A 72,089-nucleotide genomic window follows, 5' to 3' on the forward strand; every position below is an offset into this window, starting at 1 on the left:
ACTTACCTCAACCTTCAAGCTCCAAAAATACTATAATGCTCCCATTATTAAAATGTCCAAATATCGTCCACAATTCAATATCTACCATTAGATACCCCAACTACATCAAAACAAACACGAAAATATTCATAAGTATCCATGTAGGTTTCACAATTCGGTAACAAGCCTTCAATCATCACAAATTATCCAATGGGCTCACCCATTAGCCTATTCAATTCCATTCTTATCATTTAATACTTATTTGGAGTCATTAATAATACTATGTTAATTAGCCAACATCATCAAGTCATTATTCATTGGCTTCTCCAACAAAACTCTAGTTTCAAGAATATCCATTTCAAGAACTAGTGTTGTATCTTATCCAAATGGTGATTCCCAATTAAATTCGCTCATCAATTAAGTTATAAAGTCTATTGGAATCATTAGAAACTCAAGACATATGTATTTATATCAATTCATCTATATTCATCTTCTTCTTTAAGCAAAAATGGCATTCACAAGACCCACTCTTAGGGTTCATACAATATCCCATTATAACTTCAAACAATACTCATAAACATTCTACCTATACTCCAATATGACACATATATGAAGCTCAAGTGAAGGGATTACCTCTTGGTGAAAGAATCTCATTTTTCCTCTTTTTGGTGTTCTTGAAGATTCAACCCATTTTCTATTGATTTGATCCATAATAATGTTAGTGTTTTAACTAAATGATGTTATATAATCATATTTGTGCCAAAAAACTTACCTTGAAGTGTATCCATGATGGAAGAGCTCCTCCTTCTCTCTAGAAATCAATTCCAAGTTGAAGAACTAATATTTTCTCTCCCTAAACCCCTTGTGTCAGCCCCTTTAAAATGGCCCCTAAAGCTGCATAGCCTACCTACGTAGGCTACGCACAAAGGCTACGCAGGGTGGACTTTTATCCCCCTTCAGTTGGAAGCTGCTGCACTTGCCTACGCAATGGTGCGTAGGCTACGTTACTATGTTGCGTAGGCTACGCAAGACTCGCGTAGATATTCTGCTACCTTTTAGTAAATATGTCATAACTTCTTGTAGGAATCTCCAAATGCCAAACTGTTTGAAGCTTTAAAAACTAGACACATATACCTTTCTTTGGATAGGTTATACACCATATAACCCTTCATATTATCAGAGTTATGATTGTTTGAAATTAGCTCTTGCGCGAACTCACTTGAAACTTTACCCCATCGTATAATTTCGAATATGACTTAGCCCTTGGGGCTCTTCTTAGACCATAAACCATTATTAATGCACCTCATACATATATTATCATGATCAATTGATATAATTTATATTATTAGTCTTGTTCATACCCGAATTAATATAATTAGTACATGTCAAACTTTTTAATGGTCTTAAAACACTTCAAAATATTTCGGGGTGTTACAGTTGATCACTTATATAGCTATTGTTTGAACTCTTTGAATTTCTAGTAACATGAACTATAATGAATGACCATTATATGATGACACAAAAGACACACACATCGGATAACTCGCATGGGAAATGAACTTAGACGCTTATAATCAAGCTTTTAAAAAGCATGTTATTTTCAAAAATTCAATTACGCATGCTAGGTCTTCAAGTCCTGGGATTTCCTAGAATGACAGTCGAACTACTAGGGAACTACTAAAGATGTATATCCACTAGCCCGTTAGAAAATGGCATACCAAAATTGTGTCCTGAAACCCTATTTTGAAATGGAAAAGAGTCATAGGAACCATATGAAGATCATTCCCTAGCACCAATAGGATCCAAAGCACTTTCAAAGGTGAGAAATGGGAATGCATTACTAGTCACCATTTGTTGGTTTTGTGCCTCTCTTTCAACTTTTTTCTTTATGCTTTCCATTGCCTCCTTCAGTTGTTGCAGATGAATAAACCAAGTTCTTTAATTGGTGATTCCCACCAATGACTGTTATCTCTCTTCCTTGCTTGTAGCGTTTCTCCGCGATTTTTTTCCATTTGGAGAATCCCCTCAATGTTCGTGAGCTCCATATTGAGATCACGGACAATAGCATTTCGATGAGCCACAATGAGCTAGTTATGGCCATTATTTAGTTGAAAGTTCCTTGTGAGAAACCTATCCACTACTGAATCCACACAAGGGTGGCCAAATAAGTAAACTTTCTTTCCTGGGGAAGTGTAACGATCCGACTTGTCATTTTAAGAATTTACACCCGTTCAGCGACATAAGGTCCCAAACAACTTCGTAATATTTATTATGACTTGCGTGTGCGGTCGCATTTGGTTTTCGGAAGATTCAGAATTAAATTGAAGGAACAATTCTAATTTTATAAGCTAAAATGAAAAGAGTTGACCGGAGAGTTAACTTTTGAGCAAACGGCTTCGGAATAGAATTTTGATGATGTCAATAGTTTCGTATGGTGATTTCGGACTTAGGCGTTTGTCCGAATTTGGATTGGAAGTCCATAGACAATTTGGCGAAAAGTTGGAAAATAAAGTTCTTGAAATATTCATGAATTCGACCGTGAGTAGATTGATTGATAACGAGGTTGGATTTCGATTCCAGAAATTGGAACAACTCTATTACGTCATTTATGACCTATGTGAAAAATTTGAAGTCATTCCGGATTAATTTGATATATTTCGGCGCAAAATATAGAAGTTGGAAGATTTGAAAACACAACAAAATTCGTATTGTATTTTGGGACATGTTGGTATATTTGGTTAAGGTCCCGAGGGCCTCGAGTGGATTTCGGGTGGTTAATAGATCGATATGGACTTGAAGCTAGCTGCTGAAAATTTCTGAACTGTTGGTGCATCGCTTCTGCGATGTTCTGGTCGTAGAAGCGAGGAAATCGTCACAGAAGCGACCTGGACAGAGCTGGAGGGAGGTCAAAAATGTGGACAGTGTTGCGTACCTGCTCAATCACAGGTGCGATATCTTGAAGACGCAGAAGCGGACTGAAGCAGAAGCTGGGCATGATTCTCGCAGAAGCGACATTGCAGATGCGATGCTTCTGCCCGCAGGTGCTAAAATTATACTACCAGTGAGGATCGCAAATGCAAATTTTGGCCCGCAAAAGTGAGGCCGCAAATGCGTCCTTTCTGTCCGCAAAAGCGAACTGGATAAAAACATTTAAGGACCAAAAATGGTTATTTCGCCATTTTCGATTGGATTTTTGGAGTTCGGTTTTGGGGCAATGTTTGAGGAATTCTTCAGGACTTTAACTTGGGTAAGTGTCTTATATCCAAAAATGATTATATTTCATAAATCCATGATTATATTCATCATTTATTTTGGACTTAAATGGAAGAAATTATGATTTTTGCAAAGCTTTTCAGGAACAAAAAATTAATATTTGGAGGTTGAGATGTTATCGAAATTTGATAAAATTGGTATGGTTGAACTCGTATCGGAATGACTGTTCGGATTTCGTTAAAATGTTGTCGGGTTCCAAGAGGCAAGCCCCGCATTGACTTTGGTTGACTTTTTAGAATAAAATTTTAAATCGACGTTATATTATCCGGAAACTGTTCCGATGAATTTAGTGAAGTTATACAATTAATTTTGTAATGACCTGGCCAGTCATTTTGAGAATTTGCACTTCGCTCGGTAGTTTACGGGCGTGAGTAACTCCGTATGATGTATTATGACTTATGTGAATTGCCGGTTTTGGTTTTCAGGTTATTCGGGACTGATTTGGAAGAATGATTCTCAACTAGGGAGCTTTAAATTTGCAGGAGTTGACCAAGTTTGACTTTTTAGCATTTGACCTCAGATTGGAATTTTGATGGTTCTAGTAGGTCCGTTGGGTGATTTTGGAGTTAGGAGCACGTCCGGATTGTGATTTTGAGGTCCGTAGTGGACCTCCAAATGTTGAGTGAACTTTTTTATATCGGATTCAGATTGTGATTCCAGGAATTGGAATAGCTTCGCTATGTTATTTGGGATGTGTGCACAAAATTTGAAGTCATTCCGGATTGATTTGCTATGTTTCGGCACGTGTTATTGAATTTCAAAGTTCAAAGTCCATAGATTTTGATTGGAGGTGCGATTCATCATTTCGATGTTGTTATGCATGATTTATGGTCTCGAGTAGGTCCGTGTTATATTATTGAACTTGTTGGTATATTCTGACGGGGTCCCTAGTGGCCCGGATGAGTTTTGGATGAGGTTCGGATCATTTTCACTTCATGTGCAAAGCTGAAGGCTGCTGGTTCTGGTATGATCGCACCTGCGGTTGGTTTGTTCAGGTGTGATGGCCGCAGAAGCGACAAAGGCGTCGCAGATGGCAGAATAGTGTTGGGCGAGCGCAGGTGCAGAGTTGGAGGGTGTCAGCAGAGGTCGCATATGCGATGGGATTTCCGCACCTTCGTGTTAGCTCGTCACTACTTTCAACCTAAGGGTAGGTTTGTTACTTATTGAGTACATGGGGTCGGTTGTACTCATACTACACTTCTGCACCTTGCGTGTGTATATCAACTGCGGATGTTACTGTGTTCGATGTGAGATGGATTAAAGATGTACCTGCATCGCGGTTGAAGCTGCCTCTTGTTCGTGGTAGCTTTAGATCTATAAAACTCTATTTATGTACTTGTTCCACTTCAGCTTTGTAAACTCTATTCTTAGAAGCTCGTGATTTGTACTATCAGTTCTTGGGGATTGTATTAGATTTAGATAATTTCTTTACTTATTTGCTTTATTGATTGTTATTGGAATTGGTTAGTGGTTAACCGGCTTACCTAGCGGGTTGGGTTAGGTGCCATCACGACTAGTTGGATTTTTGGTCGTGACAAGGCGGTATTAGAGCTCTAGGTTCATAGGCTCTACAAGTCAAGAGCAAGTGTCTAGTAGAGCCTTGCGGATCGGTATGATGACGTACATACCTATCTTCGAGAGGCTACAGGACATTTAGGATATATTTCCCATCTTTCTTTCCTTATCGTGCGGCATTGATTCAGCTTGAAGCATAACTCTTTGAATTCCATCCATGCATTCGTATGCGCATGTGAGCGCTCGGTATCGGCTGTGAGCCGACGACTTATGATTCCATGGTTGAGGTACGAGATGTGATTTTGGCATGCTGATGATAGGCCAGTTTGGAGGACATGAGGCCGAGTGTTGACGGTGGCTTGAGCACGGAGATTTTGATTGTGTGAGCACGTGCTTTTGGACTTATACGTTTGGTAGTGTTCCTATGAGTGGAATTTGTGGCTCGATGAGCAGTAGAATGATTATATGGTGAGTATGATGTGACTGCAAGATATGTTCAGATTGTTCGAATGTGACGAGAAGAGTTTACGTGAGATGTAGCAAGGACTATGGGGTGTTTGATTTTTGTCTTGATTTGGCGTATGGTCTCGAGTTATGGGTGTGTTGAGGGATCTCTCATGTTGTTTAGTTGTGGAGTGAAGTAGATTCTCATGTCTTGTTGACGAGTTCAGAATCAAGAAGCTTAAGTGATTGCATAGAGGTTGTGACTGTGGAAGTGTATAGATAGATGCCATTTTGAGTAGAGCAGGTGGGTGATAAGTAGGGATTTTGAATGCTTATTTGCACTCTTTTACTTGCGTTTTAACTCAAAATTGCTTAAAGGTATTCCCGAAATCTAACGAAATATGCTTGCCTGCATGAGTGTTAGAATATGAGCTAAAAAATAAAAATCAATTCAAGAAGGAGCAATATTGGAGAAGGACAAAAACAAGGCTAAAAGAGAACTGCGTGGACCGCACAATATTAAGTACGGCCGCAGATAATGAAGAAAACCTGTGACAAGAAATGACATCTAAAGTGCGTACCGCTCAATTCTGGTGCGGTTGCAGAAGACAAAGATCAGAGAAATGGGATTTCAAGTTCAAGAAGAAATGCGGACCGCACCATTTTTATGCGGTTGCATAAGCGCCAGAGCCTAAGATCAAGGAGGGCGGACAGTACGATAATTGTGCTACCGCATAAGCTAGAGTGAGTCCGCACTCACAAATGTGTGGTCCGCAGTAGTTAAAGGAGTGCGGCCGCAATCCAGAATTGTGCGGCCGCAAAATTGGAACCTGTCAAGCCAAGTCTCATTGTGCGGACCGCACACATAATTATGCGGCCGCACAACCTCTGCAGGGGAATTTTTGTCAGATATTTTCAGATTAGTATAAATAGAACTTTTTGTCATTTTTAGGGTAAGTTTTATTTTGGGAGAGCACCTGAGCCGTTTTTCTTTACTGTTTTGAGTAATATTGTACCAGATTAGCTTCTAAACATTAGATTTTCTTTCCCTAATCAATTATTATGCATTCTATCTTAATTTCTTCTTGTATTTCTTAATTTTGCATGAGTAGCTAATTTTCTAGCTAGGGTTGTGGCCCAACCCTAGTGTGGGTACTTAATGGGTATTTGATTTAGGACTTGTATGTGATTGAGTTAGTGATATTTAGCCTAGTTCTTGCTTGAATTCAAGAATTAACGGTTGCAAACATTGATTCATGCCTAATTGACTTAGTCTCTACTTGAGAAAGAGAGACTAAGTCTAGAAAAACTTGGCTAACAAGAAATTGGGGTGAACTAAAAAAATTGATAGCCCCAATTAAAGGGTTGAATCTGGAGATAGTAAGACCCGACTTGAGCATTTATCACTTGTTTTGTGCAATACCCATTTGGACTTGAGAAAGCCAAATTGGGCAAAACCACTCAAACTGCCGAGAGATATAGAGTGGGTAATTGCGTGTGATTGCTATATTACAACCCCAACCAATCAAGATTGTCCTAGAGTTTTCAACCCATTAGGTAACCACCTAGGTGGAAGTCACGACCCTAGATCCTCTATCATTTGAAAAACAACCAAAAACAAAAATATTGTCTCCTAGTTTTATCATTTCAATCAATAGTTCAAAGTAGAAGTAGAAACAACAAACAACAATGTGAAGTGTAATCTAAGGCATATTGTGCAATTACACTAAATATATACCTAATCCCAATTCTAACTCCCTGAGGATTCGACCCCGACTTGAGTTGGGTTTTATTATTGCTTCGACCGCCTCACTACCTATATTTGTTGTGTGAATTTGGGGACATCAATATTTTGCGCCGTTGCCGGGGAGTTACACGGATTTAGCTATATATCTAGGTTTTTGTGTGATTTGTATCCTTTTCCTTTTGAGTCACTTATTTTGTTTTTGAATTGCTTATAGGTACGAGAATGGCTCTCAACAACGAGCCCATTGGTAATTTGCCATTGGGGGAGAAAGTGGACGATGATCAAGTAGATGAAGTTCTTCCCAAACCTCAAGCAAAGAGGCGAGCCCGACCACCTCAAGATAATATTCCTGTCCCTCCCCCACCTCCACCAAGAGCGGCAGTGCACCGGGTGTTTCCGAACGAGGGTTATGCAAGTGCTATAGTCCCGCCCCGCATTATGGGGGGCAACTTCCAAATCACCAACGTGATGCTTACACTACTTGAGCAACGGGGATTCTTCACCGGGGCTCCAAATCAAAATGCTTACAAGCATCTCAAGGGGTTCATCGATGCTTGTTGGGGGAACAAGCAAACCAATATTACTGAGGACGCACTGAGGTTGATGCTATTTCTCTTTTCTTTACGGGGAAAAGCATTGGAGTGGCTAGAGAGATTGCCCAATCATTCCATCCATACATGGGATGAGTTGGCCGAAATATTCATTGCCAAATTCTTCTCTCCGGGGAACATGGCTACATGACAGGATGAAATTCTAGCGTTCAAGCAAGAGCCCAATGAGCCAATGCACGAGATTTGATGAAGATATCGTACCATGGTTAAAGAGTGCCCGAATAATGATTTTACCGAGGCCATGATCCAACAAACCTTTTACAGGGGGATCAACCCAACAAATCAATGTGTGGTAAATCAACTCGTCGGAGGGAACTTCATGAACACACCTTATGCCGAAGCTTGTGAAATTATGGATGAGATGGCGGATACCTCATTGGCATGGCAACGTAGGGCTAATGTTCTGCAAGGTGACCCCAAATGTCATTCACCTACACAAGGACCTACATGATCTTGGGCAAGCTATCACAGTGTTAACAACCAAAATGAACCAATTGGCAAAAGCCCAGCTGCAACAAGTTCAAGGGCCGATATAAGTGAATGTGATGGAAGGCGTAAATATGATGATGAACAAGAGACGGCAAAAAGGTCAACAAGGGCAAAGCCGTCGGGAACAATTCATGCAAGATGATAGTGAGTATTACCAAGGTGATTCATATAATGAGCAAGAAGAATAAGTGCAATACGTCACCAATTATCAAGGTAAAAGAAACAATGTTCTAAATCAACAACAATGGAGATCACAAGGAAATTGGAACAACCAAGGCCACCAAGGCAATTGGAGTGGTGGAAACAACAATCAAGGCAATTGGGAAAATAACAATAATCAAGGCAATTGGGGTGGCAACAATCAAAGTAATTCGGGAGGTAATCAAGGAGGGTGGAATAACAACAACAACCGGGGGTCGGATTTTCAAAGGCCCATGATGTTCCAACAACCGAGAAATCCACCTCCCTATCTTTCTCAAGGGCCAAGCTCTTCTAATAATAAGATGGGACGGATTAAAAATATGTTCAAAGAAATGATGGAGAAAAATGCTGACTCCGATGCTCAATTAGCCTCCCACAACACTTCAATCCGCAATTTGGAGGTCCAACTTGGCCAAATCTCACAAGCATTAAACACTCATCCTAAGGGGGCACTACCAAGTGTTACGGTGGTGAACCCAAAGGGTGGGAATAATACAGGACATGCTATGGCCGTGACTACGAGAAGTGGAAAAGGTGGAGATGAAACCACCTCAAATCAAAGAAGAATTGTGGATGGTGATGTTGTGGTTCAAGAAGATGAAATTCCAAGCAATGTGGTTCAAGCTAATGACGAAGTGAGAATTGATATTGATGAAAATGTGGAGGAGACGCAAGAAGAAGTGAACCCATCTAGGGAGCATGTGACTGACATACCGGAACCGATAGTGCCGAAGGCTAAGGTGCCAATGCGAAGGCCTCCTCCTACATACCCTCAAAGGCTTGCAAAGCAAAATAGTCAGAACCAATTCAAAAAGTATATTGACATGATGAAGAGTTTGTCTATCAATGTACCATTGGTTGAGGCATTGGAACAAATGTCGGCTTATGCAAAGTTCATGAAGGACTTGGTCACCAAGAAGAGGTCAATGAATTGTGAAACAATCAAGATGACACATCAAGTGAGTGCTATTGCATACTCAATGGCTCCGAAATTGGAAGATCCGGGTGCGTTCACAATCCCCTGCACTATTAGGAGCGCCAACTTTGCCAAAGCTTTATGTGATTTGGGGGCAAGTATCAACTTGATGCCCTACTCCGTGTTCAAAACATTGGGAATTGGGCAACAAAGGCCCACATCTATGAGGTTGCAAATGCCGGATCAGACTAAGAAGAGGCCATTAGAAATTATTGATGATGTGTTAGTCCGAGTTGATAAGTTCATCCTTCTAGCAGACTTTGTGTTCCTTGATTCTGAGGTTAACTACAAGGGTCCTATTATCTTGGGTAGACCTTTCCTTGATACGTGGAAGGCTCTTGTTGATATGGAAGCTGGTGAGCTCACTTTTCGGGTGGGTGACGAAAAGGTGGTTTTCCATGAGTGCAAATCGATGAGGAAACCAAATAGCTACGAAGTATGTTCATTCGTGGATTCAGTCACCGAAGTTATTGTTGATGATGCTAGTGATGTGATGAATGTTGAGGATATCTTGGAAGTTGTGTTGCTCAATCATGATGATGATGAGATGGAAGACTTTGTGGTATGTGTCAGTGCTTTGCAAGGAAAGGGGTCATATACTTATGAACCCCGAAAATTGTCCTTAGATCTTGAGAACCGGAAGTCTACTCCAACAATGCCCTCAGTCAAGGAGCGTCCCACTTTGGAGTTAAAGCCTTTGCCTTCACATCTCAGGTATGAGTTTATTGGCCCTTTTTCCACTTAACCTGTTTATTCTTTCCTATCGTTTGACTAATGTACAAGTAGATTCTTCTTTGGCAGTGCTCCAAAAGAGGAAGAAAGCTATAGGTTAGACATTTGCGGATATTCGGGGTATAATCCCCGCCTTTTGCATGCACAAGATTATTTTGGAGGAGGAAGCCAAACCTTCCATGGAGCAGCAAAGAAGATTGAATGAAGCAATGCAAGAGGTAGTGAAGAAGGAGATCATAAAGTGGTTGGACGCCGAGGTTGTTTACCCCATTTACGATAGCTCATGGACTTCTCTGGTGCAATGTGTCCCAAAGAAAGAGGCATTTTATTTATGAGATACCTCTTTTATTACTTGTACTATGCTGTTATGTTGAGTTGTGGAATATTGGTGTTGGACCCGACCTTCATGTTACTTCATCACTATTTTCAACCTAAGGGTAGGTTTGGTACTTATTGAGTACATGGGGTCGCTTGTACTCATACTACACTTCTGCATCTTGCGTGCAGATATTGACTGTTGATGTTACTGTGTTTGATGGGAGCTGGATTGAAGATGTACCTACATCCCGGTTGTAGATGCCTCTTGTTCGTGGTAGCTTTAGATCTATAAAACTCTATTTATGTACTTTTCAAACAGACTATGTATTTGTTCCATTTCAGATTTGTAAACTCTATTCTTAAAAGCTCATGATTTGTACTACCAGTTCTTAGGGATTGTATTAGATTCAGATAATTTCTTTACTTATTTTCTTTATTGATTGTTATTGGAATTGGTTAGTGATTAACTGGCTTACCTAGCGGGTTGGGTTAGGTGCCATCATGACTAGTTGGATTTTGGGTCGTGACAAGGTGGTATCATAGCTCTAGGTTCATAGGTTCTATAAGTCATGAGCAAGTGTCTACTAGAGTCTTGCGGATCGGTATGATGATGTCCATACCTATCTTCGAGAGGCTACATGACATTTAGGACAAACTTCCTATCTTTCTTTCCTTATTGTGCGGCATTGATTCAGCTTCAAGCGTAACTCTTTGAATTCCTTCCACACATTCATACGCGCATGTGAGCGCTCGGTATCTGCTATGTGCCGACGGCTTGTGATTCCATATTGAGGTACGAGATGTGATTTTGGCATGTTGATGATGGGCCAGTCTGGAGGACTTGAGGCCAGGTTTTGACGGTGGCTTGACCTCAGAGATTTTGATTATGTGGGCACGTGCTTTTGGACTTATACGTCCGGTAGTGTTCCTATAAGTGGAATTTGTGGCTTGATGAGCGATAGAATCATTATGTGGTGAGTATGATATGACTGCGAGATGCATTTAGATTGTTCGAATGTGACGAGAAGAGTTTACTTGAGATGTAGCAAGGACTATGGGGTGTTTGATTTCTGTCTTGATTTGGCGTATGGTCTCGAGTTATGGGTGTGTTGAGGGATCTCTCATGTTGTTTAGTTATGGAGTGAAGTAGATTCTCATGTCTTGTTGTCTATTTCAGAATCAAGAAGATTAAGTGATTGTATAGTAGTCGTGATTGTGGAAGGGTATAGATAGAAGTCAGTTTGAGGCAGAGCAGGCGGGTGATAAGTAGGGATTTTGACTCCTTATTTGCACTCTTTTACTTGCATTATATCTCAAAATTTCTTAAAGGTATTCCCGAAACCTAATGAAATATGCTTGCTTGAAGGATTGTTAGAATATGAGTTAAAGAAATGAAAATCAACTCAAGAAGGAGTAATATTGGAGAAGGACAAAAATAAGGCTTAAAGGGCACTTTGCGGACCGCAAAATATTGAGTACGACTGTAGATGATGAAGAAAACCTATGACAAGAAATGACATGTAAAGTACAGAACGCACAATTCTGGTGCGACCGCAGAAGACAGAGATCAGAGAGTGCGGCCATACTCACAAATGTGAGAATTGATATTGATGAAAATATGGAGGAGATGCAAGAAGAAGTGAACCCATCTAGGGAGCACGTGACTGACATACCGGAACTGGTAGTGCCAAAGGCTAAGGCACCAATGCCATGGCCTCCTCCTACATATCCTCAAAGGCTTGCAAAGCAAAATAGTGAGAACCAATTTAAAAAGTATATTGACATGATGAAGATTTTATCTATCAATGTACCATTGGTTGAGGCACTAGAACAAATGTCGGGTTATGCAAAATTCATGAAGGACTTGGTCACCAAGAAGAGGTCGATGAATTGTGAAACTATCAAGATGACACATCAAGTGAGTGCTATTGGGCACTCAATGGCCCATAAATTGGAAGATCTAGGTGCATTCACAATCCCTTGCACTATTAGGAGCGCCGAATTTGCCAAAGCTTTATGTGATTTGGGGGCAAGTATCAACTTGATGCCCTACTTTGTGTTCAAAACTTTCGAAATTGGGTAACCAAGACCCACATCTATGAGGTTGCAAATGGTGGATCAGATTATGAAGAGGCCATTGGGAATTATTGATGATGTGTTAGTCCGAGTTGATAAGTTCATCCTTCCAGCGGACATTGTGATCCTTGATTGTGAGGTTGACTACAAAGTACCTATTATCTTGGGTAGACCTTTCCTTGCTACGGGGAAGGCTCTTGTTGATGTGGAAGCCGGTGAGCTCACTTTCCGGGCGGGTGACGAAATGGTGGTTTTCCATGTGTGCAAATCGATGAGGCAACCAAATGGCAACGAAGTATGTTCGTTCATGGATTTAGTGACCGAAGTAATTGTTGATAATGCTAGTGCTGTGATGAATGTTGAGGATACCTTGGAAGCTGTGTTGCTCAATCATGATGAAGATGAGAAGGAAGGCTTTGTGTAATGTGTCAATGCTTTTCAAGGATTGGGTTCATATATTTATGAACCCCAAAAATTGTCCTTAGATCTTGAGAACCGGAAGACTCCTCCAACAAAGCCCTCAATCGAGGAGCCTCCCACTTTGGAGTTAAATCCTTTGCCTTCACATCTCAGGTATGCGTTTCTTGGCCCTTGTTCCACTTTATCTGTTACTCTTTCCTCTTGCTTGACTAACGTTCATGTAGATTCTACTTTAGCGGTGCTCCAAAAGAGGAAGAAAGCTATAGGTTGGATATTGGCGGATATTCGAGGTATAATCCCCGCCTTTTGCATGCACAAGATTATTTTGGAGGAGGATGCCAAACATTCTGTGGAGCGTCAAAGAAGATTGAATGAAGAAATGCAAGAGGTAGTGAAGAAGGAGATCATAAAGTGGTTGGATGTCGTGGTTGTTTACTCCATTTTTGATAGCTCATGGACTTTTCCGGTGCAATGTGTCCCGAAGAAAGGTGGCATGATTGTGATAACTAATGACAAGAATGAATTGATCCCCACAAGAACTGTCACCAGCTCAACAAATTCACTCAGAAAGATCATCTTTCGCTTCCATCTCTTGATCAAATGTTAGATAGGTTGGCCGGACGTGCTTTTTATTGCTTCCTGGATGGATACGCCGTCTATAATCAGATTTTTATTGCTCTCGAGGACCAAGAGAAGACCACTTTCACTTGTCCATATGGTACCTTTGCATTCTTGAGGATGCCATTTGGGTTATGTAATGCACCGACGACTTTTCAACGATGTATGGTGGCTATTTTCACCGATATGGTGGAAGATAATCTTGAGGTCTTCATGAACGATTTCTCTGTCATTGGGAATTCTTTTTATTAATGCTTGAACAAGTTGGACAACGTATTGGAAAGATGTGAGGACACTAACTTGGTTTTGAATTGGGAGAAATGTCACATCATGGTCGAGAAAAGCATTATCCTCGGTCACAAGATTTCAAAGCATGGTATTGAGGTTGATAAGGACAAAGTTGAAGTGATCTCCAAACTCCCCCTACATTCGTGAAGGGAGTGAGGAGCTTTTTTGGTCATGCGGGGTTCTATCGCCGATTTATCAAGGATTTTTCTAAGGTGGTGAACCCTTTGTGTAAAACTTTTGGAGAAGGGTGTCAAGTTCCATTTCAATGAATATTGCATGAAGGCATTCGAGTTGATTAAGTTCAGGTTGACTACTTCTCCTATTATTACCGCACCGCATTGGAGCTTGCCTTTTGAGCTCATGTGTGACGCAAGTGATGTGGCGGTTGGAGCGGTGTTTGGGAAATGTATCAACACATTTTTCCATCCGGTCTATTATGCAAACAAGACCATGAATGATGCCGAAGTCAACTACACAGTGACTGAAAAAGAGCTACTTGCTATTGTCTTTGCTATGGAGAAGTTTCACCCGTACTTGATGGGTACAAAGGTGATTGTTCACACCGACCATGCGGCGCTTCGGTATTTGATGAGCAAGAAGGATTCTAAGGCAAGGTTGATGCGGTGGGTGCTTCTATTCCAAGAGTTTGATCTACGAATTCAAGACCACAAGGGTAGTGAGAATCAAGTGGTGGACCACTTGTCCCGATTGCAGGAGGAGGGGAGGCCACATGATGGCCTTGAGATAAATGATTAATTTCACGACGAGCAACTCCTAGACATTTCTATGATCGGGTTGCCATGGTTTGCCGACTTTTCCAATTATCTTGTGAGTGGCATTATAACGAATGAGTTCTCTTCAAACCAAATGAAGAAACTCAAACGGGATTGCCTTGACTATTATTGGGTTGAGCTGTATCTTTCCGGATATGTACCGATGGTGTGATCCGACGATGTGTGCCGGAGGAATAACAAATGGGTATTTTTGAGGCTTGCCACTGTTCACCGTATGGTGATCACCATGGTGGAGCAAGAACGAGGGCAAATGTTTTGAATTGTAGATTCTATTGGCCTACTCTGTACAAGGATTCTAGTGAGCTTGTCAAGCGGTGTGATGAATGGCAAAACTCCTCTCACCACCATTTTGGAGATAGATATTTTCGATGTGTGGGGTATTGATTTTATGGGTCCGTTTGTTAGCTCATGTGGGAACACCTACAATCTAGTTGCGATGGATTATGTATCTAAATGGGTTGAGTTCATTGCTTTGCCTAACAATGAAGCAATGAGTGTGGTGGCATTCTTGAAAAAGAACATCTTTACGAGGTTTGGTACCCCGAGATCCATTATTAGTGATGGGGGTTCACATTTTTGCAACAAGGCTTTTGATACCTTACTCACAAAGTATGGTGTCACTCAGAAAGCATCAACCCCCTACCATCCTCAAGCAAGCGGATAAGTTGAAGTCTCCAACTAGTAGATAAAGAGTATTTTGTCAAAGATAGTCAATGCCAACCAGACGGATTGGTCAAGAAAACCTAATGGTCAAGAAAACCTGAACTTTAACTGATTCTTATTGTTATAATTGCAAACAATTGTTAGATCACGTGGTAGAGGAGATTCATCAAAAGGGAGGGCAGAACCCTCCCGAGGCCGAGGACGAAGCAAGAGTAACCTACCACTAGCCATCCAGAGAGTGATAAGCAAGAAAGCTATGGCCAACAGAGTCCCTGAATCATCAGACACCAGTGAGTATCTCCCGTCTAGGGAAGTTTACACTTGGTTGATGAATCATCTTCCGCTGCTAGTTCTTATAAAGGTTCGGAAGAGGGTAGCCATGATTTTTAGCCCTCTTCCTCAAATGCCCTGGCTGCACCAATCAATGTTGATGATGATGATGACATCCCTCAGATGACGGTAGAGGGGAAGACACTCAAGTGGGTGGTTTTGAGAGGACAAAGAAGAAGGAGATATGGGAGGATAGATTTGTGAGCTTGGCAGCCTTCAATATGTTCTGGGAATTGTGGCCCCAGAGATCGCTCACACTTGAGCGACAGTTCTTACTAAAGGATTTAGATATTCATAATCCAAATGTCCTTAGACAGTTCAACGAGCGCAAAGGGTGGAAGTGGCTCAACCAAAGTGTCTTAAATGAAAATGAACACTTGGTCAAAGAATTGTACGCAAACGTGGCTCACATCAAGAAGGGCACCAAGATAACCAAAGTGCGATATCTGAAAATCAAGTTCGATGCCTGCTACTTAAACAAGTATGTGAGGTTTGAAGAAGTGAAAGTTGTTCAGTATCTTGAGAAGCTAGCTATGGGTGATGCAGCTCACTCGTGGCTGGCTGAGATTTTGGCTGCTAGAGGACAACCACCCTCGTGGCTCACAGCAGGGGTTCCCATAGTCCGGGACACCCTAAACTTTGAAGCTAAAGGGTGGTAGACTTTCATGTGTAGCCGTATTGACCCGTGCTTGAATGAGAACAACCTCCCACTTCCCCGATCAGTCCCGATGGCTTCGATTATGCCTGGGTACCCGATCAATGTGGGTGCTATAATGTCAACCAACATCATTTTGGTTGTCCATAAGGATGAGAGATCCTAGCCTTACCCGAACTTCCTCACAGAGTACTTCAATGATCAAAAGGTGGAGCCGAGACAGTATGATACTAAGTTAAAGGCCAAGAAGCCTTTCTCATGGTACTGCCTATAGGGTTCTAACAACCCAAAGTTCAAGGGTAAGGCAACTACCTCCGCTGGCCAGTCTGAGGAGCCAACAGTAGTAGGTAATAATTCAGGTGCTGAGCCTTCCACAGATGCTATGCCTTCCACGGCAGACAGACCTTACACCAGGACAACAGACATGCCACCACCTTCTTCTTCCAGACCATCGGCTCCATTATAAGTGCCAGCTTCATCTACTTATCCACTAACTGCATTGCAAGTGTCCCAGACATTGGCGAGTCTCTACAACTGGATGCAGGCAGCTACTTCAAAGTTGTCTGACATATCCAGTATTGTTACAGCATAGTCTTCTGCCAAGGATGCATCACAGGTACCTCTATTAGTGGAGGAAACATTGAAGAAGATTCTGGACAACCAAAAGACCATTATGGAGACTCGGGTGGCACATGGGGATGTCATTGAGGAGTTGGGCAAGTAGGTCAAGAAAATGCGGAAGTCTCAAGCTTCGAAGAAGTCGGTGGATAAGTTGACAACAACAGTTACCAAGGTTGCATCTACCGGAGATCTAACACCGGATTTACTCCTGGAGACACCACCAGCAGTTCCAAAAGCACATGCAGCACCAGCTGTACCCGAGGCGGCAAAGGCAGCAACCGGCTAGTCTGAGGAGCCGGTTGTGACTACCCCACACCGCTGAGGAGATGATACAGATGCTTAGCAACCCTATTGTCCCTCATCCAGGTGCTGATGAGATAAAGCTAGAGGAGACTGAGGGTGCTGAGGATGCCATGCAGATTGAGACCACATAGGGAGTTCTCTTAACTCTCTACCCCTTCTTGTTCTTATTTTTGATAAGCATTGGGGACAATGCTCCTTTTTATTCGGGGGTTGGTCTATTTTGATTGATTTGACATTGACATTTGGTCTGTAACAACTCCTATACTATTTTTCTTTTATCTTTATTTTCTCTTTGGTTATGTATATACTCTTCCCCTTTCCTTGATGTTTATATTCATTTTCCCCTCGATTTGTATATTCATTTGCCTTACTTTCCGTAGTTTAGCTTCTTTAGTTTGTCTTTCTTAGTAGTATAACTTCTTATTTATTTCAGTAACTTCTTTTTGATTTGTTAGCTTCTTTTTTACGTTTGAGTGAACAATAAACCTTTGATTTTCTTAATGCCATGGTTCTTTCCAAAGGTGGATTTTGTGTGAACCGGGTGGCTCTTCCCAACGATATGTGGCGTGACAACCTTCTTAAGGGATTGAGTCCATTTTCTTTTATGTTTAGGCAAGAAGTAGTAGTAATGAATAAAAGGGTCTCTAACATACTTCACTTGGTACCAACACATTCACCCACGACCTTATGGTTAAAAATAAGTTGTTGGCAGAAATTAGCTCTAGTTGTGACGTTTTGACTCTTGTTTTGACTTAAGCAGTCATCGAGTGATTTAGTCGAGCCATTTGTGATTCGCAATCTCAACTAGGGTTATTGTGGGCCCTCAACTCCATTCTCTTTAGCAATCTAGCAGCGTGAGAGGTGAGGTATTAAATTGCAAGTCCAAGTACCCATGCTAATAGTCTAGAACTTGCCCCGAATGTTTTTCTAGGCGAAATTCTAAGTGTAGCTTGGCTTGAGAAATGATTGTAGGCTCTCCCATGTCCAATTTGAAATTTGAAATCTTCCATAGCCTACCAATGTGATATCCATAGTCAACCCATTTGAGCCTAAGCCATTTTTCTTTCAATAACCACGTTACAAGCTTTTATTCGTTTGGTAATGACCCTCTCTTGGCACCCGATCTTTCCTTAGTATTCTTGAGAAACAATTGGAAAAAACATAAGTTTAGGGGGGGAGACGAGGAGTTTGAAATTGATATAAAGGTACACAAAAGAGAAAGAAATGAAGAAAAGGGAAGACAAAGAAAAGAAAGAAAGAACAAAAAACAAATGCCAAAAAGAAAGTGAATAAAGTAAAAAGTTGAAGGGATTCAAAGAAAAGTAAGGATGAAAGGCATGGAGTAAATAGAAAAGGAGATAAATGAATGTCATGATCAAGAAAGAGTGACGTTACGTCTCTCTAGTTCCCTCGAGGAAAAAGAAATTGACTCATAGAGTCGACAAAGCATGAGCCAAAAAAGAGAAAATGGAGTGCTTAAGGAAAGATGACCCATTCTAGTCCATCAAGTCCTACCATGATCCAAAAAGCCTTCATTTCATCCCAAAAAGCCCACGTTATTTCAAGTTGAGTGAGCTTGCATTAGTGGTGATTTACATGAGGGGAAAGCGTATGGTACTTAAAGCCGTAGTTGTGACATTCTTTTGAGAGAGTTGAACGAACATTTCACTATCCATGAATTGAGTGTTGCATTCTAAATTGAGATTTGCTAATGGAGAGTAAAGGAGGAGTTTGGGATCCACAATGACCTACATGAAAGAACGAGCTTCCTTGATGAATAAAGTCAACGCTTGATGCTCTAGTGTCACATTAGAACTATGGTACTCAAAAAGTCAAATCATTGCATTGTTGATAATTTATTCGCGTTGTGGGTAATTGTTGGTCCCAATTGATGTGTGATTGATTCACCTTAGGCCAGCTGAAATAGCCCTTTTTCTAGTGGCGGTGGGAATTACCTTAATTGCTTGAGGACAAGCAAAAGCTTAAGTTTGGGGGAGTTGATAAGTAGGAATTTTGACTGCTTATTTGCACTCTTTTACTTGCGTTTTAGCTCAAAATTGCTTAAAGGTATTCCCGAAATATAACGAAATATGCTTGCTTGCAGGAGTGTTAGAATATGAGCTAAGGAATTAAAAATCAACTCAAGAAGGAGTAATATTGGAGAAGGACAAAAACAAGGCTAAAAGGGCACTGTGCGAACTGCACAATATTGAGTGCCGCCACAGATAATGAAGAAAACCTCTGACAAGAAGTGACATGTAAAGTGCGGACTGCACAATTCTGGTGCGGCCATAGAAGATAAAGATCATAGAGATGGGATTTCAAATTCAAGAAAATATGCGGACTACACCATTTTTATGCGGCCGCATAATCAAGAGCATGGCCGCACTCATTTTTATGTGATCCGCAGATGTTTCACACAGCCAGAGCCTAAGATCAAGGAGTGTGGACCACACTATAATTGTGCAGCCGCAGAAGCAAGAGTGCGGCCGCACTCACAAATGTGCGGTCTGCAGTAGTTGAAGGAGTGCGGCCGCAATCCCGAATTGTGCGGCCGCAGAACTGAAACCTGTCAAGCCAAGTCTCGCTGTACAGACCGCACACATAATTATGCGGCCGCACAATCTCCACAGGGGCATTTTTGTCATATATTTTCATGTTAGTATAAATAGAGCTTTTTCTCATTTTAGGGTAAGTTTTGTTTTGGGAGAGCACCTGAGCCATTTTTCTTTATTGTTTTGAGTAATATTGTACTAGATTAGCTTCTAAATATTAGATTTTCTTTCCCTAATTAATTATTATGCATTCTATCTTAATTTCTTCTTGTATTTCTTCATTTTCTTCTTGTATTTCTTCATTTTTCGTGAGTAGCTAAATTTCTAGCTAGGGTTGTCGCCCAACCCTAGTGTGGGTACTTAATGGGTATTTGATTTAGGACTTGTTTGTGATTGGGTTAGTGATATGTAGCCTAGTTCTTGCTTGAATTTAAGCATTAATGGTTGCAAACATTGATTCATTCCTAATTGACTTAGTCTCTACTTGAGAAAGAGAAACTGAGTCTAGGAAAACTTGGCTAACAAGAAATTGGGTGAACCCAAGAAATTGATAGACCTAATTAAAGGGTTGAATCTAGAGATAGTAAGACCCGACTTGAGTATTTATCACTTGTTTTGTGCAATACCCATTTGGACTTGAGAAAGCGAAATTGGGCAAAACCACTCAAACTACCGAGAGGTATAGAGTGGGTAATTGCGTGTGATTACTATATTACAACCCCGATCAATCAGGCTTGTCTTAGAGTTTTCAACCCATTAGGTAACCACCTAGGTGGAAGGCACGATCCTAGATCTTTTATCATTTGAAAAACAACAGAAACCAAAAATATTGTCTCCTAGTTTTATAATTGCAATCAATAGTTTAAAGTAGAAGTAGAAATAACAAACAAGAATGTGGAAGTGTAATCTAAGGCATATTGTACAATTACACTAAATATATACTTAGTCCCAATCCTAACTCTCTGAGGATTCGACCCCGACTTGCGTTGGGTTTTATTATTACTTCGACCGCCTCACTACCGATATTTGTGGTGTGAGTTTGGGCGACATCGGCGGGTTATCTCCTGCGAGGTGTCCTGAGGTTGTATGGTCCTTATGATGTTTTGTAGAGAGTTCTTTTTACCAGTGAATGCTATATGTTGAAATTTGAGTTTTGATCGCTTGTGGGAGTTAGCTTGACTATTACAATGGTGAATGCGAGTTTTGCAGACGATTTGAGGTATTATATAGTTTGTGTTACATGGGCTTGTGAAGGATTTAGTTGCATTTCAGTGTGGGATTCTGGCAGTAATAGAGTATGGGTATCATGATTTTATTAACTGTTTTGTTCTATGGCTTTGAGCCAAGTGGGGGAGTCTGCTATCGACGAGTTATTTGCATAGTTATATGTCATATTGGTTTCTGTTCGGGGTATACCGGTGAATCAGTTATGACTTGCAGAGGTCGAGATCGAGGATGACTCGAGTAAAGGAATTTTTGGATACAGGTTGTATTATGCTCTATGGGTATATGGGATTCATAAAATAATTAAGTGGTTATTCGCGAAGGATGTAGGGTACATAGAGTAGGAATTTGCTCGATTGCTTAGGAGTGTGGACTACTCCCTTGGGTGTTGGTATACTAATGGGGCATAGGTCGTTCGGTCCGTTTGGTCGGTTCAATTTAGATTTTAGTAGAGTGGATGACTCTCGAGAATGGTTCTAATGGATTCAAGAATTATATGTAGAAATTGAGAATTTCAGATTGGTATATGGCTAGGATCTGATATTGCATGGGATGGTGTCGAGACTTGTGGCTTTTTTATATCATTGTGGATTATGCATTTTAGTATCAAGAAGGTGAAGAAAACAGTTTTAGGTTCACATAAGGTCTCTTTAGAGTGGGTATCTCGGTTGTGGTGCTTTGGGGTGCTTAAGAGGGAAGTCCGCGGCTTATGGGCCTTAAGGCGTGGTGGTTTTATACTAGGGCCTATTGTGTGGTAAATTTTGGTTAAGGATCGTGGTGCTCCAGCAAGGAGAAGTATCAATTTGAAGGCAATTTGGAAGGGACTTGGAGAAATAGGACAGCGTGGTACTAGTTGGGTATGATCGGTTCTTTGGGTACTTATGACGTGGCTAGTCTCTACAGGTGTTTCGTGGCAATGCTCTTGGGTCTTGGTAAACTGCGTGGCTGGGTTGAGTTAGAGAGATTCGGTTCAGATAGCTTGGTTATGTGCAAATTGGTTTCGAAGAGTTCTCAATTGTTTTTACCAAGGTTCGAGGGGTATATTTCCTGCTGGCGTGAGGAGCATGTGGTGTATAGTGAATTTCTCCTGGATGAAATCAAATGAAAGGTCCTTGGCTAATTGAGTATGTAGTTGCTTGTGACTCGGAGCGGACTATGAAGTTCTCGTAATTTTCATATGATGGCATGGTATATGTGGTGTGTTGTGTGGGATTGAGATTTACTTGACCGGGATCATAGTTCTGTTTGGAAGCATGGACGGTTTCAGATGACTATATGGCACGGAATAATTTTAGAAGTATTCCTCGTGGGATGATCGTGTATGAGAGATGTGTTAGACATTCAGGCGGTGGAGATGGAATACGATATGGTGATTCATGTGTTTTATGGATTTGGAGGCTGGGAGTTCTCAGGAGAAGATTGTTTCATGGTTGTGGACTGTGAAGTTGTGGCCGAAGCTAGCCAGATGATAGTATGTGTTATGATTCAGTCATTGTGGACTTTCGGAGGGTTATTTATCTATCTGTGGGTGACTAGAGCTGATTTGGGAGTCCATTTGTAGGTCAAATAAGGATGTGTATTCTACACCGAGCCGGATTGGTTGGCTCCATACTGCTACTGTTGAGGGATGTGCCATTCGATTGTTGTTAAGATTATCCGTGTTCTGAAATGATCTGTGAGTTACTCTTCTATGCTATGAGGAGTTGTGATTCGTTGGTTGTATGCACACACGGTGCAGTTCTATTGGGGCCTTATGGCGGAATTTGCGCGAGATGGGTATTTGGGTGATGCATGATTGATTGCGCATTGGTTATGTTCTTTCGGGTTTGTGTGGCATTGTTTCATTTGTTTCTCCATGGTTATGGTAGTGCACTTTGAGTACTTGATGTCGGATTGCGCGTGGTTATTGATTTTGAGCGCGGTGACTGAGGTATTTCATATGGATCAGTGTTTGGATAGGGTAATGCATTGCAGCAGAGTTATGTTGAGATATGATCCCTTGTGTTACATTTGTGTGTTATGGTTCTACGGTGTGTGATAGGCTCTTAGCATTGCGTTGGGGTGGTAACCGTTGAGCTTGCGGGACGGTTCTCTTGTCTGGGTCATTTTTCTATGATTGAGTACATTTGGAATGTTGCTTATTAGTGCACGGCTTGCACGAGTTGTGGCTTTAGATAGTATTGGTGTGGCATGTCAGTAAAGTACCTAGTATTTGATAAGATGAAGTTGCCAGACCTAGAATGGATACTATAGGAATTGATTACAGCACGGTTGGAAAGATAATATCGAAAGTCGGCTTAGAAATTTGGTATAGTTCTTGTCAGAGGAGACAGAGTACCATGACTTGTTGATATGATGAATGGATATGAGTTCTGCATGTTTCTTCCATCATTGGCAGTGTAAGAGGGTTTTTTTTGAATAGAGTCTTGTTTGATATGGGGTTTATTACCGGCATTCGGTTGTTTTAAGCAGCTATTGTGATTAGAAATCATTGCCTCGAGCATTTGAGTTATGTGGTATTTGAGTTTTGAGTATATGAGTTACGGTTAAGGCTTTTGGTACAGCTTGTTAAGACTTATACAATATGTAGGTTGCAAGATTCATATCTTATAAGAAATTGTAGATGTTGGAAATTGGATTCGAAGGCTTGTGGGCTAGGTTAAATTGAGAAATTTATATTATGTTGTGTTGTCGGGCATGTATATTATAGGGTGACCCGGGTATGTGCATGGTAAGGTTACACGACAGTTTGATGGCTTTGAGAACAACTCTGGACACGTTCAAGGACGGACGTATGTTTCATTGGGGAAGGATGTAACGACCTGACCGGTCATTTTGAGCATTTGCACTTCGCTCGGTAGTTTACAGGCATGAGTAGCTCCGTATCATATATTATGACTTACGTGAATCGTCGGTTTTAATTTTTAGGTTATTCGGTAGTGATTTGAAAGAATGATTCTCAACTAGGGAGCTTTAAATTTGAAAGAGTTGACCAAGTTTGACTTTTAGCATTTGACCTCGGATTGGAATTTTAATGGTTCTGGTAGGTTCGTTGGGTGATTTTGGACTTAGGAGCGCGTCCAAATTGTGATTTGGAGGTCCGTAGTGGAATTTGGCTTAAAATGGCGAAAGTTGAAATTTTGGAAAGTTTGACCGGGAGTGGACTTTTTGATATCATATTCGGATTGTGATTCCGGGAATTGGAATATCTTCGTTATGTTGTTTGGGACTTGTGCGCAAAATTTGAAGTCATTCCGGATTGATTTGCTATGTTTCGGCACGAGTTATTGAATTTGAAAGTTCAAAGTCCATAGATTTTGATTAGATGTGCGATTCGTCATTTCGATGTTGATATGCGTGATTTGAGGCCTCGAGTAGGTCCGTGTTATGTTATTGGACTTGTTGGTATATTCGGATGGGGTCCCGAGTGGCCCGGATGAGTTTTGGACAAGGTTCAGATCATTTTCACTTCATGTGCAAAGCTGAAGGCTGCTGGTTCTGGTATAATCGCACTTGCGGTTTGTTTACACAGGTGCGATGGCCGCAGAAGCGACAAAGTCATCGCAGATGCGAGAATAGTGATGGGCGAGGAAGACCGCAAAAGTGGAGATTTGGGCGCATATGCGATGCTGCAGGTACGGCAGCTCGAGCGCATGTGCGGAGTTGGAGAGTGTCAGCAGAGGTCGCAGGTGCGATGGGATTTCCGCACCTACGATGGTACAGATGCGGGCAGGGAGTCACAGAAGAAGAAATGGTGAGGAAGCTGGGCAGCGCAACTACGAAGTGTTTATGCAAAAGCGGTGGTCGCAGGTGCGACGAAATCTCTGCAAATGCGGATGTGCTGGGCAGAATGTTATATACAAGGGTTCGCAATTTTGTCTTCATTTTTACATTTTCAAGCTCGGATTGAGTCACATTTTGGAGTAATATTTACCATATGAATTGGGGTAAGTGTTCTCTACTCGGTTTTGGTTATATTCCATGAATCTATCTTCGATTTTAGCTTCTGGTTGATGAATTTTAAAGAGGAAATTGGGGGTTTTGGCCTAAAGTTTCATAATATGAATTTTTGAGTTTTGAACATCGATTTGGAGTCGGAATTCAGTGAAACTAGTATGGTTGGACTCATAATTGAATGGGTTGTCGGATTTTGTGAGTTTTATAGGGTTTTGAGGCGCGGGCCCGGGTGTGAGTTTTGGCCGGTTTTGGGTTTTGATTGAGGAATCAATCTTTATCATTTGGAATTGTTTCCTTGGGCTGTATTTGATGTATTTGAGTTGCTTTTGGCTAGTGTTGAGCCGTTCGGAGTTCGCTACACGCGTGATGGCATCCTTGGAGCATCGCTTGGCTTACTCGGTATTTGGTATTTGCTTGTTCGAGGTAAGTAACTCTTCTAATCTTAGTGTTGAGGGTATGAAACCCCGTAATACGTGTTATGTGATTGGTATTGAGGTGACGCACATGCTAGGTGACAGGCGTGTGGGCGTGCAGCATGTGAATTGGGACTCTATTGTTTCTATGGCACTGTATAGTTGTCCTATTTTGTTGATATCCGTGTTTTCACCACGTGATAAAGTAATTGAGTTGTCAATCAAGCTAGATATCATGTTTAGGCATTATGCCGATACTGTTTGGACCCAAAGTGGTCGTTTCTTATTGTCATCTCACTGATTTCATTGATATTTCGTACTCAATCATATTCATGTATTCATATCATATCTCAGTCTCAGTTGTTATTTATTGATACATCATATCATTGTTGTCGGGCTAGTTTCATGACATTGTGAGCCTGTGAGTGAGACTGGAGAGATTGATGACTGAGTGAGGCCGAGAGCCTGATTATGAGTGACAGTTAAATTGATATCATGAGATATCCGTGCAGTATGTGAGTTGTCCGTGCGGATACAGATATTTAAACTATAGCATGTGAGTTGTCCGTGCGGATCCAGATATTGATATTATGGCACGTGAGTTGTCCGTACAGCACATGAGTTATCCATGCGGATTATAGCGCCTCGGTTGTAGGAGCCCCTCCGGAGTCTGCACACCCCCAGTGAGCGCAGTCGACTATATATACGTGGATCGGGCTGCACGCCATAACGGGTATTGTACAACATTGAGTGATTGAGTGTGCGAAGTATTGAGCATACTGAGAGAGGATGCGAGACAGTGAGATTGAGTACTCTGAGAGTGTGAGTACATGATTCATCTCTGAGATACATGGCATTGCCATGCACACATGACATACATGCATATAGATGCATTTTCTTTTCTCATGCTGTACAGTATCACATCATTCATGACTTTTTACACACATTGATATATGGGCATAGAGAGGTATTTCATACTTGCTATCTGGAAAGAAAATGAAATATTTTATTTATTGTGGTAAGGATATTTGGAAAAATTACAGTTTTCAAACTTACTCGTATTTTTGGCATTTCCGGTAAAAGATTTGGGTTTCACTAAGATACTTGAAAAGCGTGACTATTTTTTGAAACTGTGAACAAACTGAGAATTTTATTTCTGAGATACCTCTTTTATTACCTGTACTATGCTGTTATGTTGAGTTGTGGTTTATTAGTATTGGACCCGACCTTCGTGTTAGCTCGTCACTACTTTCAACCTAAGTGTGGGTTTATTACTTATTGAGTACATGGGGTCGGTTGTACTCATACTACACTTCTGCACCTTGCGTGCAGATATGGACTGCGGATGTTGCTGTGTTCGATGGGAGCTGGATTGAAGATGTACCTGCGTCCCGGTTGTAGCTTCCTCTTGTTCCTGGTAGCTTTAGATCTATAAAACTCTGTTTATGTACTTTTCAAACAGACTATGTATTTGTTCCATTTCAGCTGTGTAAACTCTATTCTTAGAAGCTCATGATTTGTACTACCAGTTCTTGGAATTGTATTAGATTCATATCATTTCTTTACTTATTTGCTTTATTGATTGTTATTGGAATTGGTTAGTGGTTAACTGGCTTACCTAGCGAGTTGGGTTATGTGCCATCACGACTAGTTGGATTTTGGGTCATGACAAATATGAATAGATTTGAGTTGTTCGGAGGATTAATTCAAGAAAGACGACTATTTTGGAATATCGGCATAACTTCAAAAAGGTAAGTATCTTGCCTAACCTTGAGTGGGTGGAAATTACCCCTTAGGTATTGAGTCTTTTGTGTAAATAGTGTGATATAAAGCCGTGTACTCAAGGTGACGAGTACGTACTTGATTTATATGTGAAAATTATATCGGTTGAAATTCGCAAACGCCCTTATGTATTAAATTGGATAATTGTTGGAACTTAGTAAATTCTTGAATTGTCATGCCCCATTTCTTGTTTGTCGAATTTGTATTTTATATGATAATTTGGTGTTATTGTCACTTGGGCTTTTATGTGAATTCCATGTGTTGTGAATTTGATAATTTTCTTGGAATTAAATTCAATATGGAATCCTTATCTGCAAATGATTATTAAATAAGTTTAAAACAAGGCATTAATTTATATTTATTAAAAATTTAGATTAATAAAGGTGTTGTCCTAAGCTGAGTTACTTTTCCATCTCTGTTGTTGTTTTGAGGTTTTATATACGTTGTATGGAGCCTTGGGCTATTTTTTGAGAAATTTATTGATTTTCTATATCATTGGACTTGGTTGTGGGCATTGGGCAAATTGTAATATGAATTGATTGTGTTGTGTTGTCATGATAATAGTTCGTGTAAATTGTTGTGTGATTTGGGTTATTATTATGAGGATATAAGGGTGGCATTCAACTGTTGATATTATGTGGGTATAAGGGTGGCATTTCACTGTGGTTATGTATGTTGGGATATTGTCTGAGTGGAGTGATAAGGGTGGTTATTATACGGAGTGATAAGCGTGGCTATTGATATTTTCAGGGCGAAGGGATAAGGGCGGCTATTATAGGAGTGATACGGGTGGCTATTGTCGAGGGTGATATGTGATGGTGTGGGATTATTGTGTTGATAATTTTTATGTGATGATGTGGGGTTATTGTGTTGGTAATTTTTATGTGATGTTGTGATTTTCCTTGTGTTTATTCTTATATCTTGTGCAACTTGTCTTGTTATTTCGGTAAACTTGAGAATAGATTAATCTATGTCGAAATCGTGAGCCTGTGGCTATTGCCGGGTAGATTATGTTATATGGGTCGGGTTGCACGCTGCAACAGATATAAAATGTGAGCACGAGGTGCCGGGGAAGATATGAAGATTTTTATTATTGGCACGTGAGTTGTCCATACGGTTTTAATAGAAATATGAGCACGAGGTGCCGTGAAAATATGAAAATGGGCTGGGACCCGTGTTACGGAAATATGAAAATGGGCTGGGATCCGTGTTATGAAAATATAAAAGTGGGATGAGACCCGTGTTTATGATTATGAAATGCGGTGTCACAGAGTGACTTTTATTTAAAAGAAATATCTTCGGAAGATGTTTATTCGAAAGAATTATATGTGAAAGATTTATATTTGAAGGACTTGTTTAATTGGTTGTACTTGTGTTCCTTATTCGTTTGAGTAATAATTATGGTGTTCTTGTTGCCTTACTGTTTATATCACTGGTTGATTTTTGTTGCTATCACTGCTAGTTGTTTTTCAGTATTATTTTATACTGCTATATTGCACAGGTTATTTGACTAGTGAGTGTCTTGACTGTACCTCATCACTACTCCACCGAGGTTAGTCTTGATACTTACTGGGTACCGACTGTGGTGTACTCATACTACACTTCTGCATATTTTTGTGCAGAGCAAGGTATTCGAGATATCGGATTCGGACAAAGATTAGAGTGTGATCGCAAGGATTCAAGGTAGTATTGTTTTGTCGTCGCAGTCCCTTGGAGTCTTTGCATTTTTATTGTAGTGTCCACTCTTATTCGAACAATATTGTATATTTGATCCTGGGGATCACTGCACGTACTCAGTTAGAGTTTGTGACTCACTATTACCAGTCTTCGGAGGTTATTTATATTTGTTTTCGCTTTTGGTTTCGACACTTGTATTAATTTGTATGTTCTAAAAAATGGCTTAAATTGTTATTATAATCACCTTACCTAGTTTTAGAGATTAAGTGCCATCACAATGCCTGTGGTTTGGGTCGTGACAGAAAAATACCACAAGGGCGACTTCAGCACCACATAGTGTACAAAGTTTACTAGCCTTCTTGAAGAGACCAGCACGACGCTTAGAGAAAGTCACTTGCAAATTACTCTCGTTCTGCATCTTCACCATATCAACCTTTTGGCGACCCTTACTCCTTTTTGCCATGGCTAATTAAACAATCGAGATTTGAGAAACAAAGAAATTGGTGATTTTGTGTCTCAACACCAAGAGCTTTATGTAAGAAACTGTTATTTTTCATTCTCATTGTAATTGTTTTAGGTAAATGAATTCAAATAACTTGGGAGTCTAGAAACATATGTTGTTTCTTTTTTTGAAGGATTTGAACCAAACCCATTTTGCCTCCATTCTTTGTTTCTTTGTCTCGCTAGCGCCAGTTTTTAATGATCATAATTAGACAATAAATATTTTCTTACTTTGAGTATTGTAGTTGGCCACCATTTTATTTGAGAACAAGTTGAAAAATAATATTAAAAAGAAAATACTAAATAATCTGTATAACCTTTTGTTTTGATACGATGTTGTTTAACTAGGCTATTCTATTGTTTTAGGAAAATGAAATCAAATAACTTGGGCGTGCAAAAATTTATCTTTTTTCTTTTTAAAAGGACTTGAACCAAACCCATTTGGCCTTCATTCATTGTTTCTGTCTCGACAGCACTAGTCCTTAATGATCATAATTAGACAATACATATTTTTTCTTAATTAGAATTATGTTATTGGATTGCACTTGACCACCATTTTATTTGAGTAACAAGTTAAAAAATAGTTTCAGAAAAGAAAATATTAAATAATCAATATAACCTTTTATTTTGCTAATATGTTACTGTTTACCCTAAAATTTCGAGTAACAATTAAACTTATTTAGTGGTTTCAAGGATACATGATTTAATCCAATACTAATTGATAAACAAAGAATTAGATAGATAATCTGAATAGTAAAATTAATCGAACCAATGTTCTGGCAGTGCTTTCGACTTCGATTCAAGATGGTCTTGAGGTTAGGTAACAAGAATGATAAAGAACAGAAAATAAACAGTGATGAGCAGTAATAGATAGTAAGTGAAACAAAAACAGCAGTGTATGTGTATATGTTTATCAGTGAATCAATCCCCCTTACAAATGAATGGGGTCCCTCTTTTTATAGTAGAGGAATTCTAAATAAGGTACAATTCTAATAACGGAAACAAATTCTATGATTGGCATCAATAACCGCTTGATTCGATCTTTTCCGGGATTTCCGCCGAGATCTTCAGTCGGTTGCTAATATCTCACCATTCCGTTATTATGCCTTACTCGAAGTCGGTCATACTCGGTCTCGATCTTCAGCGAGCACTTCGATCTTCATGTTTCATACTCTACCATTAAGCTCGAGCCTGATCTATTACGAGTTTACTCTCGAGGCAGCTCCTTGTGCCTATGAAATTGGACATGCCCAATTTCGACCGTACATAGATAGTCCCGGAGTTTCTTGCAATAAAATGATAAGAAATGGTTTGAACCTTGATTTTCCGAAACCTCGATCATGACATCGTCCTAATGATGTAAGTGACGGATGTGATCGAAACGTCTCGTCGGTTCAGTTCCCCAAATCATTAATGCCTGTCAGTTAGCGGTCGGCCACTTGTGCCACCGAACCGTCGTCGTGAGCCTATAAATACCCTCTCCTTCATTGAATCAAACTTTACTTTTTCTCACTCTTTTCGTGTCCTCCTTTTCGCCATCTTTAGAGCCACCTTCGTTAGCACCGAAACCACTAGTTTTTCATCTTCCTTCGCTCTTCTTTACTTATACAAATGGCAAAAACCTCAAAGACCGTACCGCAGAAGGAGAAAACTTCTTGCTCCTATTCCCGGCCGTCCGGCAGCAAGGCGCCGGTGGAACAACTTCCCTACGAGTATGTTCCCGGCCCGTGTACTCTAAAATCCGATTTCAAAGTCGAAAACCCTTCATCGATCCCGAGCCGATGTGAGCATGTGTCGATGTACATGTGCTCGATAACAAAGAGCCATCTCAAGGCCGTGAAGAGGGACTGGAACTGGGGTCCCGAGGTCGTGGTGCAAATTCCTGCTACCGAAGAGAGCATTAATACTTATGTGGAGGGGTTCCTAAGTGTTTACACTTACCCTTTCACATTGGGTCCCCTCGACCCAGTGATTATTGATCTCTGTAAGAGATATCAGGTCAACCTCGGCCAAATCCACCCCTCTCTATGGCGCATAGTAATCATGTTGCGCTTCTTCTCTAGCAAGGCCGAGGGGCTAGAGTTTACTCTAAATCACCTCATGCGGTTGTACCTGCCTCGAATCTATTGAGGAATAATCAGGCTCCAACGCCGGGCAATGAAGGCCTTATTCTCGAGCATCAACGAGGACAAGGATCGAGGTTGGATGAGCCGTTTTATACGGGTGAGGACCCGTGACATTATCCCGGAAGAGAAGATGTCATTCCTTGAGGAGTGAAACTTCGACCGTAAGTGATGTTTTAAACTTTGTTCTTCGTACCTTCTTTGACTTCGCCTGATATCCCCTTTCAACATGTAACTATTCCTTGGATGCCTCAAGCGGTACCTGACCTCGAAGATTGGGTTCAGAAATTAGCCTCAACTTCCATTTATGTCGAACGCGCATGGCGTGATTTGGCAAGGGGCAGATAGGAGGCCATGAACCACGGTAAGGATCTCCTTTTTCACGTTCTAAAACACTTTTTATACTTCATTAGTCACTAATTTTCTTTCATGCAGGCCTGACCAAGGATGCCATTTTGAGGCCTTCAAATGGCAAGGAAGAAACCAATTCCCCGGTTCCTAAGCCGGGGGAAGACTAGAAGAGGAAAATTGCCTCGCAGTCTGAGGACCCCAAGCCCAAACCTCGAAGGGTGATGAGGAAAGTAATCACTGTCATGATGGACTCGATCCAAAAACTGAGAAACGAAGAAGAGGAAGAAGAGGAAAATGCCTCGGCACTGACGGTACGACCTAGGAAAGTCGTCGAGGTCACAAAACCTTTTGAGCCGACTGCGGCTGCTAAAATCAAGCCTCGTGTCGAGGAGGCTTCCAAAAAGAAATCAGGTGAGGATCCTGAATTACCAGAGGTCGAGATTGTTTCTCGGCAATCCGCAACTACATCGGACAGGGCCGGTTCTGAGACTCCGAAGATTGATCAGGGCAAGCAACTTGCTCGGGACCATGAGAGCAGGTCACTTTCCTTCTCTTCCGACTTTTTCTAAGGAGGCACTAAGGGAAGCTCGACAGTTGAAGACCCCTAATATAGGCGGAGGCTCTAGTGTAAGGGATCCCTTTCGGGATTACTTTACTAGAGTCGATGATGCCTCTGCTATCAGTGACGCTTCTATTCTTTTAGAAGAGGCCCAACGCCTCTTATCTCGAGTAAGAATCAATTTAATGCACTTCTTTTCTTTACTCTTTTGTTTTCTCTAAATCTGACTTGTATTTTCCTTTTTTGTATAGGCCTTTGCCAAGTTTCGAGCTGACCTCAGCCAGTGTGAAACCGAGCTCAAAAAGGTCTCGGAGGAGAGGAACGCTCTGAAGCTTCTTTGCGGCCTAAAAGACGAAACTATAAAGGACCTTCAAGCAGATTTGGCCAAGGCTCGTGAGAAAGAGACCGAGCTAGATAAGCAGGTAAGCATCCTTTTGATAAAGTATGGACTCGACCCAACTGTGGAGGCTAATACTTCATTATCTCAGCTGCAGCATAAGGTTGAAAGGATTGAGCTGCTTCGGGGAGAAGTCGATCAGGTCAAGGTCGATTGTGGATGGACGGAGAATATGGACCGCCTGGATGCGGAAAAAGAAACTACCTTGGCCAAAGTGTCATCGGCCAAGGTTCAACTTCGGGGCATCAAAGAGAAAAGTTCGTCCCAAGCCAAGAGAATCGAGGAGCTTGAAGCCGGGCTTGCTGAGGCGAAGGCAGAGATCGAGAAGACAAAGGTCATGGAAGACAAGTCCATTGCCATGTACCAGGCCAATTCCGAGGCTGCTCAAATGCAGCTAAGGGAGTCTTCTGACCAGATCAATGGATCATTGACTCAGCAAAGTGTCAATCTCGGAGCAAAACCCTCGAGGAAATCCATACTCGAGGTTTTGACCTCTCCGAGGAGATAGCCCGAGCAAAGGTGCTTGAAGCTGAAGCCAAGCAGATTGCCTCCTTCGATGATGAAGACAATGATGAAGAAGGCAGTCGAGGCGGATCCGATGGGGGGCCTTAAGGAGAAGTTTCTCCCAGAGAAGAGGTCGAAATCGGCCGTAGTTAGGACATAGTTTCTATTTTTGTAAGATTTTAATCGGTCTCTTATACATAACCAACATATAATAGAAATACTTCTTTTGAATGTCTTCTCAGTTTTATGTTCAAACGTGTTTTGTGCTTTTGCCTTGTGAATATTTTGTTGTTGCAGCCTCTGTAATCGAGTGAACACTAATTCGAACTTAGAACAAACCCTTAGGTTTTTTTAGACATGCAAGGGAGAGTCCCCGAGCTTAATATTATGTTCGAGATTTCAGATGGCTTGATCGATGCCATGACTACACTGTTTTTATAACTAAATTCGAGTATGTTTCAAACTTAGAATTGAACAAACCCTTAGGTTTTTTTATCAAATAATGGCTAATTTCCGAACTTATAGTAACATACCCCTTAAGGTTATATGGTGGATCCTTGAGCTAAATTCAAGTCAACTTTATTTGAACTCGGAATAGTGGACCACTTAGGTCCGCGTTGAGTGAGAACAAAGCCTCGAACTCTAAATGTATTGGCCCTTAGGCCCTTTTAGGTTTGGCCCATATGGCCTCTAAAAGATGGCAATTATTTCCCCCTTTCGGCTTAAAAGACTTAGTAAACATTTCTTTATGCCTTAGCATATATTTTTTACCCATTGGGTTTTTTGAGGGTCCGATGTCGGTTGAAACCCTTTTGCTTTTTGTGCCTTAGCACGTTTTTGTTAAAGATAATTTGATACCTCTTAAGGTTTTTCGAAGGATGATTTTATCGAAGCCCTTTTGATTATTTGCCGAGGGTAGCCGTTTTTAACCGATTTTTCAAAGAATTTGAAGTCCTATCGTTATTGCGGAATTTGGACATCTCCGAGCCGCGTTATTTAGGCCGTAGCCTTTAATTTGACCGTAGCCTTCGGTTATGTATTTTTTTCGTAGCCTTTAGTTTGGCCATAGCCTTCGGGTATGCCACTTGGGCTTATTTCCCAATAATATTTCGAACTTGTTTACAATGTCAGTCCCGAGAATGGTGGCCTTGGCCTACAGATCGAGGGGTGCCTCTTTGAGGTCTTATGAATTTGAGTTTAGATAACTTGAATATGCCTATCATCGATGGTATTCCCTGAGTGTATATTTGCACTTTGGCTCTTGAGTCGTTTCTCACAATATCATAAGCATGAGTTTTGTATAATACAGGATTTTCTTCGAGACACAAAATGTTTAAATGAAGAGAGAATGCTTCTTTGAATAGTTTACACATGCGCACATGTTTTGCCATCGAGGCTCAACTAATTTATATGGGCACAGTTCACTTGACCGTTTGGCCCATTACAAAGCTTCCCTATCGAGGCCTTTTGACATGAAGTACTATTCTAGAGAATACAACATCCGAGGGTGATGCCCTCCAGTATTCGAGGTTGATTGTAAAGAAGCCTTGGATACTGTTGAATTATCCTCAGGTAGCACATAATTGTTGCCTCGTTAAAAACCTCGCCGGAAAAACCCATTTGGGATAAAACCCGATCTAAGGGAAAAAGAGTGCAACGCGTACTTTAAAACCCGAGGTCTTGATGTCTTTGGTCGAACTCCTGAAATGAGTTAGCGTCGAATATATATAAATGAAAGAAGGGAGAAAGTCATACCTTAACAATAATATCGTTTGAGAAGTGATATGTTCCAGTTGCTTGGCAGTGGTTCGCCGTCCATCGTTCCGAGTTTATAAGACCCTTTACCGACTATATCGAGGACTTTATAGGGTCCTTCCCAATTCGGGCAGAGCTTCGCTTCATTAAGATCTCGAGTGTTGATGGTGACCTTCCTTAGAACTAAGTCCCTGACCCTGAAGTGGCAAAGGTTGGTTTTTCTATTGTAGTACCTTTCGATTCGTTGCTTTTGTGAAGCCATTCGAATGAGTGTCGCTTCTCATTTGTCATCTAATAATTCGAGGCTAGTATTCATAGCCTCGTGGTTTGATTCCTACGTTGCATGTCAAAACCTGGCGCTGGGTTCTCCGACTTCGACTGGAATCAAAGCTTTGGAGCCATATACTAAGGAAAATGGAGTTGCCCCTGTACTGGACTTCAATGTTGTTCGATATGCCCAAAGGACTTCGGGTAGAATTTCTCTCCACTTCCCTTTGGCTTCGTTCAACCTTTTCTTCAGGTTTTGGATGATAGTCTTGTTCGTTGATTCGGCATGTCTATTCCCACTAGGGTGATACGGTGTTGACAATATCCTTTTTATTTTATGGACTTCGAGAAAATCTGTCAATTTACTACTGATAAATTGTTTACCATTGTCGCATACTATTTCTGCGGGTATCCCAAATCGACACACGATGTGATCCTAGATGAAGTCGATAACCTCTTTTTCTCTCACTTTCTCGAACGCCTGAGCTTCAACCCATTTAGAGAAATAGTCAGTCATAAATAAAATGAACTTAGCTTTACCTGGGGCGGATGGAAGAGGGCCGACAATATCCATCCCCCATTTCATGAATGGCCATGAGGATAGGACTGAATGAAGTTGTTCTCCAGGCTCGGTGCAAACTTTGACATTTATCACATTTTCGAACAAACTCCTTAGTTTCTTTTTCCATGCTATCCTAGTAGTATCCTGCTCTAATGATTTTTTGAATCAATGATTCGGCGCCGGAGTGGTTCCCATAAGTGCCTTCATAGACCTCTCGTAAAAAATAATTGGTGCCTCTTGGTCCCAAACACACTGCCAATGGTCCATCGAATGTTCTTCTATATAGTATTCCATCTTCAGCCAATGAGAATCGAGTAGCTTTGGTTCGTAGGGTTCTCGAATCTTTAGGGTCCGACGGGAGATTTCCATTCTTCAAGTATTAAATATATTTATTTCTCCAATCCCATGTTAAGCTTGTAGAGTTTATCTTGGCATGACCTTCCTCGATCACATATCTCGAGAGTTGAACGACAGTCCCCGAGCTGATCTCATCTTCCTCGACCGATGACCCCAAGTTTGCAAGTGCATCGGCCACATGCTGTAAAGTCCATTCCTTGAAGCGATGCAAAGTTAACTGCAGCTTGTCCAAATACCTTTGCATTGTATCCTCTCAAACTTCAAAGGTTTTGTTTACTTGGTTCACCACCAGTAAAGAGTCACACTTGTCTTCACTGACTTCTGCCCCCAAGCTTTTAGCTAGCTCGAGACCTGCAATCATGGCCTTGTACTCGGCCTCATTGTTAGTCAACCTAGAAGTTTTGATAGATTGCCTAATAGTGCTACTCGTGGGCGGCTTCAAAACGATTCCTAGCCCGGACCTCTTCACATTTGAAGCACCGTCTGTGAAAAGGGTCCATACCCCCGATGACATACCCGATTTTAACAAGAGTTCCTTTTCAACTTCGGGTACGAGGGTTTGTGTGAAATCGGCCACAAAATCCATTAAAATTTGAGACTTGATGGCCGTCCGGGGTTGATATCCGATGTCGTACCCACTGAGTTCGATGGACCATTTGGCCAATTGGCCCGATACTTTAGGCTTGTGCAAATATTACAAAGTGGGTAAGTGGTTAATACGCATACTGGGTGACATTGAAAGTATGGTCTTAACTTTCTAGAGGCGTTTATCAGTGCAAGTGCCAATTTTTCTAGGACACCACTTACCGCGATTTCCGATATTGCCAAGTATAAGTAAAGCTTATCATCTGCCTTTGGAGTGTGAAGCAATGGTGGGCTCAATAGGTATCGCTTCAACTCTTCCGATGCCTATTGGCATTCCGGGGTCCAGGAGAAATCATTCTTCTTTTTGAGTAAAGAGAAAAATCTGTGGCTTTGATCTGATGACCTCAAAATGAATCGGCCTAAGGCAGCTATCCGTCCAGTTAGCCTACATACAGCTTTTACACTTTCCACGATGGCGATGTCTTCGATGGCCTTGATTTTATCAAAGTTCATCTCGATCCCCCGATTCGATACCATGAAGCCAAGGAACTTGCCCGAACCAACCCCGAAAGCACATTTCTCGGGGGTGAGCTGCATGTTGTATTTCCTTAAAATCTCGAACGTTTCCTGCAAATGAGCCAAATGGTCCTCTACACACAGGATTTTAACTAGCATGTCATCAATATAAACATCCATTGATTTGCTTATTTGTTCTTCGAACATTTTATTCACTTGGCGTTGGTAAGTAGCTCCTGCATTTTTTAGCCCGAAGGGCATTACATTATAACAATATGTTCCATACTTGGTGATAAATGAAGTCTTTTCTTGGTCTTCCGGGTTCATTTGGATTTGATTGTACCCAGAATAGGCATCGAGAAAAGTAAGGATCTCGTGGCCGGCTGTGGCATCAATCATGCGATCAATGTTAGGCAGTGGAAAAGAATCTTCGGGGCACGCCTTGTTTAAATCCTTATAATCTACGCACATTCTAAGTCTATCCCCCTTTTTAGGGACTACAACTACATTGTCTAACCATTCGGGATATTTCACCTCCCGAATGGATCCTATTTTGAGAAGTTTAGTTACCTCGTCCTTTATGAATGCATGCTTTACTTCGGACTGGGGTATTCTCTTTTGCTTCACCAGTTTGAATCTAGGGTCCAGGCTTAGCCGATGTATCGTTACCTCAAGTGGAATCCCTGACATGTCTAAATGGGACCAAGCGAAACAATCTATGTTATAAACAAGAAATTGAATAAGTTTTTTCCTGAGTTCGGGGGTTAATATCGTTCCCAGGTATACCTTTCGCTCGGGCAGGTATTTGATCAATACAACCCATTCCAGCTCTTCCACTGTTGATTTGGTGGCGTCAGTATCTTCGGGAACAACAAAAGTTTGAGGGGTCAGAAATCCCTCCTCTTTTTTCTTCTATCTCCCGCTTCCCCGATTCGGTCAAGGTTGGTGGCTGTGATTGCTATTTGACTTCCTGTTTATCTTTGATGTTCAACCTTTTCGAGGTTGATAGTGTCGATATTAGTGTTACCATCGATCGCAAACATTTCCTTTGGAGCTTGCTGCTCCCCGTATACTATTTTTACACCGTCTGATGTCGGAAATTTTATCATTTGGTGGAGAGTCGAAGGGACTTCTCTTATATTGTAGATCCAAGGCCTTCCGAGTAGGGCATTGTACCTCATGTCGCCCACGATCACGTGGAACTTAGTGTCTTGAATGGTTCCAGCCACATTCACCGGTAGAATAATCTCCCCTTTAGTTGTTTCACTGGCCATATTGAAGCCGTTTAGGACCCGATCTGCGGGCACGATTTGATTTTGTAGGCCGAGCTTCTGCACGACCCTCGATCGGATGATATTCGCTGAGCTACCTGGATCCACTAAAACACGCTTAACTTGAACTTTATTTAATAAGATAAAAATTACCAGAGCGTCGTTGTGGGGCTGAGAAATGCCTTTTGATTCTTCGTCGTTGAATGATAAAGTACTTTCGGGCACATAATCTCGAGTTCATTTTTCCCTAGTGATTGATACCTTAGTGCATTTGAATATGAGTCCCTGTGGAATGTCGACCCCACCGACGATCATATGAATGGCATGTTGGGGTTCATCCTATTCATTTTTCCTGTTGGCGTCTCTTTCTCTGCAATGATTCTTGGCTCGATCGCTGAGGAACTCTCGAAGGTGGTCCTCAATGAATAGACGGGCTACCTCCTCCCTTAATTGCCTACAATCCTCAGTTTTGTGACCATGCGTGCCATGATACTTGCATATCAAATTTGGGTTTCTTTGAGAAGGATCAGTTTGTATGGGTCTGGGCCACCTAGTATCTTTGATCGTTCTGATTGCCGATACAATGCCTGATGCATCAATGCTAAAGTTATATTTTGATAACCGAGGTGCTTCTGCGGGATTGTCGTACTTGTCAAAACGACTCTTTCTCATAAGTCCCCGATAATTCTGTCCTCGATCACTTCTCCGATCGTTTCGGTCGAAATTGCGTCCTGAACCATTATCCTTATTGTTCCTTCGATATGTGATATATGGTTGATATCGGTCTCTGTTTGACCTTGGCTCCCTATTGACGTCCCTATGGTTTTTAACTGTCGACCTGTTTGGATGTGCTGAACCGGAAGGTGCTCCCAATTGATCATTCTCGACCCTAATCTTCGATTGGTATCGATTGTGCACATCTACCCAAGTTACTACTGGATATTCGATCAAATTTTGTTTCAACAGACGTGATGCTATTGAACTCTGCTTGTTCAACCATTGGGTTAAAGCTTGAAAGGCCCAATCATCTGTGACCGCTGGCAACTCCATGCGTTCCATTTGAAATTGGGGCACGAACTCCCTCAACATTTCATTATCCCTTTATCTTACCTTGAAAAGGTTTGATTTCCTCGTTGCGACCTTTATGGCCCCGATGTGTGCATTTACGAAAGAATATGCTAACATGGAAAATGAGTCAATGGAATTTGGTGGCAGGTTGTCATACCAAATCATTGCTCCCTTCGAAAGGATCTCTCCAAATTTTTTCAATAGCACAGATTCGATTTCATCATCCTCTAAATCGTTACCCTTGATGGTACATATATATGAAGTAACATGCTCGTTGGGATCGATAGTACCATTATATTTGGGTATGTCTGGCATACGAAACCTCTTTGGAATAGGCTTCGGAGCCGCACTTGGAGGAAAGGACTTTTGTACAAACTTCTTTGAATCCATCCCATTCAGAATTGACAGTGCCCCCGGTATCTGATCAACTCGAGAGTTGTCTCCCCTGATTCAATTCTTTTGGTGAGCTCCTCGATCATTTCAATTATCGCAGGATCAGTCCCTAATTTATTACCATTCGGCCTCTCCGGTACTGGCTCGGTACGGCGAGTAATTTCCTGATCGACCCTATTCGAAGCTCTATGTTGATTTTGTAACTGAGCAATCGCGGCTTGCTGAGCCTGAAAAATTTCGAATATTACTTGGTGACTGACTCCCTCGTCTCCTCTGCCCTGTGTTCCTTGGCCCTAGATCGGCCTTCTCTACGTACACTCCCATCGAGATCTGTGCCTAGGTCCGCATTTAGAGCAACGTGCGAACTGATATCGACGGGGTTGGCAACCGGTGCTCCCCCGTGATTAGCCTATGGCACTTCGATTCCTGGAGCAATCACATTTTCGTTTTCACCATGGAATTCGAGGCCATTGTCACCATGTGTGTATGCGTTTTGTGAGTTTGACATGTTTTAAGCTGAAAGCAAAGATACTTGACAAGAACAAGCGTAAAATAGTATGTTTCACTAGAATCAGTACTGAAAAATCACTATTATCCTTAGCCCCACGGTGTTGTTTACCCTAAAATTTCGAGTAACAATTAAACTTATTTAGTGGTTTCAAAGATACGTGATTTAATCCAATACTAATTGATAAAAAAGGAATTAAATAGATAATCTGAATACTAAAATAAATTGAACCAGTGGTCTGGAAGTGCTTTTAACTTCGATTCGAGATGGTCTCGAGATTGGGTAACAAGAATGATAAAGAACAAAAAATAAACAGTGATGAGCAATAATAGATAGTAAGTAAAATAGAGAAAGCAGTGTATGTGTATATGTTTATCAGTAAATCAATCCCCCTTACAAATGAATGGGGTCCCTCTTTTTATAGTAGAGGAATCCTAAATAAGGTACAATTCTAATAGCGAAAATAAATCCCATGATTGGCGCCAATAACCGCTTGATTCGATCTGTTCCGGGATTTCCGCCGAGATCTTCGGTCGGTTGCTAATATCTCGTCATTCCGTTATTATACCTTACTCGAAGTAGGTCATGCTCGGTCTTGATCTTCAGCTAGCACTTCGATCTTCATGTTCCATACTCTGCCATTGAAGTCGAGCCTGGTCTATTACGCGTTTACTCTCGAGGCAGCTCCTCATGCCTATGAAATCGAACATGCCCGATTTTGACCGTATACAGTTATTTGCGTAATTGTTGAGATATTTGATATGTCAGATCAAGTGTAAGAAGGCGTTTATACAAGTTATAATTTATTCCAAGTTAAAGTTTAGGTGTTTTTAGTTACAAAATTCTTTCACTTGTCATGAGTATTAGGATTAGGTTTTATAAGGGGAGTCGTAGAAATATATAACATTTTCCGGAGTATCTAAAGCATCAATAGTGAGGAGTTTATTTTGTAAAAGTTTTCAAATTACTCAACAATTAGTTTAAGATTTTAAATCGAAATGCTCAAATATTTTTATACTGTAATATGAGTAAGAGAATAGATACTTTCACACTATCTAAGGCTTATGATGATGTAAGGTCATTTTCTAAGAAAGACTAACAAGAAAATATCCATAGAACTAGACCAAACTTCGAATGTACAGAAAATTAAAGCATCACAGGAAATATTTTTTCACCTTCATTTTACATATGAACTTATTAAAACTTATACGATAAAAGTGCTATGTATTTTCATCACTTCCGTATATAGAATGATGGTAATATGTATTTTATGGATATTTTCTTGAGTATTCTTGCTTAGCTAAACCTTGCGTCATAAGCCTTAAATAATATGAAAATATTTATTCGCTTACTCATATTGAAGTATGAAAATATTTGAGCATTTCGATTGAAATATTAAGGTAATTAGTGAGTAATTTTGAACTTTTACAGAATAAACTCCTCATGAGATGCTTTACAAAATAAGCTCCTCATGAGATGCTTTAGGCACTCCAGAGAGAAATATTATATATCTCTACCGGCTTTACTCGTAAAACCTAATCCTAATACTCACGACAAGTGAACGAATTCTGTAATCCAAACCATAGGTTATGTAATCCTTGGATTAACTTGTAACCTTTATATACTCGTAAATATTTTGATACTTGTTGTGACACATTGTATATGTCTAAAATGATGGAGCAAATTATGTCAAAAAGCATAAGTATCCAACTCATCAAACCGATCATTTTAGGGAAAGTTACTGACAAATGCAAAACTCGCGTTATTAAAATAAAAGCTTATATTGATCATTTAACATCTTCTTTTTTAATTCTAAGGTTAAATTTCGAGAATTGTACATAACTCAAAATCTCTACAACTTCGGAGCAAACATCTTGGTTTTAGAGCGTCCAGTCCTTAACTAATATGCTCTAGAGCAACTCTTTTAGACGAGGTGGAACGATTTCACAAATGTGAAATCATCAGATTGTAAGTAAATAAACTTATCTTTAGACTTAATTCAGCAACGAAAACCTCATTTTGATTGTGTTCCCTATGAAATTTCCGCAAAAATAGTAATTTTTGTTTTACTCTATTTTGATATACCTCTTTCCAACTTGCATTTCTGGCAGTGATTTTAAAGAGGCTGGTTTGAGATACATAATAACAAGCAGAATAGAAGAAAATAATATAAAATATTTCACCTGAAAGTGACTGCCTTATTAACGGATGACAGCGGAAAGCATACTCATCAGCAAAGAAAAAAATAGAATTGACAAGAGCAGATAGCTGCATAGCCAATAATCAAGTAAAATAAAAAAGATCCAAATTTTACTTTGATACTCGGGCAAGACAACAGTATAAGTACCAAATATTCCAAGGTCGAATAATTATCTACCTTATTGAAAAGGCTCGCTTTCCTTTATTAATATGTCCACAAAGCAGATATTCAGAAAATCAGAGTAACATCTTTACTCTCAGCAACGGAAAACTGTAACCTAGCGATTTTGTTGCTACAATGTAATTGTCTACAGTCGAAATAGATTTCGGCCTTCATACAATCGGTCGAGGTCAAAACGTAATAGATTGGAGTAAGACTTCAAAATGGGTTCCGAAGATAGTACAAACAAACTTCGAACTCGATCGACCGAATAATGTCGAGCTCGATATCATTATCAGGCTCGAATCCAAATCAAGCTATGATGCAAAGTAAAGTAATTGAGCTTATGATTCAGAGATCGACCAACCCTGACCCCGAACCAATGCAAGGATCTGAGTCAAAATTGAGCTCAAGTCAAGATCGAGAGCTCGAGTCGAGACCGAAAACTCGAGTCAATATCGAGCTTACAGACAAGAGCCCTTGCAATCCCACTAGAGGAGAGAATACTGGCAGGAATTATGGAAAACCTGATTTATCATGGGTCTCCCACTATGTATTTTTTATTATATCTAAATTAAGGTCCCTCTACTACAGAGGGGATGGTTATTATTTCTGTCAGGACAGTTTTTTACATTGTAATTCAAGCACCATATTCTCATATAGAGAAGAGTTGAAGCTCGATGTCATTGAAGCTCGAGTCGAAGTACCTGAAGCTCGAGCTGAAGTACCGCTAGATGTCAACTCATATGTGGCCTTTGAGGCAAACCAACATTCCGAGCCTGAAATCAGCATTCATGGCGGTACTCGATCTGCAACTCGAGACTCCCATAACGTGGAGGAGAACGAAGTCAGCTTGCGTATGATCTTTGAAATGTTGCAAGCCCAGTAGGTAGCGATAGCTCAATTGCAGAGCCAAACCCAGCTATCAAGCAGACTGGAACCCGGTCCACCTCGAGAAATTGCCCACCGAACGGAGCAAGCCGTAGTAAGGATGAACGAGCAAGAATCGGGGACTACTCCCAAAATTGCAAAAAGTCTTGAGGAGCTCATAAAGCGAATCGAAGCCAACGATAAGAAAGTAGAAACATATAATTCTAGGATCGATCAAATCCCAAGGGGCTCCGCCCATGATAAAAGGGTTGGATTCCAAGAAATTTGTACAAAAGCCTTTTCCCTCCAGTGTAGCCCCAAAACCAATCCCCAAAAAATTCCGTATGCCCGAAATCCCCTAATATAACGGTACGACCGACCCCAATGAACACGTCATCTCTTATACGTGTGCCATCAAGGGTAACGATTTAGAAGACAATGAAATCGAATCCATGTTGTTGAAAAAATTTAGAGAGACCCTCTCTAAGGGGGCAATGATTTGGTATCATAACCTGCCACCAAATTCTATCGATTCATTTGCCATGTTAGCGGATTCATTCGTAAAGGCACACGCCGGTGCCATAAAGGTTGTAATGAGGAAATCGGACTTTTTCAAAGTGAAACAAATGGATAACGAAATGCTGAGGGAATTCGTGAATCGATTTCAAATGGAACGCATGGAATTGTCACCGGTCAAGGACGATTGGGCCGTCAAAGCTTTTACTCAAGGGTTGAACGAGCGATGCTCGATGGCACCATGTCGGCTGAAATAAAATTTAATCGAGTACCCGGCAATAACTTGGGCAGTTGTGCACAATCGATATCAATCAAAGATCAGGGTTGAAGGTGACCAATTAGGAACTCCTTTCGGATCCGCACATCCAAATAGATCGGCTATTAAAAAACATAGGGACATCGATAGAGAATCGAGGTCGAATAGAGACCGATATCAACCATATGTCATAGATAGAATGAATAACGACTCGACACACAATGCCGCCCGGAACAATCGAAGGAGGGATCGAAGACAGAATTCTCGAGGACTGGTGAGCAAGAATGGCTTTGACAAACATGCCGGTTCAGGTTAAGCGTGTTTTGGTGGATCCAGGTAGCTCTGCGAATATCATCTGATCAAGGGTCGTGGAGCAGCTCGGTCTGTAGAATCAAGTCGTGCCCGCAGCTCGGGTCTTAAACGGCTTCAATATGGCCAGCGAAATGACTAAAGGGGAAATTATTCTACCAGTGAACGTTGCTAGAACCATCCAAAACACAAAGTTCCACATAATCGAAGGTGACATGAGATATAATGCCCTACTCGGAAAGCCTTGGATCCATAACATGAGGGCAGTACATTTGACTCTCCACCAAGTAATGAAATTCCCAACGTCGGACGACGTGAAAACTGAGTACGGGGAGCAGCATACGGTGAAGGAAATATTTGCAGTCGATGAGGTAACACTGATATCAACATTATCATCCCCAGAAAGATTGAGCATTAGAAATGTACGAGAGGCCAAATAGAAATCACAGCCGCCAGGTGTCGGGTTAGGATGTGTCCTGATGCAACATGGGAAGGTAATTGCATATGCTTCAAGGCAGTTGAGGAAGCATGAGAGGAATTATCCGACCCACGACCTCGAGTTAGCTGCGGTTGTCCATGCACTTAAGATATGGCGGCATTATTTATATGGTGTTCATGTTGATATATTTACTGATCATAAAAGCCTACAATATATTTTCAAGCAGAAAGAGTTGAATTTGCGACAGAGGCGATGGCTTGAGTTATTGAAAGATTACGATGTTAACATTCTCTACCATCCAGGGAAAGCTAATGTTGTAGTAGATGCCTTAAGTCGCCGATCTATGGGTAGCTTAGCACATGTAGAGCCCGAGAAAAGACAATTAGCTAGAGATATTCATCAATTGGCTTCGTTGGGGGTTCGGTTAGTAGATTCTGAGGATGGTGGAGTTGTAATCCAAAACGCTGCAAAATCATCCCTCATAGCTGAAGTCAAGGAAAGGCAGTACGAGGACCCAGAGTTGGTCGAGTTGAGAGAGCGAGTTCCGCAGCAGAAGAAGCCATTGTTAGAGCTCAAGGGAGATGGGGTTCTCAGATACAAGGGTCGTTTGTGTGTTCCAGATGTAGCAGGGCTACGAGACAGGATTATGTCAGAGGCAAATTGCTGCTATTTATAAAGATTGGCCATGTGTGGCATGCATAGTATGTTTCTGGCTACGTGCAGGTTGGTTTTAACCTAGTGTACGAAGGATACTCTGGAAAAAGTTTCCAAAGTCTCCAAGAGTAAACATTCGAGGACGAATGTTCCCAAGGGGGAGTGATGTTACACCCTATATTTTCGTATGTAAAAATGCGTCGTAAGTAAACTAATGTAGGACAAAAAAAATGAGATAATATTTAAAAGTATATAAAGTAAGTTAATCATGTTACCTCTGAGGTTACAAATATTGAAGATCTTGAACAACAAGTACAAAGAGGGTTGGACAGTTCAGAAGCTAAAGCAATTAAATAAAATAATGTTTCATCGAAAGTCGACAAGTTGGGAATGTTATAACATGTACCTTTGGGGTGAGACTAGGGTGATTAACATGATAAAGAGATTATGTTATGATTTATATTAGTCATATTACATCCGTGTGTTATGTTTTTAAGTCAAGCGAGTTGTGGAACAAAAGTCGATGAAAGTCATCACAAGTTACATTCATAAGTTTTACTGAAACTTTGGGTCAAATGTAACTGCAATTTTCTCCCAATATACTTAGAGTTATGGTGTGTTCCACACATCAAATTAAAGATCTATGAGTCTATATTCCAACGCATTAAACCATTTGTCAATACGACATCGGAGTAGAGAGATATGTGCATTTTTGCAATACTGCGCAAGCTGCTAGGTGACAAGTAGGTGTGTCACCTACTTGCTTAAATGAAAGCCCAAAAATGGGCCATTTCGGGTCGTCCAAAGAGGCCTTTTAAGGGCCTATTTTCTTCATATATTAGACTTAAAATAGAGCATAATAACCAGACATAAACTCTGCAAAGAATCCTCCCAAAAATTTCCCACAAACCCTAATTGATTTTCTCTCCCTTTCAAGTTCCAATTGGAGGTAAAACTTAGAGTTTGAAGAACCAAGATAGGAGCTGAGTTATCCAACAAATAAGGTGAGTTTACTGCTCTCTTTCATCCATTTTTTCTTCTGTAAATTCATGGTAAGTCGTTCTATACTTGTAAGAACTCACGGGATGGTGATCGGAAGCCGTGAGTTCGAGTTATTCACTTGTAGCGGACTGTTTTGTGGACTGTTTTGTGTTGCTGTTGGGCTGCGTGTTTTATTACTATTTTGTGGAGTTTTGGAGGAGGAAGGGGGTTTATAAACACCATATAAATGTAGGGTGGTTGGCTGGTCGTTCGTCATAATATTTTCGGGTCGTTTGACACTACTACGGTGGTCGTTTTGTGTACGAAGAGATTGGGGTGTGTTGGGCTGTTTTGTAGTATTTGATGGTGTATATAGGGCTGGAAAATGATGTATATATGTTGTTATTGTTCTGTCCTTTTATTGTTGGTGTTATCTTGAAGTTGGAGGAAGGGCATATTATAGGGGAGATGCTGCCCGTTTTAATACAAAATAGGTTTGTCGTTCGTTGTGCGATAGTTGTACCTTTCGTAACTTAACGATAGTATTATTATCATTCTTGTAGATTAAGGTGCGAAGAGGTGAGTTCAACTTGGTGATTGAAAAGATTGTGATAAGGTATGTTAAGGCTAAGCCTTCCTTCATTTTGGCATGATCTCGTAGCTACATGTGTTAGTAATGAGACAAAAAGAGAAGTTCATATTCATGAATTTATTCACACTATTCTAGTCTCATAAGTTACAATATTATTCCTTATCGAGACTCTATATTCAATTTTAGTATTGTCTTCTTCCAGTCAAGAGAGCAGCAAGCCTATATATACAGTATTACAGTATTTTCATTACCATCGAGCTATAATCGATGGGCAGGCCCCTATTGGGCAACCTCTGATCAGATGGAAAGTTATATACCGAGCCTACTGTGGCCGAGCGCCTATGAGCGAGCCCAGCATGGTCGAGATACATAGCCTAGTATGGCCGAGCGCCTATAAGCGAGCCTACTATGGCAGAGCAGTTATATATACCGAGCCTTATAAGGCCGTACAATTATTTTACTTACTATATTGAAGGAGTTGAGTCAGTATCAGCAGGTAAGTATATCTCCAGATCATCTTTGACTCCCAGTTAATTTCAGTTATCATATTATCAGTTCAGTTTCAGATTTCAGTTATTTTATTGCCTTACATACTCGGTACATTATTTCGTACTGACGTCCCTTTTTTGGGGGCGCTGCATTTCATGCGTGCAGGTTCAGACAGACAGACGGGTAGACCTCCTCAGTAGGTGTTTTCCGAGTTCTGCCTGATCGGTAAGCTCCATGTCTTTCGGAGTTGCCAGGACTAGAGTTTTGTGTACATCTTATGTATATCTGTATATATGTTATGGGTAGGTCGGGGCCCTGTTCCGATCACAGTACATCTATCAGTAGAGGCTTGTAGGCATATCCTGTTGGTTAGTGCATTATGTTGGGTTTGTATAAATTGGTGGTTTGTCAGCTGTAGTAGCTATGACGGCCTTGTCGGCCTAGCTTTATATTGATATTTAGTTAGTGCTAGTTTCCATTCAGTTTTATATTTTGCTTCGCAAATTGTCTTGCAAGGTGGCCCCATGGCCAAAGTATGACATTATGTGTTCAGAGTCCCTTAGTCGCAATTTGGTACGCCAGGTTAGGTGAGGCACGGGGTGCTTGTCTCGCCCCTAGGTTCGGGGCGTGACACAAGTCCTTGCGCGCAGAGGACCATTTAACTCATTTGCAGGAGACGTTCAAGATTTTAAGGAAATACAACATGAAGCTCAACACGGAGAAATGTTGTCATGGCCCAATTTCACCTATAGGTCGTGATGGCGCCCAACACTACAGCTAGGCAAGTCCCGTTAATAAAATAATCATTCATTGACAAAATTTATCAAGAAAAATAATAAAGCCCAAATTCTACCAATGTGTGTGCCAAGACCTGGTGTCACAAGTGTATGAGCATCTAGTAGATTATGCAAAACCTCAAATATTGTCTGAAATAAAATAGACAAAATAAAAAGATACAAGGAGAGACACTAGTAGCTGCAGTACGGCTCAGAAAGGCAGCTCACCACTATGCTTCTGGATAGCGTGGGTGTAAGACGATAGGTCCCCCCATGTACTTGCCTCAGATCCTGCACAAAAAGAGCAGCAAGTGTAGTATGAGTACGTAAACAACGTGTACCCATTAAGTATCAAGCATAATCTCGAAGTGGTAGAGATGAGATGGCCGACTTTGAGACTCACTATGGGTCAATAATAATAATTAAAATACAATTAGGATATTTAAATCAGTATGATTTACAGAATTTAAAATAATTTATTAAATCAGCGGAAATAATCAAATTCCTTCAAATGGAACAATTCTCAATATATTAATTAAATTCCTTCAATTCAAATAATTTTTAATTTATCAATTAAATATCATTTACAGGAATAAAAATTAATTTTTTAACAAGCAAGAATAATAATTCATTAAATTCTAAGGATTTTTTAATTTATCAATTAGCTTCGCAAGCTGAAATAAATTATTAAAGTATCGTGTAATTATTATTATTAAGCATGATTTCTGCCGAGGACGTACGGCCTGATCCAGAGTGTCGTGTACACTGCCGAGGGATGTGCGGCGCGATCCATAAATGCATCTATCCTGCCGAGGCGTTCGGCCCGCTCCACAAGAAAGGAGGACATATTCTTATGTACCTCCGGAAGGAGAGTATATTTATTATAAGATAAATTCGGGAGGAAGAATAATTTCTCTTAATAATTAATTAATTTAAACAGAAAATCAAGTATATGAGATTTTCATTCTTTAATATTTTTATCTAACAATTCACAATATATGTATATATAAAATAATATTAATTAAATAAAGAATATAATTTACACAATTAATTCATGCTTTGAGTTCTAAACTACCCGAACTTTAGCATTAATAGTAGCTACGCACGGACTCTCGTCACCTCGTGCGTACGTAGCCCCCACAATTAGCAACAATTATTTATTTTTAATCACCTATGAGGTAATTTCCCCCTCACCAGATTAGACAAGAGACTTACCTCGTCTTGCTCTAACTTAATCCACTATAAGGCCTGTTCTACGATTATCCAACTCTGTCTCGCTCGAATCTAGCCAAAATAATTTGATACAATAACTAAAAATTTATAGGAATCAATTCTATAAGAAAATACTACATTTTAAATAAAAATCCCGAAATTAATAAAAAAATCGTCTGTGGGGCCCACATCTCAGAATCCGGCGAAAGTTATGAAATCCGACAACCCATTCAATTATGAGTCTAACCATACCAGTTTCACTCAAATCCGACTCTGAATCGATACAAAAATCTCAAAAATTCGTTTCTATGAGATTTCTAAAATTTTCCAAATTTCAATCTCAAAACACTAAGTAAATGGTGAAAACAATGATATATTTGTGTATATAGACCAAATCCGAGTTGGAATCACTTATATATTTGTGTATATAGACCAAATCCGAGTTGGAATCACTTACCCCAAATGTCTTTCCTTGAAAATCTGTCAATATTCGCCTCTGCTCAAGCTCAAATTTGTCAAAAATGGCAAATGGGTCGAATGCCTCTGTTTTTATAACTTACAAATCTGTCCAGTCCGATCAGGAAGCTCGATCAGGGAGTTCGATTAGGGGAGCTCGATCATGGGAGCTCGATCAGGGGAGCTCGATCTTGGGAGCTCGATTTTGGGCCTTAATATTTGGGCCTCAATCTTGGGCTCGATCACAGCCCAGAATTTCAGTAGAAGAGAAAAATAATTGCAGCAGTTGTTTAAGTCCAATTTTTGATCCGTTAACCATCGGAAACTCACCCGAGGCCCTCGGGACCTCAACCAAATATACTAACAAGTCCTAAAACATCATACGAACTTAGTCAAATAATGCTAAAACCACGAATCATACCCCAATTAAAGCTTAATGAAACTAAGAATTTTCAATTTCTACATTCGATGCCGAAACCTATCAAATCAAGTCCGATTGACCTCAAAGTTTGCACACAAGTCATAAATGACATAACGGAGGTGTGAAGATTTTCAGAACTGGATTCCGACTCCGGTATCAAAAAGTCAACTCCTCGGTCAAACTTCCAAGCTTAAAATCTTGTTTTTAGCTATTTTAAGCCTAATTTAACTACGAACTTCCAAATAAAATTCCAAACACGCTCCTAAGTCCAAAACAACCATACAGAGCCGTTGGAATCATTAAAATTAGACATCCAGTCACTATTTGAACTTCAACATTTTAATATTTCATCACAATTCCATATCTCGGGCTAGGGACCTCGGAATTTGATTCCGGGCATACGCCCAAGTCCCAAATCATGATACGGACCTACCGAAACTGTCAAAATACTGATCTGAGTTCATTTGCTCAAAGTGTTGACCAAAGTCAACCCAATTGAGTTTTAAAGCTATAATCCACATTTTAATCCATTTTTTCACATAAAAACTTTCCAGTAAATTTTACGGACTGCGCACGCAAGTTGAGGAATGATAAATAGTACTTTTTGAGGTCTTAGAACACATAATTAATTATTAAATTTAAACATGATATTTTGGGTCATCACAAATGTGCTTTCGGAGTTGGCTCGGGAACATTCCTTGGCTTCATGGTATCAAATCGGGGAATCGAGATGAACCCCGATAAAATCAAGGACATCAAAGACATCACCATCATGGATAGTGTGAAAGCGGTGCAAAAGCTAACCGGACGGATAGCTGCCCTAGGTCGATTCATTTTGAGGTGATCGGATCGAAGCCTTAGATTTTTCTCTCCTCAAAAAGAAGAACGACTTCGCTTCGACCCCGTAATGCCAACAAGATTTAGAACAATTGAAGCAATACATGTCGTGCCCACCACTGCTTCACACTCTGAAGACAGATGAAAGACTTTACTTATACTTGGCCGTATCGAAAATCGCAGTAAGTGGCATCCTAGTTCGAGAAGAGCAAGGTACACAATTTCCTGTTTATTACGTAAGTCGGACCTTAGGAGAAGTAGAGACTAGATATCCACACTTACAGAAATTAGCACTCGCACTAATAAGTGCTTCTAGGAAATTAAGACCATACTTTCAATGCCACCCCATATGCGTGTTGACAACTTACCCATTTCATAATATTTTACACAAGCCCGAACTATCGTGCCGATTGGCCAAATGGGTCGTCGAGCTCAGTGGGTACGATATCAAATATCAACCCCGTACGGCCATCAAGTCTCATTTTAGCAGACTTCATGGCCGATTTAACACCAGCCCTCGTACCCGAAGTTGAAAAAGAACTCTTGTTAGAATCAGGTACATCATTGGGGGTTTGGACCCTCTTCACAGATGGTGCTTCAAATGTGAAGGGGTTCGGGCTTGGCATCATATTGAAATACCCCACGAGTGGCATCATTAGGCAGTCTATCAAAAATTATAGGTTAACTAACAATGAGGCCGGGTACGAGGCCATGATTGCAGGTCTCGAGCTGGCAAAAAGCCTGGGAGCAAAAATGATTGAAGCTAAATGTGACTCTTTTTTGGTAGTAAACCAAGTAAACAAAACCTTCGAGGTTCGAGAAGACAGAATGCATAGGTATTTGGACAAGTTACAGGTAACTTTGCACCGTTTTAAGGAATGGACTTTGCAAGTGAAGTAAACCAAGGTTGAGAGACAAAACTAAGGGATACAGACATAGTCAAGTTGCATATATAGCAGATAGTTGAACAAGTCATAGAGTTTAAGAACAAACTTAGCAAAGATTTAGAAAATAGGTTCAACACTTAGTGCATAAACAATCCTACATTAGCAAAGTCAAGGGAAGAACAAGTTTGTAGGATTGATGAAAAGTATCATACACAGCTCGTAATACAAAAGAAAAGGTTCAAATTATACAAAGTATAAGTCCTAGTGTTATGAAATAGTCACACTAATTTGGTGGCAGAACTACATTTAGACATGATGGTGAAACAGATTACTACAACTACTAGTAAATCAGGGTAGCAAAAACATGCTAAAGGGGCATATTGATAGAGAACTAGTCGTGATTGACAAGATTAAAACATGCTACATAAGCAAGATATAACCATAGAAATTCAGAATAGACTTGTGCCATAGAATAGATGTAAACATTCATGTTTTGAACACAATTGACTAGTCCACTAAAGGGGATACAAATAATGCAAGTAAAGCATGTTCACACAATAGTATTGATAGCCTAAAGCAAAATAAGACACCACAAAGATGCTTACAAGTGCAAAGATCCCAAAAAGTAGTAACACATTGAGAAGAATCTAATTTACTCGAATCAAGTTTAGGCATGCTTTGAGCTATCAACATTATGAAGTTAAACGTTAAGGAGACCTAAACATTGAAGTAAAATAAATAGAATCGCACACAAAACAACCCAGAAAACTCATTAAACTAACAAACTTCAGAAGTGAAGACATATGCAAATTGCAGATACATAGGAATGAAGTTACAAAGCTTCAGTAACTCACCAGTTAAACAAAAATACAAGAAAGAATAAAAGTCCACAGTGTTTTGAACATCAACGAGGAGCAAGAGCCTAGAATTTAGTGGCCTTGGTTTTCAGCCGGCCAAAAACTAAAGTATAGAACGAGATAATGAAGAAATAACATAATAAAGCCTTAAATTTAGTGAGATTATAGCGACTCCAAGTCTGTTCTAAAAGGGGAATGGGGGAGGGGTTTATATAGTGACAAAAATCGAACCAGTAAACAAGGAAAACAAACTATTCGAATGCAAATAAGAGAGAAAGAAAATATTCCGGAATCAATTAGAAATGGTTTTAGGGCATAAATCAAAGGGGTTCAGTAAATCAACAACAAAACACACAAATATTACCAAAAATACCAAAAATCATTTAGAGTCAAATTTAAGGCAAAGGATAAAGTAGAAAATAGGGAAACATAAGGAAAAAGAGTAGTCAAACATAGAAAAGGAAAAGTATCAGTTAAGAATCGGTAAGAAACAAAGGGGAATTCAAACCCTAGTTGACAGAAGTCGAAGATTGGCCGAAATCTCGGCTAATCGGACCTATATAGCCATGGCCGTGTTGTATATGGACTAAATATTGTCCAGATTCAAATGGTTGAAGCTAATCTCCCTTGATTCAGAGATTTACACTTGCCAAAATAGAGCAAGTACTTATGTAATACCAAAATCGGGTAAGAAACGATGAGACAGAGCATAAATGGAAAGGGAATCATAGAGTGATTCCATGTTGAAGTTGGATTTTGGATATAATAAGAGAGATGACTGCTAGGGTTTGACAGGAGAGGAGAGAAGAGAATTTAGGGGCGGCGGCTAGTGAGAATGATTAGGGTTAAGGGGTGCTTAGGGTAATTAAAAGGGAGGGAGTAATGTGCGTCGTTGATCTCAAAGATATAATAGTAGGAGATAACAGCAAAATTACACTTACGCTTCATGTTCCAATCCTCGGGAAAAGGCATCTTTTCGATCAGAATCAGGTCCGAAGTCTTTACTCGAACGAATCTGCCCATCCATCATTGATTCGTATCCTCGTCTATACTCGAGAATAGAGCCTTGGTAGCTCGACATTGGAGTTTTATTAACCATCCTCAAAAAAGGCGAGGACGGTATAATCGGACAAGGTGATCGAGGGTGAAAGGAATGCCCTCGATTTTACTCACAAAATATCGGTTCAAAATAACGATCCGCCAAAAGGAAGGATGTATTTGGCCAAGGGTTATTAGGTATTTGCGACAAAAAATCTATGATAACGGGGTCGAGGGGACCTAACGTGAAAGGGTAAGTATACACGCTTAAAAACCATCTCCCGTGAGTATTAATATCCTCTTCGGGAGACGGCACTACCACTTCTTTGTTCTCCCAGTTACAATCCTTTTCTATTCGCTCGATGCGCTCCCGGGTTATCGAACAAATATATCTCGATACGGGCTCACATCGGCCAGAGACCGACGAACCTTTATCGAGTTTGAAATCAGAGGTAAGAACACACGCCGCCGGAATGCACTCCTCAGGCCGTGGATCCACCGGTGTTTTGTCAGTGGCGGATTGGGAAGAAGAAGTTTTGTCTTTTTGGGGGACGGTTTTTGATGTCTTCACCATTTTGGATTTGGAAAGGGTAACAAAGATTTGGTGGTTTAGAAGAAGAATCTTGTAAAGAAGAATAACATATTTGTGAATAAACTCAGAGAGAACGAAAAATAACTTAGGGAATTTGGAAGATTGAAGATGTAAAAGTTGTAAATGATAAAAGGGAGGGCTATTTATAGATTAAAGTAATGACGGTTCAATATCAGCGGTGGCCAACCACTGCCTGACAAGCATTAAATGCCTTGAAAGACTTAATTGATGGGATAGCTATCACGAACGTCACGATCGAACCCAATGTAAATGTCAGCTTATAATCCGATCGAGCCGTTGAAAAATCATATCATTTCTCACCATATCCTTCCCGAGAAACGAGGGGACTATCTATATATGGTCGAAATAGATTTCAGCCTTCGTACGATCGGTCGAGGTCAAAACGTAATAGATCGGAGTAAGACTTCAAAATAGGTTCTGAAGATGTTACAAACAACCTTCGAGCCCGATGGACCGATCAATGTCGAGCTCAATATCATTATCAAGCTCGAATCCAAATTGAGCTATGATGCAAAGTAAAGTTATCGAGCTTATGATTCAGAGACCGACCAACCCTGACCCCGAACCAATGCAAGGATCCGAGTCAGAATCGAGCTCAAGTCCAGATCGAGAGCTCGAGTCGAGACCGAAAACTCGAGTCAATATCGAGCTTATAGACAAGAGTCGTTACAATCCCACTAGAGGAGAGAATCCTTGCAGGAATTATGGAAAAGCTGATTTATCATGGGTCTCCCACTATGTATTTTTAACTCTATCTAAAGTAAGGTCCCTCTACTATAAAGGGGATGGTTATTATTTTTGTAAGGACATTTTTTTACATTGTAATTCAAGCACCATATTCTCATATAGAGAAGAGTTGTTCTTCTAAGATTCATAAATTGGTTCAACCTGTTCATTCCTAAAAATCATCTTCTTTACAACCATGTTTACATTGTACTCTTTGCAATCCATATTTGATATTTCTATTTATCCTTATGGTTTGTATTAAGCTATACCACATATCCTTATAACTACGTACAAATTTAACTATATCCGTTTTTAGGGTAAAACAGTAATATTTCAAAGAAAAACTATGTGTGGAATGATGGTGTAACGACCCAATAGGTCATTTTGACTATTAGAATCCCGTTTTCCTAAATAAGACTCCCCATATGTGATTGTATTAATATATGACTTGCGGGGATGGTTAGTTCGGAATTTGGAAGTGATCGGGTTGAAATCAGAACAATTGGTCCTTTAGTTTGGCTTTAAAAGGGCAAGTTTGATTTCGATCAATATTTAGATAAAATGACTTCGGAATCGAGATTTAAAGGTTCCAACAGGTTTGTATGATAATTTTGGACTTAGGCGTATGTCCAAATCGAGTTTTGGATGACCCGGGGGTGTTTCGGCGCCTATTGTGGAAGTTGACATTTTGGAAAAATTTTATAAAATTGGGTTGAAGTACACTTCAATGTTATCGATGTCCATTTGGGAATAGCTCTGTATAATGATTCTAGTATTGCGACCGCGTCCGGAAGTGGATTCGGGGATCCGTAGATCATTTTGGAGTCATTTAGCAAAAGTTGGAAATTTGGATAATTTTGGAAGTTTGACCAGAGTGTTGACTTTTTGATATCGGAGTCGAAATCCAGTTCCGAAAAGATTCATAGCTTCGTTATGTCATTTATGAGCTGTTTGCAAAATTTGAGGTCAATCGGACTTGATTCGATAGGTTTCGGCATCGAATGTAGAAGTTGGAAATTTCATAAGACTAAAGTTTCAAGTGAGTTCGTACGAGACCTAACTTCAAATGATCATAACACTCATGATACGAAGTGTTATATGGTGTATTACTATCAAATGAAAAATCTTTGAGTCTAGTTTCTAACGCTTCAAACCGTTCATCAACTGGACATTCCTACAAGAAGTTATGACCAAATTACCAAAAGCTGGAAAAATGTGATTATGCGGCAAATTGTGCGACTGCAAATCAATTATGCGAGCCGCAAAACAGGTATGCAACCCGCAAAATGGTCGCCGATATGCCCAGTGCACACCATTTCTGGGCATCAGTTTTGCGATCCATTGTGTGACCCGCATACCTATTTGGCGGTGCATTGTGCGATCGCCTACCTGTTTTCGGAGAGGTAATTTTTCTATTTTCATAACCCGACCCCATTTTGATAAATAGGCTTTGGGGCTTATTTTGGGGAAATTATCTGATGATTTTAGAGAGAAGTGAGAGTGTTCTAGAGAGAGGAAGTAGATGAAGTGTCTTGTTCATCAAATTCTTGTCCAAGCCTTGAAATCCAACGAGAAATCCCTCAAGTTCTTCATCAAAGAGGTAAGGTTCTAACCCCTAATCTTCAATTTCGAGTTTGGGTAATGATGGGTGATTAAGAGTATGATTCTTGGGTGTAAGAGTATTATTTATACGTATCAATAAGGCTTATGGAAAGAGTGTTGAGTTCAAATGAGTAAAGATTGTGTTGAAAATGATAGAAATCTTCAAAGACTTTAATTGGAGATTTGAGGGTCGAGTTGATGTCGGAATTTGGTGAAATCCGTATGGTTGGACTCGTGGTTGGATGGGAGTTCATATTTTGTTTTTTGCTTAATTTGGTTACAATGTGCGTTTTCCTTTATTTTCTAGTCATGTTCACTTACTCCGAATCTTTTTAAAATTTTCTACATCATGTCTCTCCTTCCCCTACCCCCTTTCTTGCTTTATTGCAATTCTTTCACATTGCGCGAACTAACTTCTTCCTTGTTTTCCTTTCTTTTTATGTCTTTACGCTCCATTTAATACTGCATTTATTGTCTTCATCATGCAAAATACTTGACAACGTGTTGTTTTATTTTTACATAAAGCATGCTCCACATCATATTCCACTCATGCATAATTAATACCATAGCTGCATAATTAATACCATAGCGGTGCTTGATGAGTGTCCGCGCTCTTCCTAAATCACCCTTTTTAAATTTGGAAAGGCTTATTTGCGGTAAAACTAGTTGATCAGCGGTGCAATCGACGGTTACGTGCCTTCCCCTCTCAAGTTGTCCACTTGAGGGTACCGGTCTAGACTTTTCTAGAAATCCCCACTCTAATATCAACTGTGCATGCATCATATCTAAACCTAGTATGGGTTAGAACGTTGTCCGCGTAATAACTCTCTAAGCCAAGCCTTGTCCAAATCCTGCCGAGATTTCCTTAAATCCCAATGGGTACAATCATTATATGTGCATTATTTGGAGAAAACATGCTGATATGCTAATCATTTATGTGTAAATAGTCAAATCCCAAGGGGGAAAGGGCAACTTTATTTATTTTGCAGAAATGAGGCACGAAGTCCCCATGTTCGGCATAGTTCGAAGTATCCCACCTTTGTTGCTAGATTGGTGGGAAAATCTCCCGCCAAGTGACAAAAACCATGTGAAAAGAGTTCTCAGGAATTTACCTTCTTTGTTAGATATTCAGCCGAACAATGTGTTAATTGAGTCTGCCACCATGTTCTAGGATGAGAAGAGGGCCATCTTCTGTTTTGGTGATATTCAAATGACTCCCCTTCTAGAGGAAATAGGAGGCTTCGCTGGGCTCCCATGGGATAGCCCTGGCTTGTTGGTACCGGAAAACCGTACTTATCGAGGTTTCCTAAATATGATAGGTTTCAGGAAAAATGATGAGTTAGTCTGTCTGAAGAAATCTTACATACCATTCTACTTCCGTTACGAGCATTAGCAAGTCATATCGTCTTTACCATGATGAATTTTCCATCACTTCTTTAGGTCGGACTCACCGTCGGGTTTTTGTATTCATTATCTGTTTTCTGGGGATGCTGATATTCCCGATACAAGGAGAAAATCTCCACATTGGCCTAGCTATGTACACTAAGAACCTAATGGAAGGAGTTGAGGGGCAAACTTACACTATTGTCCCAATGATCGTGGCCGAGATGTACCGAGCTTTAGACCTTTGCAAAAAGGGATATATGCATTTCGAGGGTTGCAATCTATTGCTGCAAATATGGTTATTGGAACACCTTCAGAGAGGACAATACCGTCAAGAATTTCCGCAACGACCATGGAATGACCACATAGCTTATCACCATCCGAAGAGAATAAATTTTATCCCACACAGGTTTGCACATCCGGGAAAGGCTGTGAGTAGGGTACATTTCTTTAGCAATTTGATTGATGACAAGGTACATTGAATATTCGAGTGGTTCCCTAGCAGTGAATTCATTATCAGGTCGAGAGATGTTCCTCATCTAGGGCTAATCGGATTAAGGGGAATCTATCCTTATGATTCTATCAGAGTCATGAGGCAAGCTGGGAGAAAACAGGCTATACCACGAGTTTCCAAAATGGTTCATTACAAAGCAGACTTCCAAGGGAATGCGATTGCATTCAAGTTCGAGGGACAGCACATGTGGCATCAAAAGATTATTGTGGAGAAAGATACCATTGAGCCAGACAGGTATCATACCGGCCATATGTACTTCTACCCATCCTGGTTCGGCGATGACATAGCAGGAGAGGTCAAGCCAGGGGTTGATTTGAGAAATAGGGTCATAGACGACGCTGCTGAAGCACAAGTCAAATACAGGAGGTTGCGCAAAAGGGTCTTTGAATCTGAGGCCAGGAATTTGGAACAACATAAAGTGGACATGGAAGCAATCAATGAATGGAGGGGAATCACTACTAAATCAACAGAAAGGTTGGAGTATTTGGAGCAGGGTTTGATGGAACTTGAGGAAAAGATGAGGAAAAAGGTCTCGGAATGTCAGAATGCAGAGGGAAATGAAGGAGGACATTTAGCAAGGGCGTATCTGCTGTTGGACATGCGCGACTTGGGAATCAGATTAACGGGGCTAAGAAGGCCAAGCTTGGAGAAGGTCCCTCTAGGACCGAGTAGATTAGGAATGATGTTTTCTAGATTTGTTTTAGAATTTAATTATAATAAGGCAAATGCCACTAGTGACTCTTTATAATTATTGTCGTTTTAGTAGAGATTTGGTCTATTTATCATATTAATGAAATGACGCAGTTATCGGCATTGAGTTTTCTCCAAAGCTATATGTCGCTAGGCCTACCTCGGGCATGATGAGGTCCCCAAATTAGGACGCGAATTTATAATTCCTCAATACGTGTTTAAATATCATAAATATCCTTTTAATACTCCTTACTGACTTGTTTACCTTTTCTTTTTATTCTTTTCTTTATTTATTCCCATCCCCTAAGGTTGGTTTGTGCATATTGGCATCATCAGCATATCATACCGGATCTAGAAGTCCTCCACATCCTCCTCCTCCAAGTGATCCCAAGAACAAAGATAAAGATAAGATGGACGATGTGAGTGGAAAGACAATGCTGCGCATGCCGAGAATGTCGAAACTTCAGATGGTCGAAGTACTCCGCCACAGACTGACTTGGTTTTACGGTTAGAGTAAAAGATACTGGAGTTACAAGGGGAACTTGAGCAGGCCCGTAACTTGGCAAACCTTTCCCTTACCCTGAATGCTCCCGACATCAACCAACAAAACGCCCAAAATCCAACACCTCCTCAAAACACACAAAACCAACACCCGCAAGATTCTCTCGCACCTCATCACTATGCCACGCCTCCCCAATATCCTAATCCGCCACCAGTACCAACTCCTCCACAGCATCATCATCATCCGACCCAGTACCCATAAACTACCACCTACCACACTTATCAAAATGCACCACAACCTACTCCTGATCCCTAGAACTCAACCAATGATCACCACTACACCCAAATCCCTAGAGTCCACCAAAGTAACCCCATATACATAGAAACCTTACCCCATATTTCACAACAAACCCCGTACGCACCAGAATCTGCCGAGAAGGACCTGCTCATCAAGAAAATGGTGGAGGAACTTAAGAAGCTTACAAGTCGAGTCCAAGGTGTCGAAGGTGGTAAAGGCATCAAAGGTTTGAACTATGAGGATTTATGTATTCAACCGGACGTAGAACTGCCAGAGGGATACAAACCTCCTAAGTTCGAAATGTTCGACGGGACAGGTGATCCAAAAGTACATCTAAGGACGTATTGCGACAAGCTCGTAGGGTTGGTAAGGATGAAAGAATCCGCATGGAGGTGTTCATGATGAGCCTCACTGGAGATGCCCTATCCTGGTACATCAGTCAAAATCCAAAGAAGTGGATTAATTGGGTAAGCATGGCGTCAAATTTTATGGATCGGTTTAGATCCAACACAGAGAATGCACTAGACGTCTTCTATATCCAGAATCTTAAGAAGAAGCTGACAAAAACTTTCCGCGAGTATGCTACTCGGTGGAGATCAGAGGTTGCAAAAGTAAGGCCAGCATTGGAAGAAGAACAAATGAACAAATTCTTTGCCCGGGCCCAGGATCCGCAATATTATGAGAGGTTGATGGTTATTGAAAATCATAAATTCTCCGACATCATCAAATTGGGAGAAAGAATAGAAGAGGGAATCAAAAGCGGGATGGTAACAAATTTTGAGGCACTCCGGGCTATGAACAAAGCCTTGCAGTCGGGGGGTATATCTAAAAAGAAGGAAGTAGGGACTGTGATGGCAGCCCAAGGTCTGAAGTCACTTCTCACATACCAAACACCTACACCCACATATAAGCCTTCACCTCCAAGATATAAACAACCCGTTACCGCCTACCACACTTACGACACTCAGCCAACATATTACCACTCACCACCAACCAGCCAAAACTACCCAAAACCCAGGCCAAATTTCGACCGTAGGCTGCCCAGATAATACACTCCTATTGCCGAACCTATTGACCAGTTGTATGAGAGATTGAAAGCTGCCGGTTACATCACTCCCATTCCCGCTGTCACCGTGGAAACTTCCTCTCAATGGGTCAATCCGAATAAGACACGTGCCTACCATTCGGGCATGAAAGGTCACACTATTGATGAATGCCGCACTCTGAAGGATAAGATCCAGACGCTGATTGATACCAAAGTTATACAGGCAAAGAGACTGCACCTAACGTCCGCAACAATCCCCTCCCAGACACATCTCGAACCTTATTCAAAGAATCACAAGCCGGCGATGCACAACTGATACCGAGCTCTCATGTGCGCATACGAATGCATGGAAGGAATTAAAAGTGATATGTTTCAAGATGAATCAATTTCGTACGATAGAATACAAGAAAGTGAAATTTTCCTAAGGGTTCTGTAGCCTCTTAAAGATAAGTACAGACGTCTCCGTACCGATCCGCAAGACCCTACTAAACCTGCTCATGACTCGTAAGACCTATGTAACCTAGGCTCTGATACCAATCTGTCACGACCCAAACAAACCCCTATCGTGATGGCGCCTATCGTGGAACTAGGCAAGCTGACTCATTTCCAAAACAAACCAATATTTTCATTTCAAAGGTAATTTTAGTGCTATTTACATAAAAACCTTCGCAAATGAGTTCAAATCAAAACAAAAGTGCGGAAGGAAAAGCCCGACATCGGGGTGTCACTAGTCATGAGCATCTACTACAATCTGTCTAATAATATCAAGGCTAACTCAGCCTAGAAATAGTTAAATACAACTAGAGGAAGATAAGAGGGAGATGAGCAGGGGCTGCGGTCGCCAAGCAGCTACCTTGTTATCCCCGAGAAAATCTGTAACCAAAATAATCATCAACCGCTACCGTGTCCAGCTACACCTAGATCTACACACATGGTGCAGGGAGTAACGTGAGTACGCCAACTCAGTAAGTAACAACAATAAATAAAGACTGAGCAGTAGTGACAAGCAATAAAGCATATAATGTTCATATCAGGAAATCTCAGTAAAATACCACATGTTTTTAAAATCAGGATATGAATCAAAATATCTCGTTTAAACCCAGTTCCAGTAAAAATCATTTAAAGATATTTTTCAACAGTTTTCAAATAGAGGAAAAATGCAAAGGTGAGAAAAATGATGAAATCATAAATAGCCCCTCGAGCAAAACATTACTCATATACAGCCCATCGGGCAAACCTCACAGTCACTCGTGCCACTCGTTCATACCTCACAATCACTCTTGCCACTCAGGCATACCTCACAATAACTCATGCCTCCCAGTCACTCAGCACTCGGCACTCGCACTCAGTAGGTACCTACGCTCACTGGGGGTGTGTACAGACTCCGGAGGGGCTCCTTTATCCCAAGCTCTGTAATCTACACGGACAACTCACGTGCTATAATAATAAAGTATGCTGCAGGCGGGCAACCCCGATCATACTCATCCTCACAATCAGGCCCACGGCCGATATGAAAGATGCTGCGGCGTGCAGCCCGATCCCATAAATATGCAACATACTGCGACATGCAGCCCGATCCCATAAATATCCTCACAAATCTGGCCCTCGGCCTCACTCAGTCATAAACCTCTCAAGTAACTCGGGCATTTCAGTAAAACAGGGTGCTCAGCCCAAAACAACATTTATATGCTTCAAAATAGAGTCAAAAAACTGAGTTATGCAGTAAACAAGTATAACCATGACTGAGTGTAGATTTTCAATCGAAACCAATGAGAGGATAGTAAGAAAAGGTCCCTAAGGGTCAAAACAAAACTGGCACAAGGCTCAAACATGGCATTCAACCCAATTTACAGAAACTCTTTCTAAAACATATAAGTATCATATAGTTTCAACAAAGTATGCAACTTTGCAGTTGCTACGGGATGGACTAAGTCACAATCCCCAACAGTGCATGCCCACACGCCCGTTACCTAGCATGTGCGTCAATACAAATAGTAGAATGATACAAAATCTGGGGTTTCGTACCCTCAGGACTAGATTTACAATCGTTACTTACCTCAAACCGGTCAAATCTCTACCCTGCAATGCTCTTGTCTCTGGACTCAGCCTCCAAATGCTCCAAATCTATTTACAATTAGTACAATATCATCAATATACGCTAATGGAATGAATTCCACAAGAAAAACTATCGAATTAGACCAAAACCCAAAATTGGCTCAAACCCGGCCCCCGGGCCCACGTCTCAAAATCCAACAAAATTTACAAAACTAGAAAGCTCATTCACTCATGAGTCTAACAATACCAAATTCATCAAAATCCGACATCATTTGGTCCTTCAAATCCTTAAATTAAACTCTTCAAATTCCAAGCCCTAACCCCTCATTTTCACTAATTACAATGATTAAACAACGGAAAATCACCATTTATACAAGTATTAGGGCTCAAGCAACTTACCTCACTGATAGCCCTTTAATGACCCTTAGAAAATCACTCCAAAAGCTTCACAAACCGACTTGAAAATGGTGGAAATGAACAAAATTCGTGAAGTGTTCTATTTATGGTTTCTGCCCGGGTTTTCGAACATGCGGGCTCTTTTTCCGTGCCTGCGGAACCACACCTACGGAGGCATCGCATCCATGAACACCACATAATTCCCCAGCTTCTGCACCTGCGCTCCAGGCCTCGCACATGCGGGCTCGCAGGTGCGGCCAAATCCTTCGCGCCTATGATCCAGCCTTGGCCTCACATTTTTCCGCATCTGCGAAGCAAATTCTTGCGCCTGTGAAAGTACACTTGCGCGCTCATACTCCGCTTCTGCGAAGCCTGCTCAACATCCCCCTTTTCGCATATGCGCCCCAGGTTTTTCACCTGCGGGCTCGCAGATGCGACCTCCAACTCGCACCTGTGCAACCTGCCTAGCCTAGCATTGCCCGCACCTGCAAACTCCCCACGTGCACCAGCGGCCTCGCACCTGTGACTCCTCCTTCTACAGGTGCGGAAATAGTAGTAGCAGCAGCTTCAGCTGCATTTTCCAACTTCGACAAATCCGTTAACCACCCGGAATCACCCCGAGGCCCTTGGGACCTCAACCAAAAATTACCAACAAGTCATATATCAACATAAAACTTAGTCGAACCTTCGAATCACTCAAAACATCATCAAATCACCAAATTACCCTCGGATTGAAGCCTAAGAACTTTTAAATTTCCAAATTCGGCAACCGATGCCGAAACCATCAAAATCACGTCTGAATGACCTCAAATTTTGTACACACGTTACAAATGATACTAGGAACCCATTCCAACTTTCAAAAGTCCATTCCGACCCCGATATCAAATTTTCCACTGCCGACCAAAAATCGTCAAATTTTCAATTTCGCTAATTCAAGCCTAATTCTACCACGGACCTCCAAATCACATTCCGGATGCACTCCTAAGTCCAAAATCACTTAAAGGAGCTAATGGAACCACCGGAATTAAAATCCGAGATCGATTACATATAGGTCAACATCCGGTTGACTTTTCCAACTTAAGGTTCTAAATAAGAGATTAAGTGTCTCATTCCACTCCTAAACCACTTCGGGCCCAAACCAACTAACCTGGTATATCATAATATAGCTTAAGAGCATAAAGGAAACAAAAATGGGGGAAACAGGGCTATAACTACCGAAACGCCCGGCCGGATCGTTACAGTTACATAGGTCTCACGAGCCACGAGTAAGCTTAGTAGAGTCTGAAAGATCGGTAGCTTAGTTGTCCTTAGATGACTCATGAGCAAGCTTGGTAGAGTCATGAGCAAGTTTAGTAGCCTATAAAGTTTAGGAACAATATCACTTCTTCCTTATTCTATCGTGCAATTTTATTCTATCATTGATGATTGAACCCTTCTATTCTTGTTCTCTCGCAGATGGTGAGAACACGTAATACATCTACTGACATACAGGGACCAGAGCCCTCGGTGGCAATTATGATCAGGGGTAGAGGTCAAGGCCGAGGTCGAGCTAGAGGCAGAGGCAGAGGCAGAGGTAGAGCTCAGTATAGAGCTCGAGCAACAACACCTGTTGTAGAACATCAGGTGGATCTTTAGGAGGAGGTTCCGGTTCAGACTATACCGGTCAGACTAGTTCAAGTTCCGGAAGGATTCATAGCTACTCAAGTGCTTCAGGATGCTCTAGTTCGTTTGGTAAGTCTTATGGTGGGCGTGGCTCAGAATGGTACATTTCCAGTGGCACCAGCTATCTCACAGGCTGGGGGAGGAGCACATACTCTTACTACTCCCGTTCTGGTGCAGATGGCTCCCCAGTATCAGGCTCCAGCAGCCCCGCCAGCTGGGGTAGTTCAGCCAGTTGTTGCGGCACAGGTCGGTGATAGGCCCGCAATGTATTCTGAGGCCTTATTGCGACTGGATAAGTTTACAAAATTCATTCTAGTTCACTTCAGTGGTGCACCTTCTGAGGACCCACATGATTATCTTGACCGCTTCCATGAGGTTTTGTGGAATATATTTATAGTTGAGACCAATGGGGTTGATTTTGCTGTATTTCCGATGACGGGTTCCGCCAAAATTTTGCTATTTGGATCGCCTACATTGACCTGGGTGTAGTTCTCATGGCTATTTCTAGAGAAGTTCCTCCCTATCACATTGAGAGAGGATTTTTGCAGGCAATTTGAGCATCTACAACAGGACAGTATGATTGTTACTTAGTACGAGACTCATTTTACAGATTTATCCCGTCATGCTCTCCTTTTACTTCCTACCGAGGGAGAGAGAGTAAGGAGGTTTATTGAGGGACTTACTCACCCTATCAGGCTTCAGATGGCTAAGGAGACCGGAAGTGGTTTTCTTTTCAGGCGGCTGCTAATGTTGCGAGGAGGATCGAGATGGATCTTACACAGGAGAGAGGGCTGGGGTCAGTTTGGTGGGTTCAGTGGTGCCTCGTCTGGAGGCAGGGGTAATTTTGGTAGTGGTTATCCTCCCATGCTATTTCATTCAGTACTTCAGGCATCTCACGGTGCTTCAGGGAGTCACGGTCCTATTATGCCTTACTCTGGGCAGCCAGCAATTAGTGCACATTCACCTCTTATCAGTGCACCACCACTCTAAAGTTACTACAGCGGTTATCCGGCCCGTTCGGGTCAGCTTCAGCTGTAGCTTCAGCAGCCATGGTAGCAGGGTGGGTGTTTTGAGTGTGGGAATATTGGTCACATCAGGAAGTATTGCCCTAGGTTGTCGAGTAACAGATCTCGGCAGGATTCGCATCCTATCATACCGGCACCGGTTGCTTCACCTCCTGCTCAGCCAGCTAGAGGTAGGGATCAGGCAGCTAGAGGTAGAAGTCAGGCCATTAGAGGTGGAGGTCAGGCCATTAGAGGTGTGTCCAGCTAGTTAGAGACCGTCCCAGAGACGTAAATCAGAGTGGTGGGGCCCAGCCCCAATTTTATGCTTTTCCAGCTAGGACTGAGGCCGAGTCATCTGATGTCATGATCACATGTATTTTTCCAGTTTGCCATTGAGATGCTTCAGTTTTATTTGATCCAGGATCTACTTATTCCTATGTGTCCTCCTACTTTGCTTCATATTTGGTTGTGACTCATGATTCTTTGAGTGCTCCTGTTTGTGTGTCCATGCCGATAGGGGATTCTATCATTGTAGATCATGTATATCGTTCGTGTGTGGTTACTATTAGGAGTCTTGCATGGATCTTCAACTTCTTGACATGGTAGATTTTGATGTTATCTTGGGTATGGATTGTCTCTCACCTTATCATGCTATATTGGATTGTCACGCCAAAACGGTGACCCTAGCCATGCCGGGGTTACCTCGAATAGAGTGTAAAGGGACTCTTGGCCATTCTACCAGCATGATTATTTCTTATATGAAGGCTCAACCTATGGTCGAGAAGGGGTGTCAAGCCTATTTGGCTTATATTCGGTATCCCAGTACGTATGTTCCTTCTATGAACTCAGTTCCAGTTATCCGTGAGTTTCCAGACATATTTTTTACAGATTAGCCGAGGATGCCACCCGACAGAGATATAGATTCTGTATTTATTTGGCTCTGGGCACTTAGCCCATTTCTATTCCACCATACCGTATGGTCCCACTGGAATTAATAGAATTGAAGGAGCAATTACAAGACTTGATTGATTAGGGATTCATTAGACCTAGTGTCTAGCCCTGGGGTGCACCTGTACTATTTGTAAAGAAGAAAGATGGCTCTATGCAGATGTATATAGATTATCGGCAATTGAATAAGGCCACTATCAAAAACAAATATTTGTTGCCAAGAATTGATTACTTATTTGATCAGCTTCAGGGTGCCAAGGTATTTTTGAAGATCGATTAGAGGTTCGGTTACCATCAGTTGAAGATTAGGGCATCTGATGTCCCTAAGACAGCTTTTCAGACTCGGTATGGGCATTACGAATTCCTAGTGATGTCATTTGGGCTAACAAATGCCCCAGCAACATTTATGGATTTGATGAATCGGGTGTTCAAGCCCTATCTGGATTCATTTGTGGTTGTATTCATTGATGACATCTTGATTTACTCCAGCAATCGAGAGGAGCATGAGCAACATCTTCGGATTGTGCGTCAAACTTTGAAGAATAATCAGTTATGTGCCAATTTTTCAAAATGTGAATTCTGGTTAGACTCAGTTGCTTTTTTGGGGCATGTTGTATCGACTGAAGGCATAAAATTGGATCCTAAGAAGATTGAGGCAGTTCAAAATTGGCCTAGACCTTCTTCAACTATAGAGATACAGAGTTTTCTAGGGTTTGGCAGGTTAATATCGCCGGTTCATGGAAGGGTTTTCATCTATAGCAAGCCCATTGACCAAATTGACCCTGAAGGGTGCCCCATTCAGATGGTCAGACGAGTGTGAGTTGAGCTTTCAGAAGCTCAAGATCGCTTTGCATACGGCACCAGTGTTGGTATTACCCACAGGTTCTAGATCGTATACGGTGCATTGTGATGCATCTCGCATTAGGCTTGGTGCAGTATTGATGCAAGATGGCAGGGTGATTGCATATGTGTCACTGTAGTTGAAAGTACACGAGATGAATGATCCTGTTCATGAATTAGAATTGGCAGCTATTGTCCATACATAGAAGATTTAGAGCCATTACCTTTACGGTGTATCGTGTGAGGTATTCACTAATTATCATAGCCTACAGTATCTGTTCAGGCAAAAAGATCTCAATTTGAGGTAGAGAAGATGGTTGGAGTTGTTGAGAGACTATGATATCACCATTTTGTATCACCCTAGAAAGGCCAATGTGGTGGCCGATGCTTTGAGTAGAAAGGATGTGAGTATCGGCAGTCTTGCGAATATTCTGGTTGGTGAGAAACCGTTAGCTGTAGATGTTCACACTTTGGCTAATCAGTTCGTGAGGTTAGATTTTTCAGAGCCCGGTCGAGTTCTAGCTTGCACAGTCACTCGGTCTTCTTTATTTGAGCGCATCAGAGAGAGGCAGTATGATCATCCTCATTTACTTGTCCTTAAGGACACGGTGGTGCCAAACAGGTTGTTGTGGGGGAATAGTGAGTTCTGCGGATGCAGGGTCGTATTTGTGTGCCTAATGTAGATGGGCTTCGTGAACTAATTCTGGAGGAGGCCCATAGTTCCCGGTATTCTATTCATCCAGGTGACGCCAAAATATATCAAGATTTGTGGCAACATTATTGGTGGAGTAGAATGAAGAAGGATATAGTTGCGTATGTAGCTCGGTGTTTAAATTGTCAGCAAGTAAAGTACGAGCATCAAAAACCTGGTGGTTTACTTCAGAAGTTGGAAATTCCTGAGAGGAAGTGGGAGCATATCACTATGGATTTTGTTGTTGGGCTTCCATGGACTCAGAGAAAGTTCGACGCAGTATGGGTCATTGTGGACAGGTTGACCAAGTCAGCACATTTCTTTCCAGTGGCAAATACCTATTCTTCAGAGCGGTTGGCTGAAATTTACATTCGTGAGATTGTCCGCCTTCACGGTGTGCCCGTGTATATTATTTCAGATCGAGGTACACAGTTTACCTCACATTTTTGGAGGGTTGTACAGTGTGAGTTAGGCACGCGGGTTGAGTTGAGTACAGTATTTCATCTACAGATAGACGGACAGTCAGAATGCACTATTCAGATCTTGGAAAATATGTTTCACGCTTGTGTTATAGACTTTGGAGGTTCTTGGGATCAGTTCTTGCCACTTACAGAGTTTGACTATAATAACAGTTACCAGTCGAGCATTCAGATGGCTACATGTGAAGCATTATACGGGAGGCGATGTCGCTCGCCAGCTGGCTGGTTTAAATCGGGAGAGGCTCGGTTGCACCAGTTCAAGTTCCGGAAGGATTCATAGCTACTCAAATGCTTCAGGATGCTCTAGTTCGTTTGGTGAGTCTTATGGTGGGCATGGCTCAGAATGGTACATTCTAGTTGTACCAGCCGTCTCACAGGCTGGTGGAAGAGCACAGACTCCCACTACACCTGCTCCGGAGCAGATGGCTCCCTAGTATCAGGCTCCAGCAGCCCCGCCAGTTGGGGTAGTTCAACCAGTTGTTGTGGCACAGACCGGTGATAGGCCCGCCATGTCTCCTGAGGCCTTATTGAGAATGGATAAGTTTACTAATTTCTTTCCAGTTCACTTCAGTGGTACACCTTCTGAGGACCCACATGATTATCTTGACTGCTGCCATGAGGTATTGCGGAACATGGGTATAGTTGATACAACTGGGGCCGATTTTGCTATATTTCAGATGACGGGTTCCGCCAAGAGGTGGTGGAGAGATTATATGTTGACCAGACCAGTTGGATCATCTGCATTGACCTGGGAGCAGTTCTTACGGCTAATTCTAGAGAAGTTCCTCCCTATCACACTGAGAGAGGATTTCCACAGGCAATTTGAGCGTCTATAACATGGCAGTATGACTGTTACTCAGTACAAGACCCGTTTTGTGGATTCATCCCATCATGCTCTCCTTTTACTTCCTATTGAGGGACACAGAGTGAGGGTGTTTATTGAGGGACTTACTCACCCCATCAGGCTTCAGATGGCCAAGGAGACCGGAAGTGAGATTTCCTTTCAGGAGGCTGCTAATGTTGCGAGGAGGATAGAGATAGTTCTTGCACATGAGATAGGGCATCGGTCTAATAAGAGGCCTCATCAGTTCGGTGGGTTCAGTAGTGCCTTGCCTGGAGGCAGGAGTAATTTTGGTAAAGTTCATCCTCCCAGGCCATTTCATTCAGCACTTCAGGCATCTCACGGTGCTTCAGGGAGTCACGGTCCTATTATGCCTTACTCTGGGCAGCCAACATTTAGTACACATTCAGCTCCTATCAGTGCACCACCACTCTAGAGTCACTACAGCAGTTATTCGGCCCGTTCGGGTCAACTTCAGCTTCAGCAGCCATGGCACCAGGATGGGTGTTATGAGTTTAGGAACATTGGTCACATCAGGAGGAATTGCCATTAGAGGTGGAGGTTAGGCCGTTAGAGGTGGAGGACAGGCCATTAGAGGTAGAGGTCAGGCCGTTAGAGGTGGAGGCCAGCCAGTTAGAGGCCATCCCAAAGATGTAGTTCAGAGTGGTGGGGCCCAGCCTCGATTTTATGCTTTTCCAGCTAGGCCTGAGGCCGAGTCATCTGATGTTGTGATCACATGTATTTTTCCAGTTTGCCATTGAGATACTTCAGTTTTATTTGATCCAGGATCTACTTATTCCTATGTGTCCTTCTACTTTGCTTCATATTTGGTTGTGCCTCGTGATTCTTTGAGTGCTCCTGTTTGTGTGTCCATGCTGGTAAGGGATTCTCTCCTACTGAGGGAGAGAGAGTAAGGAGGTTTATTGAGGGACTTACTCACCCTATGAGGCTTCAGATGGCCAAGGAGATCGGAAGTGAGATTTTCTTTTCTGGCGGCTGCTAATGTTGCAAAGAGGATCGAGATGGATCTTGCAAAGGAGAGAGGGCCGGGGTCTGATAAGAGGCCTCGTCAGTTCGGTGGGTTCAGTGGTGCATCGTCTGGAGGCAGGGGTAATTTTGGTAGTGGTCATCCTCCCAGGCTGTTTCATTCAGCACTTCAGGCATCTCACGGTGCTTCAGGGATTCACGGTCCTATTATGCCTCACTCTGGGCAGCCAGCAATTAGTGCACATTCACCTCTTATCAGTGCACCACCACTCTAAAGTTACTACAGCGGTTATCGGGCCCATTCGGGTCAGCTTCAGCAGCCATGGTAGCAGGGTGGGTGTTATGAGTGTGGGAACATTGGTCACATCAGGAAGTATTGCCCTAGGTTGTCGAGTAATAGATCTCGGCAGGATTCTCGTCCCATCATACCGGCACCGGTTGCTTCACCTCCTGCTCAGTTAGCTAGAGGTAGGGATCAGGTAGCTAA

General features: G+C 41.3%; 1 pseudogene; it reads right to left on the bottom strand.

Moving 5' to 3' along the window:
• Window positions 1–1,656: 1,656 nt before the first annotated feature.
• Window positions 1,657–29,124, bottom strand: LOC142173601 (agamous-like MADS-box protein AGL62; annotated as a pseudogene).
• Between the last annotated feature and the right edge of the window lie 42,965 nt (window positions 29,125–72,089).

Source organism: Nicotiana tabacum, chromosome 19, assembly GCF_000715075.1.
Source record: "Nicotiana tabacum cultivar K326 chromosome 19, ASM71507v2, whole genome shotgun sequence".
Lineage (NCBI taxonomy): Eukaryota > Viridiplantae > Streptophyta > Magnoliopsida > Solanales > Solanaceae > Nicotiana > Nicotiana tabacum.